Source organism: Neltuma alba, unplaced genomic scaffold, assembly GCF_004799145.2.
Source record: "Neltuma alba isolate B1F8T4 unplaced genomic scaffold, ASM479914v2 tig00011122_pilon, whole genome shotgun sequence".
In the NCBI taxonomy this organism is placed as follows: Eukaryota; Viridiplantae; Streptophyta; class Magnoliopsida; order Fabales; family Fabaceae; genus Neltuma; species Neltuma alba.
In genome coordinates, this window is record NW_021635859.1 from 388,313 (window position 1) to 457,258 (window position 68,946).

Consider the following 68,946-nt stretch of genomic DNA (forward strand, 5'->3'; position numbering starts at 1 on the left):
CAAACACTATGTATTGGAGGGTATATTTAACCAATTTACAAAAATTAGGAATTACTAACAGGTTGGGCCTAACGGAATGTGTCAGTCTCTCACGGTTAGTGTCTGATAATGGAATTGTTTTTAATAAGAAGATAACTGTTAGTAAAAAAAATAGTTTGGGATTTATTTCATATTTTTAGTAATTTTTCATCACTTACATTTTCACTCTATCATCACTTCTACTCGCACAATTCCGTCACTCTCACTACATTCTTTGGTCTCAATATTTGACATCGCTCTCGAGTGAGATGCGACTGCCGTAACCCAACTTTTTATCCGGTGGCCGATGATCAGAACAATTATTATAAATTATGGCAATTTGATGGGTCATTGACACGTCAAGCAAGTGTGGAATGCAAAGCAAACAATGGATCATTCCTTTTGTTTATAGCCTATTGGTGTTCATTTATAAAATGTTAATAGCTTATTAATGAAGACAGAATTATTTCTATTTTTAAAACTTTGATCCCATTTAGCAGTGGTTTGGATTTTCAGGAGATTCGACATTCTTATCCTCACAACTTTCATTGTATCTCTTTATTTTTAAAACTAGAGGGACAGATTATAACTGTTATAATTGGGATCAAACTCACGGCTTTTTATTTATAAAAAAGCTTTCATGTCACTAAACTACAAGGTTGTTGGATTTTATTTTCGTTTTACTTTATCTTTCTTTGTCTTTGACCCTCTTACAATTACACCATTCATTGGAAGCTACACAAACTAATGGGGAATTCTCAGTAAGCATCCAAAATGAATAGTATGACCATTTTGTTTCACGTGAGGTTATATATGAATGAAGTATATAAGAATTTCTCCAGAAGTTTCAGTGTCACACAAGTTTTGTTTTGTTGGAAGGATAAGAATCCCTCAAGTTGCATTAATCTGTTCAATCCAACTAAAGAGATGTGCACCACCACCACTACTAACTTCACTTGATTTCAAACGAGCCATTTAAAACCAAGCTTCTGATATGCAAGTGAAGGCCCCCCGTTGTAAAATAAAACATTCAAATTCAACTTTACAAAGTGGCCTTAGTGTGCATCTCAGGTTATACTCAAATTTGTGAGAAAGGTTTTATTATGCTTTAGTGAATGAATTAAGATATGTGTAAGTTGGTTTATTTATTCTATTCATTTTCTTTTCAAAGTCTATTTGATTTGCAATTAGGAAGGCTCCTATATTCCTCTCTATATATATTTAATTATATCAAAACCACCCGTCATGCCTTTTGCGTCTATTATTAGGACACTTGTTAAGAACTTTCAGATAATGCAACAAAAATGTGTGCCTGTACTTGAAAATATCTGCAAAATAATCAGTTGTTTTGTACTTGTAAATCTAGAAAGAACTTTTGGCTCAAGATCAAGCATACAACTTTATGATGGGAGATACGAAGTGCACCAAATGGCAAGTCAAATTAAAAGTGACTAAATTAACCAGGCCATTAAGACCATAATTACTCTCATTGATATTTATCAAGTTAAAAATTATCAATGTAAATTTATGATTAAACTATTAATGAACAATTAATGCTGTCTCCTTTCCCTTTTTTCATTTGTTAGTGCATCCACCATCAACATTCCACAATTAAATGACATTTCCCCCCCTTTATTCCTTTCTTTTTTTTTTGGTGTTTGTTGCTCTTTCTCTTCATATGATCATTTTATTCTGTAGCCCACTTTCTGTGTATGTCTCAATCCATTGACTGCTGTGAAAGTGACCAAAGGCAAAATAAGAGGATCAAAAGGCATCTTTCTGCCAAAGTGGTGTTTGGTACCACGGAAAATTTGAATTCTGGGGGAGAACATTTTGGGAGCTTCTTCCACTAACCTATTGTGGGATCTCATTTGAAAGCCAATAACAATTTGCAATTTGCCCACTCCATTAATTTCTCATAGACCATGCATTTTTTTTCTCCCAGTTGATTGCCACTGCTGAGATAAAATAAGCAGAGAAAGCGAAGATTGAGAGAAAAAATCATGGCTTTATTTTCTTGGTTTATTAGACAACCATTTTGTTAATTTGTGATTTGATGAATAATAATAGATGATTTTAGTTTTATACTCATCTGGTCTTAAATATAACACCTATTTCGTAGTGTAAATTATACTATAAAATAGGTTTTATATTTAGGACAGAAGGAATATAATATATTGATTGCTAATGATCTGTTTTATATTTTAATTTCTTCATCTACAGACACAAACAAATAACAGAGTCTTTAAAAACTTCAAAAAATTGAATTGAAAATATGTCTATGTATTAAGGTCAAGATTAAAACATATTGTTTACACGTGAAACCACAAGTAGCCACTAATCTTGAGTCAAATGAAAGAGATTCAGTTATAATCTATCCAACCAATCTAAACAATAATAGTTTAGGTGTAAATTAGGCAAGCACATTGTATTATAGTTACTGCTAGTGAAAGTTGAAAAGTAGATTGACTTAGGAAAAGGTAGGCAAAGCCAAAAGTGGCTTCATTTTCAGTTTTGATTTGAGCCATGCAATGCAAGGAAAATGCCAGGAGTGTCCACATGCACAAAACTTCTTGTTTGCACATATTTTTAGTGCAACAAATGTATAAAATATTGAAGTTGACTTCAGTAAGGGCTTGTGGGTTAAATTCTGTATATGAAAAGTTTATGTATAAAATTCATAATGCATTTCACCATCATTCTGGTGATATTGGGTGGCGTGCTCCACCACAAGAAAAGACCTCCCTACCCATATCTGTGACTCTCTTTCTTTCTTGTTTAAGTATAAAAAGGGCACAAAGGCCTTGCCTTTCTTGTAAGGTAACAAGCAGAGTTGAAGCAGCCATGGCTCTAAAGATCAAGACTTTTCTTTTGGCTCTTCTCTTGCTTTTCTTGCCCTTTACTTCAGGTAAGTTATATAACTGTTTAAATATCTGTGCTGCTATTTTAGTGAGTTTTTTTATTAGTTTATTAAAAGTGTCTAGTCTTTAGTGAGTAGAATCTGCAGATGTATTTGTACTGACAGAAATAATTTCTGTTTTAAGGTTTTGTTGAAGGCTTCAGGGAAAACATGCATCCTTCAGCTGGTCACTTACTTTACAGGGTATCATCTCGGCCTTCAGCAATATGATGCTAATAAGTTGCAAAAGTATTCCTGTGTTAACTAAAAGCCAGAATACTTGAGAATTGAGATATATATAAATGGAACAGATGTGCTCTGGATTGATGAAGTTTCTTGGTTTTGAAATTAAAATTTTGAAGTAATCCGTAAGCCCAAATTTTAATTTTTAGACTAACCTATTTTAACTAACCGTATTTTTAATCATCTGAGTACAGGATGGTATGAAGATGAAGTCAAGGAAACTGTTTGGGCATGCATATTTGCTGGATTATGGGGAAGGAGGGGCCAGCGGAAAGCATAGGAAGCCTGGCAAGAGCCCTTGACCATCTTTGTCCTAATCATATAATCATATAATCATATCATATCATATATATATATATATATATATATAAAATAAGCATTTTTCCAACTGTCTTTCTCATGTTTGAGGAGACAAGTGCATGGTACAAGATATAGATGAGTTTCTTGATGTGTTTGTACTGAGGCTATACAGTATGTACACAAGTCGCTGCTTATGTATGAGCCCCAAGAGAAGTAAGAATAAAGTCTTACCTTGTATTCTGTAACTCAGGTAAACTCAAGAATTGCTGATGTTCTGTTTCAATTTTTCCGATATACTATCACGTCTGTCATTTGAAGAACTCTAACAAAGAGAGAAAGGAAGGAAGAAAATTGCATGGCAATGGTACCAAATTGCAGGATGCCCAAAAACATTATTTCTTCGTTCATTAATGATAATTAATATGTATATATATTTATAAGATATAAGATTAAACAGGTTTATAAAAAATAATTGAGGGATGTTAAAGTCATATTATTGTTGAGATCTACTCTGACAGGTATAATCATACTCTCCAATTTGAGCCAGAAGCAGAATGAATTCACTTGTCCTGAAACTATGGTTTGGAACCATGGTTTCGGGCTTTCGGCCCAAACCATGGTTTCATATTATTGGCCCAAAATTGATGCTGTTTGGGTGACATCTCACCCAAACCATGGTTTTACCTCCCAAACCATGGTTTTGAGAGGCACCCAAATAGGCCCTAAGAATTTGTCTTAGGGCCTATTTGGGTGCCTCTCAAAACCATGGTTTGGGAGGTAAAACCATGGTTTGGGTGAGATGTCACCCAAACAGCATCAATTTTGGGCCAATAATATGAAACCATGGTTTGGGCCGAAAGCCCGAAACCATGGTTCCAAAACCATAGTTTCAGGACAAGTGAATTCATTCTGCTTCTGGCTCAAATTGGAGAGTATGATTATACCTGTCAGAGTAGATCTCAACAATAATATGACTTTAACATCCCTCAATTATTTTTTTATAAACCTGTTTAATCTTATATCTTATAAATATATATACATATTAATTATTTATTAATTACATTATTTTATGTATTATTAATTATGTTGGTAAAAATATATTATTAATAATTTTATTCCTTCAAATTAAAATATATTATAAAATCTATCTTTTATGTAATTATTATATTAATTTATGCTTTTTTAGTAATTTGTATATATAAAAAGTGCTTATGATAATAACTATCCAAATATTCTCACTTCTCATAATCACTTTTTCACAAAATTTATTCTCCAGAAGCTATTCTCTAAACTATGGTTTCGTTTCATCCAAACACCCCCTTAAAATTAAATGAGGCATAGGAAGAATCGATCAAATCCAATCAAAATGGGTTTTGAGTTCCCCCAGCCTCTGAAGTCTCATGATTCACGACAGTCAATCTAGTAGTAATTAAATCTACCAGTACTATATCCGGTTCTTAATATAAGAGTTAGTTTGACTTTTAATTTGATCTTAAATATAAGACCTTAATTCACTTTATCTCTCATATTTATTCACATTTTTTAAAATAGTCCTTGTAGTAGTTACACATGTTAAAAGTTTTATCAAATGGTAGTTCTAACTAATATATATATATGATTAGCAAAGGCATTCTAAAAAAAACAACACCTAATTATTATAAATAACTAACTTAACTAATTTTTTAATCTATTTAAATTAGTTAAATAGCTCTTATATTAAAGACACAAGGTAGTAATTATTAGCCTCTTAATCTTGATCTACGTTGTCTTCGTTAGCTACCTCTACGAGACAATTTAGCTTTTAACAGCTTATTACTCTGGCTCTGGCAGTAATCATCCTCACAAGTAGTGAACAATCAGTTTACGCCAATGGGCACATAAATGGTTTATACGGGCAATTTAATAACTCAATTTATTTTATTTTAAACCACATGGGTGTTAATAACTAAATTTTTGAAGAACATAAATAAGGATATGACAGAAGATTTCTAAAAAACTAGATGATTTGTCTCATATTATGCACAGAAATATGTTGCAGTGCTCACGACTATATTTCATTATAGATTTTATATTTCATATTAATATTTACTTCACAAAACAAGCAAATTTTTGGCAGCAAGAAGTGGAAGTTAACGTCTGTTTATATTCTTGACTCGTATATTTCGCCAACTCACAAAGAATACTAAGATGAAAACAGAATTCCTTGTAACACTATCAAAGATGGCAAAAAGCCACTCAAAAGGCAACACGAGATAGCTGTGAAAAGGCCATGTTCCACATTGTTTGACCCACAGCAATTGATCTGCGTCACTGAGTTCAAGAGGGTAAACGAATTTCTGAAGCAGATTCTGCTTAACCAAATGTTTTTATGCATCAAACCATACTCAGATGATGTATACTAAATTTTATTTCCACAATAACACCTTTGCTTGTCATGTGTTGTGTACAAACTAAAGCAGCTAACATACATGGACACCGAGTGTTCCAAGTGAAAAACATGAATATTAATATCACAGTGCAAAATTGCAACTGAGCTTATGTAAATTCTTCCTTCAAATAATCAGGTCCAGGTTTGAAGGGATCGGTCTCGGCATATGCATCTGGCCGGTAAAACCCTGCATCGTTCACTCGGTTGCTTAAAACATGAAGAATGGCCTTTTTTGTATCACCATACTCATCCCTGTTGCTCTCAACATAAGCAGTGGCCTCAGCTGCCACCTCATTCACAAAATCGAACCTGTTATCTTCTGAAAGTAACAGCTTCTCTATATCCATTGTCAAGAGCTTTCCTGTCTCCTTTACAATCCTCACCTGCTCCTCAAGGAAAGGAACGCGCTCCATTCTAGCCTCCAGAAATTCATCCTTCTTCATCTGCAACAAAGTGAATATATGTTTAAGCATCTCAGGCGCAGTCACACTAGATATTAGAAGGCTTTGCTCCTTGAGTTATGACTACCACAATTCATCAGCATAGTCACTTTTTGTTTATTCAATAATGATACTGAAGTAATGATTAGAAAACAAAAATGAAATAAGGAAATGCATTGTGAAATCTCGACGTGTATAGTAGACCTCTTTATTGCATGCATCAACAACCATAAAAAATGGAGTATCTACTGGAAACTTCTGAACTCTGAACATAATATCATGATATGCATAATCAAATCATGACCCATGCACAACTGAAATTTCCAGATTGTTAAACTCCGTTGTTCCAGACTACATTCGGATCCGGCAACCCTATAAATATCCAGGTCTATGATAGTACAACAAAGGTCTATAACCCATATTTCCCCAACAAATGTTTCATATTTGTATATGCTCATCAATTTATACAATTTCTACTTTTCTTTCAATTGTGACGTCAGTAATCTGCGGCCAAATTGATTCGCAGTTATCACGGTTTAAAAATTATAAACTTTCTCTACTTGACATCTCAAAATGACATCGTGATATCACTGTTTAAAATTATGAACTTTCTCTACTTGACATCTCAAAATGACATCGTAACCTCAAACATGACCAAGGCAGTAAACTTCAGATGATAGAATGTTTCAGTTACCATCTTTCATAATTCCATCAAGTGCAAACAAAGCCGGCAAATTTTTAGTACAAGACTGTTCCGTTGACTCTTCTAATCATGTTGCCTCGCAATAACCGCCTCTTGGATGAAGCTCATTTCCCCAAGAGAGATGTGAAAAAGGAAAATTCTCACCCAGCGATGCCATGCACCTTACAGCCAAAAAAAAAATCAAATACTACAATCTTTTGACCCTCCCAAGTATAACTATCCTCGGCCATGCACTTTCGTAAATGATAGTCACAATACACTTTCGTCTTCTTTACAGCCAGGATAACGGATATGATCCACAGAAACGTCTGTGCTTTACCATGGTTACTACAAATAATTTTTTTCCTGATTATGCAGCATCTCCTCAACGCAAACACACATGCATGGCAAAACATTTCTTTCAATTTGGGCATAATAACAAGCGCGTAAACATCAAGAATATCAGGGATCTTCGAAAGTCAAGATTGTAGAGAAAAACACATAGGGCATGTGACAATACCAATTTCCTTCGCCTCCAGACTCGCCGACCCTGCCCCCCCTTTCGCATCTGAGGCAGCAGCTGTAAACAATTGGGTATACATCTTCAATTTGGGGCCAACAGAAGACTTGAAGAACTCAAATTTTTACCTGTGAGCTGACTGAGAAGTTCTGACTCCACGAATTTGCAGCCCTCAACCATATCTGCGGCCAATGAAGGAAAGAATATAGTAAACTCAGCGAGCTAAAAATTTTCTCGTGATTGCTCGTATAAAAGAAAATCGATACATAAGGAAGCAGATAATCAAATTCATGGAGGATTTCCAAGGCATATAAATAAAAGAATGAACAAAATTCACTTCATAAAGATTCTCAACATTTTCGCGGAAGCCAAACAGAGACATGCTTAAGGAAAAAGAGTATTACAGGTGAAGTTGAGGATAGAGTCACTGGGTTGAAGCGAATCGCCATGACTGCTTTACCCGTGCTCGTGCTTCACTGTTCTCCTATCTTCCCCGTCTCCTCTTCTATCTTTGCCTTCTTTCCGGCATTTTACTTCAATTGCAGTGTCTACATTATTCAAATTATTAGGGAAAAAAATGATAAATTAAATTTCAAAATTATTATTTCATAAATTGATGTAAGTATTTTTCTCATTAAAATTTAAATTTGGCATTTCTTGCTATTTTTTTATTTTCCATGGCTGAATTGTTTTTGATAATTTTCTACGTGATATTTAGAAGTTGAGCTAAAAGTTTAAAATAATAATGTAACCTTATGGGAAAACGGTGTTTTGCTGTAGACTGTACAATAGCATAGTACTTCTCCAAAAATTAAAGAACAATTTCTATATTTAAAAGGTGTTTGAATGGAAGCTAAACTATAATTTTAAAAGTGTTTTTACAGTATACGAAATAAATACGTGAAGAAATATGTCTCATTTTGCATAAAAGTATTTTTTCATCTTGCCAAACACCCCATAAATTACAAGTGGTATTAGATAATAGGTTGGTCTAATACTGTAACAATATGTGGATTAATCCGTAAAAAGCAAACATGCCCCCTTTCTTTCTTGTTAGTTTTTTTTTCCCCTTTTGGAATGACCTTCTTGTAAGTTTCTAAGACCAAAGATTGACAAGACTGTACATTGCTTAACGCAATAATTTGCAATGGTTTGAACTGTCTCTTATTACCCTGTTGGGATACGCCTTCAGTCTGTGATGACTGATGAGAAGTTCATATCGTGTTTCCCTGTTCACAAGCGAAATCAGAAAGACAACCTCAAGCTTTATATTATACCCATTATGAGATCTCTTTTTAGAACCCAACACTGCTAAAGAGTCAACAGGCAATGCGTTGAAAATAATCTACTTCTTTCATCTCTTGTCTTATTTTGAGATCAATTAACTAATTTAAAAAAATTAAAAAAATTAAAAAAATTATTTTAAAATATTATATTTATTTTTTTCAAACTAATTTGCTTGGTTTATATACTTATATGCAATATATGTTATGATTAAGTGCTCTTTAAGTTTTTTTTAAATTAATCAACTGCATTTTATGTTGAGGATCGGAGGTAGTATTTTACAACCTCAAAATTATTCCCTTTTCTGATCCAAGGCACTTTTAGGCCTTATGATATTATATCCATATATTTTGCTCGTGTACTTCTTTCAACATGGTATTCACTATTCAGAGACCAGCACCTAGTTACACTGTGATAATGTCATAATGGTGTTGGGAAGGACGTTGGTATATTGGATTTTGGAAGCGAGTCCTTAGTTTTATCCAATTTGAGGATGTTATATCTAACCAGTTCTTTGTTGACCTCTTGTTTATGTCGTGGTCTCTCTGACTTATTTGGCAACACCTTCAGTTTATAATCATAAATTGACACTATCTAATGTTGATTTGAAGGGGGGAAAAAAACTTCCTTTTATATCATGCACTTGTTTTGGGCCTCTCTTTATGCATCTAATGCTGTTTCTATATCATGCACTTGTTTTGGGCCTCTCTTTGAAAAAATGATATGCGTTACCAATAGGGATTAGGTCTAGTAGAAGGGGTTAGTCCCTCACAACGTGACGAATCAAGGTTTAAATATTTGTTGGGAGACGTGCCCACATTTAGTATCCGCAGTTTCTTGAATAGAATTGCCTCTAATAAAAGGATACCTATGCTTTAGCAAAAAAAAAGCAAAAAAAAAAGGTATGTGTTCAATAATTCTTAAAACTGAGACGTTTTAATTAATCTGCAAGTGTTTTTAGGTTTAATCTCTTCTTTCGTTACGTAAAATAATGTACTTCATGTTACCATGAGAAATATTCATTGAAAAAAGAGGTCATTTTCAGAAGTAATTCCATAAGTATCGGTAAATCTTTCTAAAACTGCATATACACTGTATAGACACCGTCTTCTTTTTTCGATTACATAGACACCGTCTTCTAATTTAATAAAAAGCTTTGCTTTAACTTTAAATATAAGATCTCCATTTTAAAAAAATATATGATCTCAATTTTTTTTATTTTATAACTTTTTTTTAAACCCGCATGTTAAGAAGATTTTAAAGTAATACTACATCTGATTCTTAATACAAGAACTAATTGATCAATTTGAGTAAATTAATAAAATTAGTTAGATTAGTTATTTGTAATAAATAAGTTTTATCTTTTCTAAAATACCCTTATTAATCAAATGTCATTTGATAAAATATTTAACATATGTAGTTACTACAAGGATTACCTTAAAAAAATGTGTAAATATGAGAGATAATATAAATTAGGATTTTATATCTAGGACCAAATGAAAAATCTAACTAACTCTTATATTAAGAATCAGATGTAATATCTAATACAAATTATTAAAATGAGTATCTTTTAAAAAAACTATATTTACTATAAATAATTAATTTAATTAATATTTTAATGTTTATAAATTAATTATTTAATTTTTATATCTAATCTTGGACGGAGAAAATGATAATGCATCCCCTGTGGCGAAAAAATGAAAAAAAAAGGAAAAGAAAAAAATATACAAATTTAACAAATAGAAAAAGGGGGGAAAAAGCATCGAAACAGAAGCCCGAAGGGTGACTCATGACTTGGCATACAAGCAGCTAAGCATATAGCGCCACGAAGGTGTCGCCGTCAGTCCCCACCTTCCAAGTTTTATCTTCACTCTTTCCCCAGCAATAATAAGCGATGGCAGAAAAATGTAAAAATTGGAATTTTAATATCAGTCTATTACAAAGGACGCGAAATAGGATTAAATATCAAGAAAAAGAAAAAAAAAATTTAATGGGAGGAGAGATTGACGGAGCAATGATAACGTTTGCAAGTTACAAATCGAAGGAAAGACAAGCCGGTTATGGCAGATCACACATGATCATCGCGTCTGGGAATTTCTCTTGGGGTAAGAAGATCCCAGAAATGGAAATATTCCCCCAATTCTAGATTCCACTACTACTTTTCAGATCTTAACGACCCTGATGCCTTGCCAAATTCTGAAATAGAAAGAAACCGTCTGCCTCAGTACGACTTCTCTCTCTGTTTCTTCACTTCGTTTCTAAAAATAACCTTGCCTCTTTGTGATCTGACCTTGTGTAACGTGTCTGTTGACGTGTGATAACTTCCCCCATATGTCTATATATTAGTTGAGTCGTGGTGCTTCTGTGAGCCTTTCGAATTTTGCGCTCTTTGCATTCTTGGTCTGGGTTTGTAAATTTTGGGTTTGGTAATTTGGGTGCCTTTGTTTGGTATTATTCATGTAATTGGCTGGGAAAATCGTTTGAGTTAACCTATCTGAGATGTTTCCTCTCATCCGGTGTGTTTTGAAACCACGGTGTTCATTGTAAGCAGAATTTGGGGCATCTAAAATTGATATTCTTCTTTCCATGTGAATAGCGCACACAGTCCCAAGCATTGTTTGGGCTTTCCATTGACTTTCCATGGGCTATACTCACTCATGAAAAATAGTTTCTGTTTTTGGGTTTTCGTTATTTCAGTCGATGATGCACAAAATTAGCATTTTGTTATGCTGCCGGAGGTTGAATTCTTTCTGGGATGAGATAAGCTTCGTTATCTTACTGAATTCTTACGAGATTTAGTTTGCTGAGTTCCATTGTTGATCATTTTTGTTTGCTGATGTCATTTTCCTCCTGTACCAATCATTTCTTAACTTCCTGTTTAATGATCATGATTCCGATGCTTGAGTTCGTGTTGGATTATGTGGATTCGTTTTTTTTTTTTTTAATAATTAGTAGAGGGAGAGTTTTTCATTTGGAAGTGGACTTCTTTTTTTTTTTGGCATCTTGCATTTGATTTTGAGGAGTTCAGTGAGAAACCGTGGGATGAAGTAGACCTACTTTTCCTTTGCTCCGCTAAATTGAAGATTTGTAATATACTAATGTACTATTCTGTTAATGTACTAGGGATAAAGGATTAACACCCTGTTAATATGTTTCAGTTTGCGAGGATGGCATCTAATATTATGCGTTTCTATCTTATGCATTGGTCCTTTCGGATTAATTTTCTCAAATAGGTCCTACAGAGATCAAGAGTAATGGAATCGGCAGAAAGAAGGGCCTCTTATGCAGCTAATGGTTGTTTCACTCATGATTTCATGATGCCGCAGAATTCTTCTGACCACCCATCATCAATTTCTGAAACATTGGAATCTGATTGGGTGTCTTGCAATTCTGTCAATGATCAGGTCAACTCAGGTGGAACACGCCATAAGCCTAATCGTGAAAAATTACCGGACATGAAGTGGTGGCTACATGTGAAAAGCAACCTAGGAGAAGAGGCAAATTATACGTGTCAACGTTTGAATTCCTGGGAGGGCGAAGTTGATTCTTACTGTGCAGGATCGGTGGATGATAATGTTAAAAATGGGGATGTTCAATCTATCAAACACATTGATTCTGTCTCTTGTATTGGGAGTGCTAATCTGGCTGTGGAACAGCCATGGAATAGCTCTAATACCTGTATGAAAAACAATAACTATAGCAGAATGGCAAAAATTGGGGCTGCGCTGAATAACGATACACAACTTACAGCTAAGAGGATAGATCAGGGGGAATTCTGGTTTAAAGATGAGCATTTTGTAGACTGGGATGTTACCGATTTCCTGACCTCTGAACAATGTAAAAAGGCCTCGTCTGATCTAGACTCACATTGGATAGGCACTGAGAAAGTTGGGCCATGGTGGCGCAATGCTGGAAAGGATGAGTTGGCTTCCTTGGTTGCTCAGAAGTCACTTGAACATATTGAAAACTGTGATCTTCCTCAACCACAGATTAAGCATTTTAGGACGCCATCCCCTTACCTAGAGTGCCCTGAACATGACAAGACTCTGCCATCATCTCTGAATGAAAAAGCCAAGAAGGGTTCTTCCTATGTGGAAAGTTATACTTCTGGAACCCCCACTTCTGGTTGTTCATCACAGGATTCAGACAGACTGTTCAGGTAATGCCACTGTTGAGGGCCAGTTTAAAATTCTTTTGCAGTTCTCTGTTATGTTCAGTTTATTTTGGAAGCAAATCAGTGTTTCTTGTGGTTCAAAGCACTAATTGCCATGTCAGTTTGACTAGGGGTCTAGATCATTATCTGCTGAACCTTTTTTTCATATGACTCCTTGTGAAGATAGAAGCTAGAAGGTAAATTTTTCATGTGTAAAAATTTCCGCTGCTCCCATGTAATAGTGCTCTTGTCCTCTCCATTATTCCATTTTTTAACTGAAACTGGCTAGTTTTCCTTAATTATTTTGTGGAAACTTGTCAACACTTGTTTATTTGCACGGATTTCTATTTTTGAAGCCCTGTAAGAGTCTCCTGTCAAACATGTAGCGTTTCGTATTTCCACTGTTTCTATGTAGTAACTACTTTAGCGGTAGAGATAATGATTATTCCATTTATTGTAGAAATTATCACATGATACTGTGAGTTCCCTTCCAGCAAGGGAGTTTCTTAGTCTTGATAAATCTTAGGATGGATTAATCATGATTCCACTTGATTTTAAGTCTCCTGGATCTCTTGGTCCAACTGACTGCTGGCTCTGAATTTGTGCCCGTACTGATTTGCTTGAACAGTATTTAGTTATTCATTTGCTTCAGCTATGATATTCTTGTGCGTTATCATACCATGCTCTACATATCTCCAGCTCCAATCAGAGCAAAGATTCTTATTCGACCAGCAAGGGTGAACCTACGAATTCAGAGTCCAATTCCAAGGCTCAGTTGTTGGAAGCTTTGTGTCACTCTCAAACACGAGCGAGAGAGGCTGAGAAAGCCGCGCAACAAGCCTACAATGAGAAGGAGCATATCCTCAGTCTCTTCTTCCGACAGGCTTCGCAACTCTTTGCATATAAGCAGTGGCTTCATCTTCTGCAGCTTGAGAATCTTTGCCTGCAACTCAGAAACAAAAACCAGCCATTGTTACGTACAAAGCAAGTTAAGAATGGTCATCGTGTTGGTAAGAAGAGGAAGAACAGTAACAGAAGAAATGGGATCAGAAAGTGTGCTGTTGCTTTTGCTGTGGGTTTAGGACTTGCCGGTGCTGGTTTGCTTCTTGGATGGACTATGGGATGGATGTTTCCTTCTATATAGATGACATGTTTGGGTGTAACTTCAACTAACAATATCATGCTCTTCCTTTCATGCTTTGACAAGGTCCATGAAAGTGTAAATCTTATGTTTCCCTGTGATTTTCATCTTCTGTAAGTATTCATATCATCCATTCAGATCCACTAGTTGTATATTTTGAAGAAGACTGTGTGCAAACTGTAAAGCTTGTAGTGGTAAGAGATTCGAGTAATTTGTAAGAGGTTTCTACTATAAAATGTGATTATTGTATACATTTACCTCGTACTTTTTTAAGGTATGATTACTGATTAGTTGATTTAGACATGGCATGTGTATTGGCAAAATTTGTTATTTGCATGATGTTCCCTAATCATTCTTGAACCCTGAAATTATATAATCAATTTTCAGTTTATCGGTTTCTTGAATCTGTGTCTTCGTTTTTTTCCCTTCAAGAGTTCAAGTTCCGCACTCTGCTTTGACCCATTAACCCGCTTTTGTTGCTCAGACTCGGTCACGTATTATAAGGAAGTGAAGATCAATCACATTCCGCTTTTCATTCTTTGGTCAATCGCATTTATTCAACTGCTGGTTAAAAAAAAAAAAATCGCATTTATTCAACATAGGCTGCTTGCTCCGCCTTAGCTGGATATTCATCATCCTCCCTGAATCTGCGCTTTATTTAATCTGTATAATGTAATTACAAATATTTTCTCGTATTTTAAGTAGGGTTTAAAGAATATATGGTTTTGTTCATGTTAAGAATAATTAAACTTTCCTATGACTGATTACTTCTGGTCCTAATTATAAGATATTATTTGTAGTCGACTATAAATAATGTCTTATAATTAGGACCGGAAATAGTATATATTAAGTTGATGTTTATATATCAATTGGTAACTAGATAGTTATAACTAGATTAGCTCCATTTGATTAAAGATGAATTAAGGAGACTATTACTAATGTCTTGTTCCTTCTCACTTGATCTCTTAATCAATCGCTAACATCAAGATTATTATTGTTATATATTATCAATTTACATATTAATAAAATAAAAAGGGTATCTCTCGCATGGAATGCTCTGTTTGATATGTTAGTTTAATGAAAGGACTCTTTTTGAATTCAAAATATAAATAATACTCCTCTGGTCCTTAATATAGGACATAATTATTGATTTGGTTTTGATCTTAAATATAAGATCCATTTATCATATTTATCAATTTTTTCTAAATTACCCCTATGGATACTCCTTCAATCATAATTAAGTAGAAAAGGGAGATAGGGTATTAAAAAAGATGATTATGGTGTTCTAGGAAAAATATGTCACATTTCTTATAATTAACTAACTTACCTAACTTCCTTAATCTAATCAAATTAGTTAAATGAGTCTTATATTAAGGACCGGAGAAGTACTATTATATGATAACACTTAGACGAGAATTTTAGGTCACAATGTAAAGAATAATGTTAATTTACACAGTGCTGAATCAACTCATGAAATAAAATTTTGTTTCTGCTTTTTATATTAAGCCATCCAACAGTAATGCTATTTGGTTCTATTTATTTCGAATATTTAAAGGTGATGTTGATGCTAATCCTCGTGTTTATGCATATCAAACAAAAACTATTCCCCGAATGTATAGCCACCACGGTCCCCAGCTTTCTTGGTTGACTAATTCAAATATTTATAATTCATTGAGAAAATTATCCACAAGTCTCAAATAAAACAAATAAATATAAGGTTAAAATATATTTTTAGTCCTTTAACTTTACGTAAGATTTCATTTTGATCTCTTAATTTTAAAAAGTAAACTTTTAATCCTCTAACCTTAAAACTGTTAACAAAAAATGATGAAATTGAGTTCTTAAATGCTGATAAAACATTAATAAATGTTAATATATTAAGTTTAATATTCAAAATAACTATGATTGTTACAAAAAAAATCATTGAAGACTAATAATTTTTAGGTTAAAGGACTAAAAATATACTTTTTAAAGTTAAGAGACTAAACTGAAACCTCACATAAAGTTTAAGGACCAAATGTATACTTTAGCCTAAATACAAATATGTATCAAAATTTCCACGTTTATTAACTTACATATTTATAAATCGCATTATATGGTTTACAAGTTAAATATAAATATTTATGTTTATAAGTCAAGTTTTAATATATTTACAAATCAAGTTGTAAAAATTATTTTTTTGAAATATGCTAATATTTAATATTCTTAATTTGATGAGAAAAAAAAGAATTTTTGGTTAACTTTGCCTTGTTTATTCTTTTTTCCCTCCTTTCACACACGCACATGTTTTTGCCGTCACTTTCGTAGGCGCACGTTAAAATGGTTTTATTAATTAAAAATGAAGGATGTGGATGCCTTACATTTATGTGGCTTGCATTATTGCGTGCAGATACAGCTTCTTCTGCTAGTGTTATGTAATTTTTTGTTTCAAATTATATTTTAAAATCAATTATTAAATTTTGTGATATTATGCTAACTCATGTAATTTTAAATTTAACTATCGAGTTTCTGAATGACTTGACTTATAAATACACATGGTGTGTATAGACTAATAAATTCTGAGATATAATCTATTATTTCAGTTTTTAATATGTACTGAATAATAAATTATCAAATAATTTTATACAAGTTGTCTAAATTTTAAATTGCACTTTGAAATATTCTATCAAATTATTATGAGTAAAATACTTTAACCTTCCTTGCATTTTGCTCTAATTATATAGATTTTTTTTTTCTATTTTGCAAACTTACATTTGGACTTAATTCAGTTTAAAATATTCTAAAAAGATAGTTATGCAATTTTACGGGAAAAGTCATGTTTTTTTTTCTTTTTTAAATCTCATGCGCAATATTGTGGGTGGTCTTGCACCAGCGAAGGGATATATGGTCGTGCACCAACATTCTTTTGAGGGTGAAAAAGACGAGATATCTATTGGATCATATGCAACATGGCGAGAGATATGACACAGAAAATCTGTTGTCTGGGTTGGGGAAATTTGGATTTATCCATTATTTACAAAGACAAAAAATTTATGAATTCAACTTTGAATAAATTTTATCATTATAATTTTTTTATAATTTCAAATGTTTAATTTAATATAATTATTTTAAATATTTAATCTAGTTAACTCAACAAAGAATATTAAAAGTATTGAAATTTGAAATTTTTATACTACTCAAATAAAAAACATTTAAATATGTATTATAAATATACAATTTTATGAATGGGAATAGTTTTTAAGGTAAATAATTAAAGTTTAACTAATTTTTTTAATAATGTATCATTTCGAAGATTCAGATTTTAGTTCTGATACTTTGTTGTGGATCAAGTAACTGAAAAAGAGGGTGGATTGAACTGGAAAAAGGCTGAGGTTTGACGCATAAAACATGGCATACAAGAGTGGACCATGGACCATCAGATGGCACCGCCCTCGTCCCCGACGTGATTCTTCTTTGGTTCCCATTTTGACGCCGTCTTCTTTTTGACGCCACCTCCTCTCCACCACTCCCTCTCCGCCACGTGTTTCCCGCCCAACCTCCCCTATCCACCCTCCCCTATTAATTCAATAAACAAACGCCTCCTCACTCCCTTTCTCCCTGTCTCTCAATTATTCTATTCAATTCTGAATTCTGAATTCTCGCTGTATTTCGCTAACGTTCACCCTCTCGGCCATCGCGGTCCCCAGCGATGTCGTATTGCGACGTCGGAACGAATCAAGCGACCGCCGACGCCCACCTTAGCAATGAGATTAAGATATTTTATCGAACTTATGGTCATGGACCTACTAAAGTTCTCCTCATCATAGGTTCTTCATCAGTTGCTTCTTCTTTCTCAGTTTGGATTTGAGTTTTTTCTTCTTTGCTTCTTTTTGTTCCCCATTTCTGTGAATTTATCGAGATCGATCTTCAGGATTAGCCGGGACACATGACTCGTGGGGCCCTCAAATCAAGGCACTGACGGGAACCGTCTTGCCCAATGAAGATGACTCCGGTGACGCTGATTGGAATTCGGCTGATCAGCGATGCGGAGCTGACAATGAGAGTGGTGGTGGTATCGAGGTTTGCGCGTTTGATAACCGCGGTATGGGTCGGAGCTCCGTACCTACCAAGAAGTCCGCCTATACGTGAGTTTTAACTTTTTCCTCTTGTTTCGTCGAATTTGTGTCGTATCTTGAGTTCATTCGATTTTTTTCTTTTTGAGTTCATTCGATGTTCACATTTGCCTTGAATTAAATTGTTTTTGCTTCCAAGGCCCCGAGTTGTGGTCTTAATTAATAAATGCAGCATTATCCGTGTAGTTTGATCCTCGTGATTAGCTCAAGAATTTCCATTTGGGAAACCCTGAGTGCTCGGGGAGCCCGTTAATTCTGTATTTAATTTGTCTGTGCATCGATTCTCAGTTATGCATGATCTTAATTGCTTGACCAAGTTCTACTCTTTCTTTTTCATGCTTCCGACGTCTGGCGTAAATTTAATAAGTAATAAGAACAAAAGAAGTTCCCCACTTTTTTTGAGCTTTAAAACGCCAAGTTGAAAGAAAGTAGTGGCAGATGAAGTGATCTCAAGCAATGTATTTGAGATTATGGAAGGCAGTATACCTAGATTAAGTTGCATAACATTGCATATCATGAATTTATGTCAGTAGAAAGACACGAATTCTAACTTATAACTGGTGATTGCTGGTTGCAGGACAAAGATCATGGCTAATGACGCGATTGCTTTATTAGATCATCTGGGATGGAAAAAAGCCCATGTTTTTGGGCATTCAATGGGTGAGCACTAGCCTGTTACCTAAATTGTCACATGGAATTTCTTAAGTAGGCGTCTGCAATACTCTGAATTATAGACTATACATAGTTAAAATAATACTCCCTCTGTTCCTTATTATAAGAGACAAATAACCAAAGTACATTGATCAAAAAAACAGTTAAAATTAGTTAAGAACAATTAATGTGTAAAAAGTATAATTTTTTTTTCAAAAATGCCCTCATTAATAAGGAAAGAGAGCATGAGAGAGAACAATTAAATTATTAAAAGAAAGAGAAGTGGGAGGGAGAGAGTGTGAGTTGAAGATAATAAATATGGGTAAAATAAGAAATCAACATAAAAAAGTAGATACAACTTTTAAGTGTCTCTTATATATAGGAACATGCCATAAGCATCAAATGTCTCTTATAATAAGGAACGGAGGGAGTAGTAATTAAACTACCTTTACGACTGAGCTAGAGAGGGATTGACTTTCAGATTTTTTTCCTTCCCCAAAACATTTTCTATGGAAACAGGAGCTATGATAGCATGTAAATTAGCAGCAATGGCGCCTGATAGAGTTCTCTCGTTAGCATTGCTCAATGTAACAGGTGGAGGTTTTGAATGCTTTCCAAAGGTATTACATCCTTTTTGGAACTCTTGGAAAATTACCACACTGTATATGATCGCACTTAGAGACCACGTTTCCGTAATATGATCGCACTTATCCAGCTGTTCTACCATCTGGGAACGTTATTGGTACTGCTCACTGAATTCATGCTGTTTTCCATATTTTTCGTCGAGACGACATTATGCTTGAATTCACTTTACAAAATTCCTCTCATTTGTTCACATCCGGGCATAGTAATGAAGGGTTAAAACGAACAAGCTATATTTTGTTCAGTATTGGTGAATTCCACGGTACATTCAGGTTATTCCTGCTGGAGAACGGCAGCTGAGGGTTTCCATATAATAATTTCGAACTTAATTTAAGATAGCACATTTCTGCATGATCTAGCTTGAGTCCAGTTTCTCCTCCTTTTTGTGTATGCTAAATACATGCTGCTTTGACATTTCAAGTCGGCCTCGTAGAAACAAAAATGGCAATTCCTTGACTCAAGGTAGAATTGCCAAGAAGAGGAAGTCAATTTCCATGGGTTAACGCCTTGTGTAGATATAATAGGGCCTGTTTGGAAACGCTTATAAATAATTTTTCAATCGTAATTTACAGAATACGAGGTAAATATGTGAGAAGAGTTTTATCTTGACTTACGTGAAACGTGCTTATAAGTGTTTTTAATTGGCATTCCAAACGGGCACATAGTTGTTATTTGCCAATTCTACTAGTATATCCATATATTATTTTGATTTGTCCAATTCTTACTTGTGAATAAATAATTTGAACCTTCTTCCTGATTTCAAAGCTTAAGGCCAGCAACATAAATGCATATAAATTAGCAGTCATACTTGTTTCTCAGGAGTTTAGTCCTTTTTTTGGCAGTTAAACCGACAAACATTCTCCATTGCTTACCGTTTCTTAAAAGCAAAGACTCCTGAACTTAGAGCTGCTGTTGACTTGGACACCCACTACTCGAAGGTAAAAGAAGTTGTCTTCCTAAAATATCTCCCCTTCCTGTCTTGAAAACAATCTGAATTTTTTGTAGCCATAAAAGTGATCGTTTATAGCATATTTGAAGATAGATGAAAAGAATGAATCTGAATGTAAAAAGTGTATCCAATTACACTCTTTGGTGTCATTTCTCCCCAATGCATGACTACCATATTAGCTTCGATGTATTTTAATCCTTGTAATTTAACGTGTAGAGGGTAAGTCATTCAATCTTTTCACTGCAAGAGCCATTTATGGGCAAGTCATGTAAATAGCTTCTGGCTCTGTCACTGAATACTCACTTTCAGCTGAAAGTTCTTTTTCTTCCCATCTTGTAACAGCTCTGATTTACAGTCATTTCTCTTAGCCTACTTATTCAGTTATTTATATTGAATTTATAAGAGAATTTATATGACGTGCAGGAATATCTTGAGGAATATGTTGGAAATGAAAAGAGGAGAACGATCTTATATCAGGTAAGGCGTCTCAAATGCCTTCGGTCTTCATGAAGTTTTATTATATTTTACAAGTAAAAGTTATTAGTTCTGCCGGTGTACTACTTCCATGCTCAGTTTTTGTACTTCTAAACTACTTAAATTGCATTGCACCAAATATTTTATGCATAAATGTAACCGGTTACATAGTAAGTAGCAGTGACTGCTCAGTTTATAACGCAGAACCACACTCAATGCATATCCACTCTCTGGAAACATGTCGTTGATTGTTGGTTTGCTCCCATGATTGATGAGTTCTCTGTTTCCCCAAGGACTGATCAGTCTTGCGGTGTTAGGTTCTCAGCGTCTTCGTACTGGGCCATAATGATGCACTTGATTAAGCGTTCAGTGATTCCTTTAAAATACTTCTGATTCTAATGAACCGGATCTCTTTCAGCAATACGTTAAAGGTATATCAGCATCTGGGATGCAATCAAATTATGGTTTTGAGGGCCAGGTCAACGCTTGTTGGAGACATAAAATGACTCGTTCTGAGATTGAGTTGATAAAATCTGCGGGTTTTCTCGTTTCAGTCATACATGGCAGGTGCGTGGTCCGTCCCAATGAAATTTAATATAGACTAGAAATTGCACAGGAATCATTAGTGTATGGTAGAGGAAACAATTTTGTTCGAAATTTTTTTGTTTCCAATAGATCATAAGGTCAACATTAATAATAACAACCATAATAATAAGAAGAAGAAGAAGAAGAAGAAGAAGTCACTGTACATACCACATAGAGCCTAATGTGACGTTGCCCAAGAATTCCTTGTGTCCGATGTTCAAAAAATTTGGAAAAGGAACTGGATAACTTTATGTAAACTAAAAAGACAAGTTAACTGGAGACAAAAATTGAGGCTATCATTCATTGCATATTTCATGCTTGCATTCATATTTCGTACATAACAAAGCATTATCCATGAAAGATATAGACACAGTCAATCTTCTTTATAGTTTTAACTTAAGAGATGGGCTGCACCTTTCCTGCACATCTAGGTTTGATGTAATTGCTCAGATATACTATGCAAGAAGATTAGCAGAGAGGCTGTACCCAATGGCTAGAATGGTGGATCTTTTTGGAGGTCATTTAGTAAGTCACGAGAGAACCGAAGAGGTAAATTTTTTTTCTTTTTTAAATAGATGGACCAAAAATCAACTGGACTCAAGTTGTACCTTGTGTATAAAAATTTATTTGCAGAGAAATATGAATAGACAATCTTTTTTTTTTTTTTTAATTTTTCGGCCCAAAAGCATATATGCACTCGTTTATTTTGACCGTGTGACAAATAGTCACTCTATGGTCTATACTTTGACATCTGGACACCAGATACTCCTAGTTTAATGTAGTTTGAATGAGGAAAGCTATTCAGATACTTGCTGATAAACACGTAACATGCTAATATCACACAATGCTGTTTTGGCCTGTTTCCGTCGCATTCCTGCATGTCAAATATGATTTATATTTTGCAAGGAAAACAATTAAAGAGGCACATTGACAAAAAATGATGTGAAATGATAAAGGGAAAAATCATCGAGCAATTATACCATGCCATTTTTCCTTATACATAAATACATTTAAAAACTTCGTTAAATACAGGGTAGAAGGTGGATGAAAGGATCTACTAATATGCGAAAAACCAAAGGTTTATTATTCGGATTTCAAGGTGCATTGTTTCTGTTCAAAGAAGATTCAAATTACTGAGGCATCCGTGCGTTTTTCCTTCTTTTTTTTTTTTGGTTGCTTTTTTGTGTTGTTTTGTGTGTGTGTGTTTTTTTGGGGGGGGGGGGTGTTTCAACATTTTCCCCTTGTTTCTAAAATAAGAATCAAGCATCACAGAGGAAACTAACATACAAATTGCGAACTTCAGGTCAATCAGGCACTTCTTGACTTGATCAAGGCATCAGAAGTAAAGATGAACCCAGAAGATTGGACTAATTTGTCTAAGAAAACTTCTTGTAAGCATTCCAAAAAAAATTGTTTACACTTTGCAATTCAGCATTGGTTTACATCCGGAATGACTTTCATCTGTAACTCGGTGGATTGTTAACATGTGATATTTACGTTTATGCGCTGAAATATTTCTCTAGTACCTTATGAGGAATATAATTTATCCGTATGATCATTGAGAAAATATGGAATGATCGAATAGTTTTTCTGATTTGATGAAATATGGGATGTTCCTTGCAGGGTGGACAGAGAAAAGGACGTTATTTTTAAGTCCAAACATCCAGGGAGGAAGCGCCTCCGTAAAGTGTTGCGTCTTAGAAAAATTGCATCTCTTTCTTATATTTCTCTTCAGTCTGCTCCTTTTGGTATTTGAGTATGGAAGAAAGCTTCTAAAAACTGTGGTCAAGCCAGTTCGAGTTGCAAGTTCCGCCTCCTAAGTTGAGGGTCAATGACCCGTTGCTTTTTGATCTAACGGGTAATTATGCCTATTCCTCTGCATATATATCAATGATGCGAAATAATTATTATCTGTATCTAAAGGTTTCTTTTAACTGCAGGTATTTAATCAAACATGGCCAAATCGGTCATACCCAAAAAAGACATCACACATGTAGCCAGCAGAAAGAAGGCTCATGTATAAGGCGATGTTTGTCAAGTTTCATCTGGGGAAAACGCAAAGGTTTTCTGAAGTTTCAATGCCCGAGCTTAGACGGAATCCTTTCAGGCCCTTAATTTGAGTCCTGGGCATAACACTAACGTATTCTTTCATTTGCTACAAGGCGAATTCCTGAAGCTTTGTAAACAGATGAGGTGAAAAAAAGGCGGGATGACCCACTTTCTCTTTGTTGTATGTACACTACTTGAAATCTTGAATGATAAATTTATATACAAGCATGTTATGTTTCGTGACTTGGAAACAGGGAGCAAATAAAACAAGTTTCAGACTTCTCACGGCAAAATGGGAATCCCAAGCGTAATAACGTTGCAAACAAGAATAATCTTTCCTGGATATGATTTTATGGTTTCTATCCATGGATCTTAGGGGTAAAAATATTCATCTAGAACAGAATCGATTCAGCTATCATTCCCCATTAATCCCGAAATTGCAGGTTTTGGACCTAATTATCGCCCCCTCCCCAAGAAAACTCAGTAATTAATTGATTTCTCAATTTCTCAACTTGACTTCTATGTGCAAAATTTATTCATAGAAAACAACCCAAAAAAAAAAAAAATCAAACAATAATCGTTAGTCAAAGATGCAATCGCCGTAATATGGAATGTTCTTTGCAAGCTATTAGTGAAGGAAGACGAGAAAAGCACGCAGCACATGCACACGTAATTTTGCAAGAAACCTCTCTAAAATTAGATCATCACTAAGTTCAGAAGCTGCAACCTCAAATCCACAGACCCGGATCACACACATAACCAAAAGGTAAATTTGTTTTGTTTGATCATCCTCAACTGCAAGGTTATCAGAGAGCCATTTTAACGAGTAGAATCATAAGGTGGTGACAATCTTGGACAGTAAGAACTCAATTCAAATCCAAGCAAATCAATCTTAGATGCACCAGAACGCTTTGAATTAAATTCAATGGTTAACATTCAATCGACAGACATGAGATACTCATATACTTAAAAAGTCTTTCTTCAAAGTTGATTAAATAATTCAAACCAACCAAAACAATACGAATTCAAACTCTGGTTGACGAAATACCAAAGATGAGAGCATAAATTACGACAAATTGAAGAAAGAATCAATACCAGCCTACTGTGGCGTAAATAATAAGCACGCTTTCTCAAATTAGAATGCGCATTTTATCATAGGTGAGAAGACGGACGAATCAAAGTTGAAAGAAAACCTTGAAACAACTTTGAGCGTCCTAACTCGTAGGATAACTGATACGACAAAATTAGAGAAATAAAGTGAGAGAAAGAGAGCATACCTGGCGCAACGTCTGGATTCAGGAACATCACTGATGTGCGTGGAGCTACTGGCTTGTTAAACAACCGAAGAGCGCAGGAGGGAGACAGAGAGAGACAGGGAGAAGCAAGGAATCTGATGCTATACGCAGTAATATTCCCAGCGGGTAAAGCCATCCCAAATATTCCGCGGGAATATGCTCCAATCAGCACTCCAATGCGCCACAAGACTGGGACGACCCCCCACCCTGTCGTTTTAGTCCCTTGTTTTGCAGTTCCCGGGTAACTTGAGCGGTATCAAATCATCAAATGGGAAGTTGATGAAGATATTATATGTTAATTTATAAAAGCACAGCTGATTTTTTGTGTGCTACACTTAGGTATCCTCTGCCAGGAGATAATTTTATTCAAAACATTATTAAGTATTAAATGTAGACACTTCTTTTAGTGGAAATTTAATTTTTAATTTGTCATTTTGTGAAAAATTAGCTCCTTCCTTTAAACCAAATCCTATTAGTAGGTACAGCTGATTTTAGTAGTGGGCAGCCCCGCATTTCAAGAAACCTTTTGTTTTGTCTGGGAAACACTTTTGTTCTATTGGGCCCAATACAGGTGTATATATTTGAAATAACCAAGCGGGCCCAATTAGTTAGCCCGATTATAAGTACAGTCTCGGTTAGGAAGGGCTACTAATCATCAGACGGAAACGGCAAATCATGAAAGCCCTAAACGCTACATATAACGGAAATCAGAGTGCGCGTGATCCACCAATGGAGATTGGGTCTAACGAAAAGGGCTAGTTCCTCACAACTTCGTAAATTAAGGTTTGAATCCCTACTGAAAAAAGTACCCACATTTAATGCCTGACAGTATTTCGAATAGAATTGCCTCCAATCAATAGGAAGATGCGTATGCTTTAGCAAAAAAGAAGATTGCGCCTGATCCATCAAGTCCTAGAGGAAGCCCAATTTCAAGTCGACAGAAACGACGTCGTTGAAATGGTAGCTTCTTCAACAGAAAAACCCTTCTCCTGGCCTTAGCCGTTGCAAAGTTTTACTGGGTTGGCTCTCTGCAACAGTCATGGCTGACGCACCAAATGCTCAATCCCAATGGGAATTCGGCTGGTAACTCTCTTTCTCCCCCTCTCTCTGTGCCATGTCTGTTTACCAAGCTATTGTTGATCATCTAACTCTGTTTTTAATGTGATGTATTTGACTTTGTGTTCAAATACAATGCTTTTACTTATCTAACCGCTTGAATTTGCTCTTTACGGACCATGATTATGAAGCTATATTTGTCTAGGAGATGAATTATTGTGGCTTATATTTATTTTCTTCTCTTTTTACGAAGCATCAACACCTTATTCTGATGTAATTATTGTAGGCTTGATTCGCATATGCTTTTTGACTCCTGGTCGACAAGGGGAACAAATTAACCCGTTGATATTTTAAGCTGTTGGAAATGGATTGTATAGGTTATTCTCGGATTGTTGTAACTCATTTATCTGACTAACCCCATGACTGAAATTTTCAACCTTAGTTTCTCTTATGATTCTGATCTCTCTTTGATGTTCTGTTCGTAGTTGCTTTGCCTTTCAAAGTAAAGAAAAATGTACTCATTGGTGCAATTCTAGTTATAAAGTTGAGTGATGCAGTTTACCGTCGATTAGCTTCCTGTGATGAACTATGTTATTTACATCTGATATTGCAAATATTTAACCATCACTTGTGGTTTTTTTGAGGTAATAATAATGTGTCAGTGCTGTCTAAGTATCCACGAGAACTTGAGAATTTTTCTTGTGCCTTATCACCTTATCAAATGTCAAGAACAGGTTTCAATTCGCTGAAGTATTGGGGCTTGTCTAAAATTCTAATTTTTTGTTCTGTGTCATTAAGTTTGGCATTTGACATAATTCCGTGTCCTAGGGCTTCAGGTGATGCTCCTGAATGTAGGATTCAGTTACTTCTCAAGTACCCAAAAATTCTCAAGTTTTGGAATAAATCGGTTAAATTTTTGTTTGAATTAAGTAAACTAGTGATGAATGGTGCAATACATGTGGAAAGATTCCATGCTCTGGAGAGGACATTTTATAGGAAGAAGCTTAGCTTTGAAAATTCTTTGGTTTGGCCTCTGTGCTTAAACTGTTGCTAACTAGTCTGTATTTAAAAGAAAAATGGTATTCTTAATCTCTAACATCTCACTTGAAACTGTTATTACTACTATGTGCAGTGACCTTGAAGTGGATTTTGGGTCTGAAGAGAATGCTTCCATAGTACATGCCGCCTTATCTGTTGATAAGGAGGTAACTAATTTAAAGATATGAACTTTCTGCTGCTTCCTTGATAACATCTAATTTTCCAACTAGAATTTGATTCAGTTTCATCTCTGTTGTAGTTGCAACCAGACAAGGTAAAGCGACTTATGACAGTTTCTAAAGGAAAGCTTTCAGTGTGAGTATTCTCTCTGCTTGATAACACTTAGATGTTCTTGCAAATGAGTGTTTGGTTACTCATGGAGTACATCATTTTCTATTTAAGTGGATGCAAAAGATGTTATTAAAATGAAATTTGCATTGATGTTGTAACTGCAGCCTCAACTTTTAATCACTATAAAGTTATCTTTCAAGTGTTTCGCTCAATTTGTATTACTTATTTTCTCACACCTCCAATTTTTTCTATTTCAGGCACTTTGAGGCAACAGAACCCAGATTTCTTCGGGCATCATTCAGTGCTTTTGTAGATGTGCTTACCCTAGCCACAAAAACAATTGAAGAGTTTGGTCAAGGAATGGAGTTGTGATATGTGCTTGACACTTGTTAGGCTCTTCAAATGTTCTGTAATATTGTAACTCCAACTACTGTTACATATCTGCCTTCCCTAAAAAATTTTTATAGTTCATCTGTACTTGTTAATCCCATTATTATATTGGATTTTTTTGAGATTAGCAAACAGTGACACTGATAGGACTTTAGATACTGTTAGCAGGGCATTGGTTAATCTTGTTTTGTAATTTTATTTGTACTCTTGTTTTTATTTTCTTAAACTGCATAACTCTTCGATGAAAAACAAATAAGAATGAGAGAGTCTCCAAAAATTTGTGTGCAAATCTCCTTTACTAGATGATTGAGCATACAGAATATTGCATGTGGAAAACTAATGCGCAAGTGAACGGAAAACAAATTTCATATTCTTGGTTAAAATAAAAAGTTCATTAAATAATAATGAAAAAATATAAAATAAACACTCCATAATTATATCTCCTCTGTTCTTCACCATAATTTTATATCTTCTCCGTTTTTCATGCAAGTGAAACTGATTACTGCGCCAGTGATTATGCCAACTAAACCAAAATGGAGAGAAAAGCCGAATTTACAACTCGTGAGAATGCAATCCATTGTAACACAAAGATCGTATTACATTGAAACGCCACACAAAATGGCTATGGGAATCTCATTAGATCATGAAGAATCCCTCTCATAGCTAACATTTAAAACAAAAGGAAACCAATAAAAAAGAAAAGGAAAGAAAAAAAAGAAAATTTATGGCATATATGTTCATTTGAAGGACACGAGAAACAATCAACCCAAAATGGTTAAAAAAATGGCAAGCAAAACTCCAGTTGTTTCTACCCTCATGTTCTTGGGTCTCTTAATTTCAACTAGCTCGACGCCAATCAGTACTCGTCCAAGTATGAGTAGAGCATATCATCCTTCTTTGACTTACGCCTGCTGAGTAAGGCCTTTAGGAGTCTTTTACTTTTACTGGGAATTTGCTCAACATCCTTCCCGTTCTCCCTCTCAGCAGTGAGTCGCATTGAATATGATTTGCGAGGCTCAGAAGGGTACTGGCAGAAACATAAATCAGAAGCAGTGAAAAAAACATTTCAGAACCCAGATCAATTTCAAATACAGAACTTGGTCAGTATCGAAATCATTAACTATACTGCAATTGATGAACTGAGACAAAAACAAAGTATGGTTTACTTACCCTTGGTCTTACAGGAGGATTTGGTGTGGTTGGTCTACTTGAGTTTGGAGTTGTGGGTCTGCTACTAGACTTTGGTGTTGTAGGCCTACTTGACAGAGATCCAGTTCGCAAAAGTGGAAATCGGTACGGTGATGTTGCCCTCTTATCTATAGTTCATGCATAGATTGTAGATTCTAACATCAGTAAGAGAATTTCGAACCTTTATGTGTAAAATGACAAGCAACTATAAGATGAAGCTATACAAAACATGCAGACAACCTAAATCTTTCTTGGGCGTGCTAGAAGTGAATGAAAAAGCTCCTGACTTTTGAGGTTGTAAAGGTGATGGGGATCTTCCTTTGCTGCAATCAAAGTGAGACATTATATCATGTTCCTCTAATTGTGCTATTCAGTAAACCTTGATTTGCAGATATATGCAAATACCTCACTGTAGAAGGTGGGGTCTCTCTGATTGTAGCTCGAACAGCTTCATGGAACAAATCAGAAGAAAATACGTTTAGTTAATGTTAAAGGTAATTCTTTGAATATATTAAATGAAAACTACGAAGAGAGATCAGAAAGAGATACCATTCCTAAAGTGATGCCAGTCATCTTCATCATCTAGATTGCATCCTATGTATTTTGATCTTTTTCTGTTGGCACCATGGATGGTCTCCCCAACTGAAAGCATGAGTTTAAGGAATATGAACATGATGAGCATGCAAAGGCATCATTTCTAACCAATGACTGGAACAAAATACGATGAAAAGAGAACAGCCTCGTTTAGAATTTCAAGATGGAGTCAAGCAGAATCAAGAATATCGCATAAACTTGCCTGGCAGAATGTATCGCTTGTGATATTTAGGAGTATTTATCACCAGTGACTGTTGGGTCCGTCCCTCATGATCCATAAAATCTTGGCATGTTCTTATTCTCTAACATCAAAGAAAGGGTCAATCTTCAAAGCCATAGCAAGGAATTAAGATTAAGCTTTGACCTGAATTTTAGCATGATTGGATTTTAACAACCCCACAGGTACCAAGACTTCTATTATGAATTGTGCAGAACATGACTCAACCTGTCCACTACTGACGGGTATATAAAATTTATTTTAAAATAGTAACTGTTCACAAGTTGAGAGAAATCGTAAATCAACAGTAACCTAAGTTTTACTTTTTGTGTGTGGGTGGATACAAAAGCAGATAGATGGATAGATAAGTCCATGTTACTTCAAGACGACAAAATAATAATGATTGTTTTCCTACCCCAATAAATTATATAATACCCACTGACTCATTCTGATGATCCCATAATGAATTATGAGAGTATATCAAATTTTCTCTTCAGCATTTACTTTCATGTTCAATTCATTTTCTTTCTGCAGCTAAATGGAGGGTACATCATTATACCTGTTGAATACAAGATGCGCGTAGCTCAGCTTCAGAGACTTCAACAATTTTCTCATCTAACAAGTCGTTCACCTTATAGGTCACAGAACCTATATGGTCCACTGTATTTACAAGAGCTTTTATGGCATAATCCTTCAATGTCTCTACCACGCTGCCAACATAATATAGAAAGAGAAATAAAACAAACAGTCAAGGAGTCGAAGTATATAATAATGCTACTATAAATACAGAACAGAGATATCAGAGTCACTTACATCTGTTTTTGGTCATCATTGGTGTATGAGAGTTCAAAATACTCGGCTGCAGAGTATAATTGTGTTCTCAGATTCTTCAAATCCTACGAAACAGATTAAAACAGAAGGCTTATCAAAACTTCTCTACGCTAAAACACACCTAATTAAAAGGTTTGCTCTAAGTCAACAGCATTGTTACATATGCAGTAAAGAGGTGATACCTTGAGACAATCATCAAAGAGCAAGCTCTGGTGCATGAAAACCTCGTCATAATTGGAAGCCTCCCGAGCGATGGGCTGGGTTGAAGTTGTGATCTTCCCCATGGATATACAAAACTGGAAGAAGACCCCTCCTCTTCATGAGAAATGACAAAGAAAATCAATATCAATGTCGATATAATATATATAACGGAGACAGTGTTCAAATTAAAGTAAGGAGGCTCAAGAAGGCGAGATAGAAAACCTTGGTATTTAGAAATAGAAAATCTAAAGAAAAACCGAGAGATCACAACCAAAACAACTAATCTCTCAAACTCATATAATTTAAAGCCCGTAGACAGAGATTACAACCGCCAGTTTGATGAATGATGAAGAAGGAGACAACCCTTTAACTACTAACTGAAATATGGCAGAAGTTGATATTCATTTAAGAGAACGGGTTGCACGCTTCAGTAAGAAATTCGGCAGCATATAAAAGAAAAGACACCCATTTTGTCTGTTACTTCGGCAATACTCGCATTTGTATTGAATTGCACGAGTTACCTTTAAACAAAATCAGATTCGATCCTCAAAAGGATCAAAACCTGTAATACTTTTCAACGATTATATGCTTTGCAAGATAGTTTCACTATTCTGTTTTCAAAAATCAAGATTAAGCCAAACGATGGCAGTAGAATTTAGCTAAGAGATGGAAAGCTCCCATGCTCGACATGTTAGCTCTTCCAGGAGCATACCTTTCAATTCCAATGACCAAATTGTTTGAACTTCAAGCAGAGATGAAAAACCGAGCTTACGAGGAAAATGCAGAAACTAACACAGTGCTCTTGGACTGAGATGATTCCTCTTCTTTGTCTTGGTTTTCTTCCTCTAGTTGTTCCACTTGTTGAGCTTAGCTAGGACTGTTCTAACTAAAACCTACCTCCCATTTGAAAATGGAGAACCGAAATGGAATCAACTGGGGAGAAATGTCAAAGAAAAGGCATTGTGGGGGCGCCTATCCTTTACCCCTCGCCGAAAAAGGTTGGTATTGGAATTTTGACTACATCAAGGAAAACGACAACAACAAAAAATCTTTGATTTTGAAAATCAAGTTTGGGAGAAGGTGGGGGAAAGGAAGGAGAGAAATTAGGACTGAAAGACAGAGACATAAAGGAGAGGAGAGCACGTCGATGCGGAAGAGGCAGAGAATCCGGAGAATGTTGTTCTGAATATTTTGCTTGTTGAGGGAGCAATTATACACGCATGGATAAAAAACACATGGAATCAAATATTTTATAGTCCAGATTTACTTCGTTGAAGGTGTTCGTTTTTATATAGATCTCATCATTTGCATATACTCTTATCTCAATGAGATTTGAATATTCTTAAACAACTGGGGAAGAAATAAACGTAGATGAGTGCAAAATTTCTCCACGCTCCCTCTCACTCTTGCTTTCCCAATAAGACGATAACAAGTGGCCGACTAAAAACAGTTACTTTCATAAGACGACAAAGGAGCAGAAAAAACATCGGGAAATTTGGCACATGAAATTGAAGCAACTCACGGAAAAAGGGCGCGGGGAAGAGACGCGATACGAGGAGCAGTGAACTTGGAGGCACGCCTTTTTGTTTTGCCGCGCGTCCCGCATTTCCACTCCACCTTCAGCCATCATTTCTTTCAACGCTTCCACTAGTGTTTAGAAGTTTTGGCCCCACAAAAAACCAAGAGTTTTGAACTGTTTAGATGAAAATAAAATCATAATTTTAGAAATAAATATATAAAAAAACTTGTTTCAATTTACAAAAAAATACTTTTAAGGAGTATTTTTATAGCTTTCCAAACATCCTGTTTCTACCATTTCTAAACCAAAAAATGTTTACCATTTTAATTAATTATTTTTTTTATGATTTCACATTTCAGTGTTGACAGAACAAATGATTGGCCAAGGGGGAAAAAAACACATGCGAAGTATAGGAGTGACATAATAATAGAGGGGTAACATTATTGTAGGAAAATAGCACAAGAAAAAAAAAACACAATATTGTGGGAAAATAGTAGGTGGGGAAAAGGAAGGAGCTGATGAAGGAAACTGGCGGGAACAAGGGGGCGCATGAACACGAGCATGATGAGCATGTGCTCCCTTTTTTATGGGAACCATCCTTTAAGATTGTTTTTCAAGCAATTGATAATGAGGCCTCCCACTTTTTTTTTGGCTCTCATCCCCACTTTTTCCCTCCATTTCTCTTTTTTTTTTTCTTTTTCTTTTTTGGGGAAACCTCTTCTTTCTTTTTTCATATTACCGTATTAAAGCTTAACATGAGTCCACTGCTCTAGTCTTCTCACCCATCTAGGTTAAGGGTTTCAAACGACTTCATCGCATTGAATTTTTTTTTCCCTTCTCTTATTAAGTTTAAAGCAACATTATTTTGAGTTTAAAAATTAAAAAAAATAGTGGTCCAATCATAACTGTGTTTTATTAACTATTTTGCTTGATTATGTATGGTTTATATATGTTTGTTAACTTATGGGTTAATATATTTTTTATGTAAATATTAGTTTAATATGATCTTGATCCATCTGACCTCGATTCAAATAAAAAGTTCTTGACCCCCCAAAAAAAAATCAAAAGTTCTTAAATTATTATCTTGCCCGATGTAAATCAATACCACCCACCACTCCACCAGGCCACCGCACGTCCTCCACTGGACGAATCAGTCTTCTTTTTATCATTGCAATTGGTGGCGTGACTCGCGGGGTGTTGGTGGCTACTATGTGCGTCCCCACTCCGTTTCATCGTTCCTCTGTTGGGTCAACCTTCCCCTTTCTTTTTCCGAATGAAGAGCTGGATTCAATACAACAAAAGTACAACCAAGCTAACCGAACTATCACTCGTCATCAAGCCTGTTGCACAAGAGGTGGAGGTTGCAACCTTCCCCGTTTTACTTTTCCTAATCCAACCCCCCTTCATTTTATAACATTCAGATTATTTTTTTCCCCCAGCATAAGCCTTCTACTGTCATTGGAGGCAACCTATTCAAAATATTATCAGTGCTAATTGTAGACATTTGTCTCGATAGTAATTTGAATTTCGATTCCCCATCTCGTGCACTTTTCTATTTTTTCATTCCTCAACTTTTGAAATTTAACAACAATTAAAAAAATTTATTATTGAAGACCTATTCGAAACATTGTCAGCACTAAACTTAAAGTTTAATAAATATTGAAGAAAACTTTTGAAACTTTACAACAGTTTTTTTTTTAATTTTTATATATATACAAATAACTCTCATACTACTAATTTTATGTATTAATTATCTATAAATACCTTAAATTTTAAGAGATTTATATAACTTAATGTTTGATGGGCTTATATTCATGCAAAAATAAATTTTAAAAGGATATAAAATTAATAATTTAAGGTTATTTGCATGAATATGAAATTTTAAGAGTTTATTATGAAGTTTTGAAGGTTAATAAAGTTATTTCTACATAATTCTAAGTCTTAAAAAAATTATGGAATGTAGCATTTTTTATGATGTCATTTCTGGATACAAGTTGAATTTTTTTAAAATACAAACATTGAATCTCTTTTGATGAATAAACGAGGATGACATTCGAATTGAAAGGCGAGCATCCAAAAGCATTGGTCCAAATCCCACAAGTCCGTTTTCTTTCAGAATTGGGCCTGAAAGGACCCCATCATCACATTTTCATATTCTTTGTCGGCCCAAACAAGTCATCCTCTAACGAAGCCCACGTTTCCAATCAGAGCCCTGGGTTGACTCACACTACTCGATGATTCTACTTTAGCTTTTTCTGGCCCAATAAAAAGTTGCCTGAGGGCACATTAGTAGAAGCACGACATTTAGTACAATATCTTCAACAAAATTGTTTTTAATAGCAAGAAATATATGCTTATATAATAATAATAATAATACTCGTGCTTTTATGACAAGGTATGATTTCTTTTAACCAGCATAAGTTTTTACTTTGATGAAATCATCCATAGACTCACTGCCTTATATCTCTTTCTTGTATTTGACTTTTTTTTTTTAACTTAACTTATGAATGAATGATAAAATGGTATAAAAAATAATGAATGCTTTATTAAAATTTTGAAGAGGCAATCATTTTGAAGTAAATTAAATTTAAAAAAAAAAAAGTAAATCAACCATCCTTTTCAAAGCACATGAACTTGAGAAAAAAAAAGATTACTCCATACATATAAAAGTTGTACAAGTCTCATGATACTCCTATATAAGTGCGATTTCTTATCATCAACGCCCTTCTAACTCAATAACAATGCGCATATCTTTTTACTTTTTTCAAATGTAAGGTTATGAATTCGATCCCTATATAAATATCAGGGGTCCTTCCAATGGATGAAGGATGAAGGTGTGGTTTCCTCAATCTCCATATTTTTTTGGCAGTACTTGGGGATCAAAGGAAGAAATAAACATAATGAAAGTGAAATTTATATTTTATTTGCACATTTTTTTATTTCTCAATGGTGATGGGCTACTAATTAATTAATGAATATGAAAATCTAAATTGAAATGGAAACATGCCAAGATTTACTGGTGAAATATATTCGCCTATGTTTATTTTCGGGGCGTTTATTTACCATAATAATTAGCGGAGTTAATAATAATGAGAGAAGTAAAGGAAACGTGGGAGACCAGAATACGTTTGATCAGTTGCGACGGCTAACCACAATCATGATGATGTTGTTGGGAACCGTTAGTTAATTAACAGTCATCATTAATTAGCTAGCATCCTCATCACATAACTATAACCATCCCCCCTATAACGCGTCATTATCTCAATTCATTGATTCCTCATTCAATACTTATCTCTTTTCCGATGTCTTCTTCCTCTCCACTGCCGTTCTCGTTCTTCGTTCTTCGTTCTTCGTTCTTCGTTCTTTTTTGTTTTTTTTTTTTGGGTTTTTTGAACCACTTGGTGAGGAAACAAAAAAATGAACATCATGGACAAACCATGCACTAGATAGCGGAAATGGAGGTTTGTGTCCGATAGCAAGTTTCTAGAAGGCAGATGAAGTATTTATACTCAGAAACTTGGATTATTTTAATTCCTTACCCTGTCAAACATCAATCAATTATGATATTTTAAATTTAAATTTCGAAATAGAGAAAACACAGGGTTTCAATGTGAATATGATTATTTTTCCTCAAATAATATTGTGAAATTGATTTCTCGTCCTGGCTGGTGACAATGTAAATTAATTACATTTCGATCAAAAGTTTACCCACATAATGTATTATTTCGTTATGAATATTAAAGATATTCATCCATGTATTCATGAACGGGAGAATTAATGCAACTTCATCTAGAACTAGACATTATAATGTAATGATATTTTTTCCCTCAGAAAAATTAATATTAACAATATTAACTATTGAAAAATTATTCCTAGATTTTCTTTAATGGATGAGCATGAACACAGACATGTTGAGTGCGTGTAACCCACTCGCTGACGTTGTTAAGTGCAGCCCCCCTGCGATAATTGCAATTGAATGGCCCGCTCATTCATTCCTGGGTTCATTCGTTCATTAGCATTTTCTCACATTAAAAAAAAAAAAAAAGAGTAGAATTCACTGAAAATCTGTTTTCTGTAACCTTCTCTTCCCCATTCGCGAACTCCAACCCCCTCTCAGTACTGTTCAATATAAAAACCCCATTCTCCCCAGAAAATTCTATATCTTGCTTGTGACTCATCACGTCACATTCTCTCTCCCGCAGATATGGACTGCTACTTCAGTGACTTCGATTTACCAAACCTCGATTACCCACATGGCTTCACCTCTTATAATCCCACCTACCCACAGGAAACGTAAGTATTCACGAATTCCATTCATTTTAAGCTTTACTTTTTTCCTCGAGTTTTTACTAACTTCCTTAGTGAAAACGAAGCCCTCTGTTCTTGCTCGCTTTTCTAATTTCCGACACTGGATATTTTTACTGCTTTGATTATTTCTGAGATTATGTCGATTCTTTCAACGTTATTTTGACATGTTCGGGGTTTGAGAACGACGTATTTTAGTTTCCTGTCCGGGTTGTGGTGCTATTTTTTTAAATTCTGTATTCTTAATATATGTTGCAGAATATTGGAGATGTCACCCGTGATGGGTTTAGCTGACATGGATCTTATGGTCCCACCGCCATATGAAAGCAACCCAATTTACTTGAACCAGTTCCCGGAACTCGAAAATTTCGGCTCCAACTTCTCTGGGTTTGATTACAGTATCCCTTCTTTTTATGATGACTTGGTGATCGACGAAAAGCCTTGTACCATTGTTCTGCCCAATCACTCCCAGAGCCGGAGTTTTCCTATTCAAAGGGGCCAATCTTCGAGCTCTATGTTCATTGGGAGTGGGTTTGCCCCTTCTATTAAAACAGAAGAGGACGAGACTAGGAACAGGATTAGCTATAACAGAAAGAAAAGATCAGCTAACTTGGAGTTAGATGATATAAGGAAGTATTTTCATGTTCCCATAACAAAAGCTGCGAAAGAACTGAACGTGGGGTTAACCCTGCTGAAAAGAAGATGCAGAGAGCTTAATATTACCAGGTGGCCTCATAGAAAAATCAAGAGCTTGAAAACCCTCATCGACAATGTCAAGGTATTAGTGTTTTACAAACTATTCTGCAGATTAAGCGTGTAGAATTATCATATATATGTGATAGTCAGTTGTTTAAAGTTCAGAGGTTTTATGTTGTGATGTAGGAACTGGGTTTGGCCAACGAGGTTGCTATGTTGGAGAAGCATAAGAAGCTTATGGAGAAGTTGCCTGATATAGAATTAAGCGAGAGAACTAAGAAGCTGAGGCAAGCATGTTTCAAAGCTAATTACAAAAGGAGAAGATCACTGGGACTCCAAGCCCAGGCCTGACTATTTTCACCATCAGACAGGTCCAGGATAGTGGATTTTAGGCTATAGCTTAGGTGTATAGAACAGTATGAACTATGAACTAGTAAAATGTTTAGACTCTAGATAAGTTTGGCTGGGCATCAAGTTTTCTGCCGTTTTGTACGAGGAGTTTCCATTTCAGACAGATACTATATCCTAACCATGTTTTTTTTTTTTTTTAACTACATTTAATTGGCTCATCATGGATGTTACTGTGCAAACTAGTTTCTTGCATTAGAAGAATTCTTAATACTCTGCATCTCACGCTGTTTCATAGTCAACACACGTATTTGTCCCTTGGTCAAGCAAGTAATCATCAGCAACAGCAAGTACTCACAACAGCACTAGAATGCTTGCAGATACATCAAGAAACACTTTCAACAACAACCTTCGCTACTTCTGCGGAAAATCGCTGTAATATAGACTCTTATCCAATGGTTTTTAAAAGCTGTTTTTTCCCTCTACGCCGAGGCTTTTATACATGTTATTATCATCATGTTGATGAATTGCTTGGTTGTTTGCTGTGTGGATGAACCTTCTGACCAACAATCTTTGACGGAGGGGAGGGTTTAATGTTGATTTGAGGAGATTAAGAAGCCTTTTCTTCTTGTCACATTGATGAAGGAAATGATGAATGCATGATTGACCCTCTTGAAAAGGTGTAAGAAAGAAAACATACGTGCAACTTTTGAATTGGACTAAACAGACACAAAAACAAGTAAGAACCAAAATTAGATGTTAAAATTCTGAGGAAGATGACGACGAAGTGATCACAAACATTCAACGCGTATGACTTTGACCCTTTCCGCGGCGGGGGAATGAGGTGATCGTAAAGAACACTGTAGCGAACAGTGAATACTATAAATGGACGAGTCAAGAAGTCAACGGCGATGGGTGAAGTAGATATGTTTGGGGGAGAAAATTACGGTATATAAGCAGATCTCTTATGGAACGTACTTAACAAGAAACTCAAGAAGCAACCAAAAGTGGACTCAATCAATCGAATACCAAGCTAACAAACCGTAAGAAAATACGCGTTCATCCCAGAAAGTGACTGATATGTGTGTGTGTGTGTTATGATTTCTGAATGTCTAACGCGTGCGCACTCAAGATTAATAATATCCACACGTGTTGTTTTTGCACAAAATTAGTGAAGATCTTATTACAACAGGCAAATTTACGGTTAATAATTTTATTATTAGATTATTGTTTTACAATATTTTCAAATATATATACTCTTCCGGTTCTTAGTATAGGACCTAATTATTGAATTGATTTTGGTCCTAAATACAAAATATATTTATCATATTTATTAATTTTTCTTAAATTAATCCTATGGATACTCCCTCAACCATAATCAAGTAGAAGAGGGATAAGAGATATTAAAAAAGATGATTATGGTGTTTTAGGAAAAGTATGTTATATTTTTTATAATTAACTAACTTACTTAACTTTCTTAATTTAATTAAATTAATTAAATAGGTCTTATATTAAAGACCGAAAGAATATATATATATATATATATATATTGAAGTCCTCTTTAGAATTAAGGTAGCTCTCTGGCTCCTGAAAAGGAAAGGTAAGCCGACGGGAGTGACATGAACTAATCTTTTAATTTTTGGAGGGACCATTTTTCGTTCTTGACTCATGGTCAGGCTCTCGTTGTAGTTGAGACAATTTTTAAATATGTGACCAGTGGCAATAAGCATAGCAACTTTAAAAGAATAATGTCTTGTAAAATTTATAACCAATTTTGATTAGTATGATATGATGGAGCTTGTCAGTATGTTTCGCCTTCACTTTGGAACGATTTTAAAGGTGTGTTTGGTATGAGGGATTTGAAGGGGAGGGATTTTAATCATTTTTTTTTGTTTGGCAACAAATAAATTTTAGAAGGGGAGGAAAATTTTTTTATCTCCCCTCCCCTCCTCAACCTTCCCTCCAAAATTAAGAGGATTTGGAGGGAAAGAGTAATATTTTGTCATGTTTTGATCATTATACCTATATTTTATCATGTGATGACCATTATACCTATATCTTAAATAAAATGAGGGTGAAATTGTCTATATTAAAATATTTTTTTCCTCCCCTCTCTTCATAAATCAAACAAGATAATATTAAAACTTCTCTCCTTCTCTCGCTTTTTATAAATCCAAATAAGGCATGTAATATTAAAATCCTTCTACTATTCTCTTTTTCTCTTTCCTCCATTAAAATCCCTCCCCTCCACTTCCTCTTATTAAACCAAATAGACCCTAGAGGTCACAAGTTGTTTGGGGTTTTTAAGCCTTTATAAAGTCCATCTGTCAAAAACTAGTTAGAGTTATTTTTTACTTTTGAAAAAATTTAAATTACTTTTAATAGCAAAAACTGATCTGAGTTTATTTTTCAAACAGCTTTTAATTTTTCAAACCAAATTGTTAACTGTATCCAAACATAAATTATACGAGTATTATGATAATTTTTTTAAAATTCATTTTTGTGCAATAGAACTTCTTTTTAACGATATCGACTTTTGATCTTCATCAAAAAAAAAAAAAAAAACGATATCGACTTTTGATGAACGGGTTATTTACAAATTGAAAACCAAACATGCTATCATCAGAAATTGGATTTGATTACATCATAGTGGCGGAAGCGGTAAGTAATAAAAGTTGGTTGAATTGATAAGGATCAGAAGAACATGTAATTTTTATATCATTATTTAAATTTAGTTATTTTTTATAGATACTCCTCCGGTCCTAAATATAAGATCTAATTGTTAGTTAATTTTGATCCTAGATATAAGGCCTATTTCTCATATTTATTATTTTTTTTAAAATTAAAATTGACTCATTGCACTAGTATAAAATTGCATATAAAGTAATTAATAAATCCTTATTTTCCCCAAACTAATTTATATTATGAAATAATATGAACCCATTTCAAAAAACTTCTTATAAATTACTACCTTCACTCATCAATATAACACTCAGTTAATTAATTTGAAAAGATTAAAAAAGTTATTGAATTATTTAATTAAAACATATGTTACATGATCTCTCTAAAATACTTACATGTATCATTAGATCATATATTAATTTCTAAGAGTAGCAAATCAGGTTATTTATCACTCTTATTTACTCTCCCTACAACTGGATTTTATATTGATGACCAAGATAGTATAATAGATACCGGTAATTATTTTATATAGGTTTATTCATGAGAAACTATACATAGGTCCAGGGGCCACAACATATTAATAATTTCTTTTTCTTTTTTGTAACCAACATTTTTGATATCAAACCTCCAAGTAAACATGTCTATTAAAATAATCAGCATTGTTCACTTTCCTTTTGGATAGACTCATCTCCAGGAGTCAACCCGCGTTAAGTAGGATAATGAGTAAGGCCATGACTTTTACGCCCCCCATTAAATTGTTAAAAAATTAAAATTATCTTTTGAAAACCACCCGCTGAATACTTAAGGATCCGCTTATTTATTGGTCAATGAATCTGATCATATTTTCTTCATCCACACGTAATTTTGTCTTTTCCTTTTCAATCCAGGCAAACGACCACCGCACATCACCACCCCAATATTCTAATTTTCTAATCTGCTCAAAGATCTCCGGCCCTACTTATCACACATCTTTCACACCCTTTTGCATTTTCTACGATCCCTCTTTCCGCTTTAGTTAATAATAAAATCATGCAATAAATTAAAATTAAAACAACCTTATCATTCATTAGTTGATCAAATAATAATAATAATAAACAGTACCCTATTATTGGTATTACACTTGTGACATAAATAACATATGATAAAGTAGTTCACTTTATACGTAGAATTGCATTAAGATAAGAGGAGCTCATCTTTGCATACTCCTGCTGTTCCTGCTGTACAAATAAAGGGTGGGTTTAGGGGATAACTTTAATTAAGGGGCCAGTAAAATCAAATCAGATTACATCAATTTCTTCTGAGATCCCATTTTCTCTGCTTTTCTTGCTTGCGTTTCCATGGGACCACTTGCTTCAAGCTCTCATAAATGCTTGCCTGTATCCATAAAATTGCTAGATTAGACACTTTACTAACTCGTAAGTCATAATACGCATCTAAAAGTAAAATTCATCCTACTGGCTCTACATCAGGTCCAGCTTTTCGGCACGTTAAATATATTTCAACCGTACAAGAAGATAACTCAAAAGTCTATGTCAGCTGTGAGAAGCTTTCCCAAGAAAATGAACAAGACAGAAAATGAGAAAAACTTTTGATCACCATCTTTAGTCTCCTGGCTCTTTTTCGGCCATCGCAGGAAGTTAAAGTAAAACCTGTAGTCAAACATGATCTTTTCCTTTTAATTGTTTCAGGCATTTTGTTTAATTACACATATTCCATTTCGATGCTACTTGCCAGGTATAAGATGGGTTGTACAGAACAAAAAGGAGATCATAATTGGCAGCCAAAAGTGGATACAGTAACATGTCTTCAAAATGTTTCTAAAAGAATATGAACGCAACTTCATTATTCAGCTTGAAAGTCTAGAATGTGTGCTGAATATTATTGATTAATTGAGTGATGAATAAAAGCATTCTCAGTTTTCATCCGTCGGAGAAATTAATTGTCTGGTTAATTAACTCCAATCACATACCCAAACAAGTAATTGAAATAAACAACAGAGGAAAAACTCATATGATGAAACAAAAGCCGATTAAACAAGATTAATTTCAGTATTTCTTGCACATATGCTTAGTTTTGTTCGAATTAAACAAAAGATCATATTGAAAAGGATACATACCCACAAATGTGATCTTGACTGAGATAGATTGAACAAGCTTCCTCTTCTTCCGATCTTAGCGATCTTAGCCTTCACAGTGGTATTAGACTCAAAGCCACCGTCGTCCCAAAAGGTTAAACCATTTGAAAAATCAATACTAGCCCCGTACTCCTGCCTCCTGTTCTTCCCGGAGCTGCTCCACCTGCTAGACCCAAAATTGCCATTCCACTGGTCCTTCCCCACCATACGGGGACTCCTATACGACGTCGTGAAGGACACGGCCCGGCCCACGTATGGCCCATCCAACACTGTCGTCGGCGAGTGGACGTTGGAGGCCTTGGACTCCGGAAATACCAGCCTGGGAGGCAGCTCCAGGGCTCTTCTCCCACAACTATCGGGCTCCGATCGGGTGTGGCAGGGCCTAGGCTTCCCTGGAGCTTCCTCCCACCGGAAGGGAATCGACACGGCGGTGGGCGGCGAAGGAAGAGGCGCGGCCTCCGGCGGTTTGATGGGGCGAGAGATTAACATGGAAAGCTTGGACGGAGAATAGATTTGGTGATCGTAATCAGGTTCTGATCCCATTGAGTGTGAGAGTGAGTGAAAGAGGAGTTTAATGGTGAGTTGGTGAAGTCGGTCAGGGTTTACAGAGAGAGAAATAAAGGAAGAAGGGAGCGAGGGGAAGGGGGGAAGGAGGAGGAGCCGAGGAGGGGGGTTACCGAGTGAACGAATCTATGAGCGTTTTTATCTCTTGCATGAGGGGTGTGAGTTTACCGAAATCACCCTTTAAATTCAGGATTGGGTGCCCCACTTTGACTCTTTCTTCTTTTTGGAATTCAACAAATCAATTGTATACCGGTTAAAAAAACAGTAAAACACGGAAAGAAATATAAAATTAGAGAAGTTAATTAACTATAATTAAGTTTCAATTCTTTTTTTTTTTTGTATATAGTGGTTAACTATAATTATGAAACCAAGGTAAAAATATATATAATTATGAAAGAGGTGCTTTGAATTATTTTTATTCATATTTTCTATATTATCTATCCATTGTGAAATAAATTGTTTAGTTTTTTACCAAAAAAGAAACTATTTAGTTAATTTACTTTACATTCTTAAATTCATATTTCTCTATAAAATTTTGATCTTAAAATATTTGTATATACAATAACATTCAAATTGTTAAATAGTTTAAATATATACATATAGTAGAAGAATTTATGTGTATATATAATATGATACTATCTCTGATCTTATATATAAGAGTTAGTTGACTAATTTGAGTAGATTAAAAAAATAATTTAAACTAGTTATTTGTAATAAATAAGTATTTTATTTCCTAAAATATCCTTAATAATTAAATTTATTGACTAAAATCATTATTATTAGAAGGGCTATCTTGGAAAAAAATAAATATGAGAGACAAAATAAATTGATATCTTATATTTATAATCAAAATAAAAATTAAATAAAATTTTATATTAAGAATTGAAAGTAATAGTAATTTTTACTCCCTCCATTCCTTATTATAAGAGACAAATAACCGAAGTACGTTAATAAAAAAAATAGTTAAAATTAGTTAAGAACAATTAATGTATAAAAAGTATAATTTTTTTTCCAAAAATGCCCTCATTAATAAGGAGAGAGCATGAGAGAGAACAATTAAATTATTAAAAGAAAGAGAAGTGGGAAGGAGAGAGAGTGTGAGTTGGAGATAATAAATATGGGTAAAATAGGAAATCAACACAAAAAAATAGAGACAACTTTTAAGTGTCTCTTATATATAGGAACATACCATAAGCATCAAATGTCTCTTATAATAAGAAACGGAGGGAGTATTTATTAATTTCATTCGTATTGGGTAATGTTCACGGAGGAAAGTGCTCTGGGGCTTCGCAAAGTTTAATTAAAATGGAGAAGAAAACGACGAAGGTAGGTTGTCATGCAACAGGGTACTCTCCCAGGGGAAAATCCCTAATAATAATGCAGCAGTTGCTTTCACACATAACTTGCACTTGCAGGAAAATGATGCCCACATTTATCTATTTAATTAAATAACTCAGCCTTTTTCTCTTTTGTTTATATGCAAATAAAATTTCTATTAACATGTTGTCTTTATGCCGAAATTTATGTATATATCACTGTATTATTTTAGTAGACACACACAAACGGCCCGTTATACTTATATGTATACGTAATATTACCTCCAACTCTTAATATAATATTATCTCTCATCTTAAATATAAAATCTAGTTTATTGTACTATAAACTACTTCTCAGGTCCTATTTATAAAGCACTGAGAAAAAATTTTTGTATGGATATACAATTTTACTCCTCATTTATTATTGTGTTGACTTTGTTTATATGAGATATAATGTATATTAAACAGGAATAAAGTTAGAAAGTCATTAAATTTTAAATGAGAGTTAATGAAGTTTAAGGTTTTTCTTTGTCTGTGTGAAACATGCTGAAAATGATTTACAAATATAATCAAGAAAGTAGATTTTATATTTATTAGGACGAGAGGTAGTGTATAATTTGTAATTCAATTTAAAATGTAAAATAAATTTTATGTTAACGGCAGAATATAGTAATTAATTTTCACTCATAGTTAGGAAATGGGATGATGATATATCCCTAACATGTTTGGCTGAACTGTCTTCATTAAACTCTCTGATGATGGATGCCTCCATTAAAATGATGAGCAGTACAAACTTGACTAATTAACAGCAGTTGCAAAAATGGCAACATACCATCACTTCATTTGCATGAGGAAGTACTGACTCAAACATATTAGTGTCAAATGAAGAGTTTTTGAACATCATATATATCGTAGGAATATCACGAGGTTATACACAAAGGTTGCTCTTTGCTAACATAAATAAAGTGTGAGTCGCAAATATTTAGTTGTTGGTTTGTCATTCGTAACTGGTGTGATTGGATATATAGCCCACTTAAAGATCACATTCATGCAGCTTTGGTTATCATATATTTTCATTATGTTTCACGGTCCCCGAATTTGCTTCCTTTTTTTTTTGGATATTGATATTTGAGTCTTCTATGATGAAATTATTGATGCTTAAGAGGCTTAATTAAAATAGCAAATCATTCAAAAATTACCAAATATGAGCTTGTTAAGGCACTTGTTTACATAATTTGAGATAAAAAAAATTTTCATATTTATTTCGTATTCTGTAAATTATTATTAAAAAGTTGTATTTAAAAAATTATAAAGTTTTTTCAAACACACTCTATGACATACCCCTACTGTATTAATAATTTCTTTTCTTTTCTTTTTTCAAATTAGAGGATCAAAATGTTGCTACCCAAAAAATCAAGTCGAAGGTCTGGTCGGCCTCGATGTTTCCGAATTCATTAGCATCAAAATTTATTTCTAGCACACTGTTCTTGGTATAAGAAGGGAAGATGACAAAAAAAATTACTCCTAGATTAAAAAATTTCTAAACAATCACTTGAATAAATAAAATTTTAGTTTAGATATTAGTGACCAAATTAAGATTTGTATATTTGTTGAAATGATTATATTACCCATTTTAAAGAAAATATCAAGTACCCTCTCTGCTTTTGGCTCTTTCTAGGACTCAGCTGGGATTGGAATGCTTGACTTGGTTTCAAAGCCTTTCTAGGCTAATTTTTTGCTGGCCACCAACTAGCCACTTACTAGAGCTCTGACAGTCAGCTAATGACCGGTTATGGAAGCTCTGACAGCCAACAACTATTTATTTTGGAGATTTTTACAACTCAGTAGTGCGGTTAATAAATTTTTTTAACACTATTAACAAGTTTGACATGGCAGTTAATAATAGATTTTTTCAGAAAATTCAAAAAGTGGTATTTTCACAACTTCAATAACATAGTTAGCAAGTTCCGTAACGCTATTAATAAGTTTAATATAGCAATTAATAATAGATTTTTTAGGAAACTCAAAAAGTAGTATTTTTACAACTTTAATGACGCTATTAACAAGTCATATAATGACATTAACAACTCTCACAGCATCAATAACAAAATTTTCACATGAAGGTCGATATTTTTAATATTAGCTTACTGTGAAGATTGTAGATCAAAATGTTTTCATTTGTTAGGCACTCACTATGGCTATGAGAGATGTTAATATTACATGACTTATTGTTAGAGTTGTTAATGACATTATAAGACTTGTTAATATCGTTGCATAACTTGTTAATCATATTACTGAAATTATCAAAATATTACTTTTTGAATTTTTCAAAAAACCTGTTGTTAAATGCTATATCAAACTTATTAATAATGTTACAGAACTTGTTAACTATGTTACTGAAATTATAAAAATACTGCTTTTTGAATTTTCTAAAAAAATCTGTTGTTAACTACTATGTTGAACTTGTTAATAGCGTTAAAAAACTTGTTAACCACGTTATTAAAGTTGTAAGAATAAAAAATAAAAAATTTGCCAGCCACCGGAGCCCCAGCGACCAACAAAGTGCGTGGTAGTTTTTTTTTAAATAAAGGGAAATATGATTATTTTAGCAAATTTGCAAATTCCAATTTGGTTATCTATACCTAAACTGGAATTTTACTTGTTTAAGCGACTATTTGGGGATTTTGAAATTTATAAATAATTTCTCTGTCATTTTTTCATATAAGAATTGGTTTAACATCCGATATGGTTTTAAATATAAAAGTTTAATTCATTTTGTTTTTTATATTTATTCTTTTTTTTTAAGTAATCCTTATAGTAGTTATACTACCTCGATCCTTAATATAATAGTTATTTGACTAATTTGAGTAGATTAAGTAAACTAGTTAAGTTAATTATTTGTAATAAACAAGTGTTGTCTTTTCTAATTCCTAATCAAATATATTGTCTAAAACTACTATTATTACAATGACTATTTGAAAAAAAATGGATAAATATGATAGATAAAATAGATTGAGGTCTTATATCTAGGACCAAAATAAAAGTCAAATAATCTCTTATATTAAGGATTGGAGAGAGTATATATTAAAAGTTCCATCAAATCGTAATTTTACCTAATACACATGATTAGCAAGGGTATTTTAGAAAAGATAACACATATTTATTACAAATAACTGATTTAACAAACCTTTTCAGTCTACTCAAACTAGTTAACTAGATCTTATATTAAGAACTGAAGGCAGTACTAATTATAAATAACTAAGAAAAAAATACAAAGAAAAACCGTGAAAATTACAAAATCCCAAATAAAATATTTTTCACAAAAACGTGCTGCCATTTACAAATTAATTGAACCCGTTAAAGTGTTACAATGAATTCTGATTTGGGATTTTGCAATTTTCACTGTTTTCATTTGTCATTTTCCCAATAACTAATTTCCTATTTTTTTATCAACTAATTTTACAAATTAATTAAGAAGACATATATTGTTAATTTTTTTCATCTCAACGAAACAAATTAGAATCCTTAATATCCTCTTCATACAGTTGGGGAACCTCCCGACAAATCATTATAATTATAGTAATTCTCAGCAAGTAAGAACAGAAAGTCAGAATTTTCATTAAAAAATGATCAAGATATTGGTTACTTATTTCCAACGAAACAAACGTGATCATATGCCCAATTATTAACCGAACTAAGAGAAGACCTTATAGGCTACATATAAAACAAGTAAGAATATTAAAAATAAATAAATAAGCGCAAGCCTTAATTAATGATAAAAGTAAAGATTCTCAAAAGAAACGAGGAAAAATGAAGCTAAAAATAATAAAATGGAAATTGCTCTATTACTCAGAGGGCTGTTAAGGAATATCATTTTAAGAAGAGGAAAAAAAAATCAAGGGGTGTGTCCTTTTAGATTCTTGGGAGATGTCACACTACTCCTCCGGTCCTTATTATAAGACCCCATTTGACTTTTTATTTGGTCCTAATTATAAGACCCCAATCCATTTTATCTCTTATATTTATGCATTTTTTCTAAGATAATCCTTCTAATAATGATAGTTTTAGCCAATATACTTAATTAGCAAGGATATTTTAGGAATGACAACACTTATTTATTATAAATAACTAACTTAACTTACTTCCTTAATCTCCTCAAATAAGTCAATTGGGTCTTATAATTAGGACCGGAGGAGTATTATATTATGATGAATTATTATTTAGAGACGTGCGTGAAACATGAAGTTCCAGAACATGAAACAAAACAACGTTCAAAAAAGAGAGAAGTATTTGTCATAACATAATGGAAGAGGTAGACAAGGTTCCACCTCACCAAAGATCAAAGACAAAAGGATAAAAGAGAACAACCTAAGCACCATGCTCTCCGGTGTTTGTTGTTTTGCCACCTTTATTTTCTGCTTTTTAGAACATGCATGGAATTATCACCCAACCAAAAAAAAAAAGATTATTATTAATTACTTAATCAAATTGATCATCTTCTTCTCTTTCATAACATGTTTCAATCCAACATGAACACACACTTTCCTCTCTTTCTCTCTCCTTTTCTGCCCACTTGGGAAAATGTCACTTTTCTGTTTTTAGTTTATCACAAGAAACTAAATAGACAAGCTGGGAAAATGTTACTTTTATTTTCTGGGCTTTGTTTATCAAGAAACTAACGATGTTCCTTTCAATAATATAATATTTTTTATAGCCTAGCCCAGCGCACATATTCCAAAAACTATTAGTGTTCTCTCTTCACACGCGTAAGATTATTTAGTCATTATAATAGTGGTTTATTTTCTTGAAAATGAGACCACTAAATGCAAAATCGCTTGAACTTAGTGGTTTAAGATCTTATATTTAAGATTAAACTGAATTCCTAACTAGTTCTTATATTTAAAATTGGAAAAAGTTTTCGTATACTCATTTCTAAGAAGACACTGAGCAATTTTGAGGATTAAAGTCCAATGCACCTTAAATGCTACTACAGCCCTACACAACTACTTGCAACAAAGATGGATACTAGTTATTCACTTAATGAGTACGACAAAACCCCTCCCATTTTACTGCTCTCTAATCTTCCTTCTCATCAGCTTCCGACCACATTCATTTTTAACCCAAAATAAATATTGCCAGTTTTGTCTTTTGTATGAAACAACACTTTCAACATCGTTTTTGCATTTTTATTATTTCCCCATTGTCCGGCTGTTTCTTTCCTATCTGGCGTACGTGGTCTTATAATATGTGTGTGTATGTGGGGTGCCATTGATTAGCTCTTGTTGGAGGAAACGGTTGGTAGAGAAGAGAAAGGTCCCACTGAAAAAGGAAAAGTCGTCCATCAAACAACTCAATGCCCTTAATTATGTTCTCATCTAATCCACAGTGATGTATCATTTCCCATTGCGTACCGTACTTTCAAACACACACAATCCCCAGCTAAACGTCTATCTATCAACATCCCCTTCTGCAACCACTACTGAATTCAACTCTATTTGGATTTTTCACTTGTGATTGTACTGAATTAATGCATATTTATGTATTCTCGAAGCAAAGTATATTGCAGTTGTTCAGGCCATTAATTTGATTCCGATGTTACTTTATCCTCCCCGCCCCTCCTTCTCTGGTAACCTGGTACAATTCTTTTCCTATGCAATAATCATCTGGTATTTATATTATCGGGTTAGATTCCAACATTTTCATCCTAACTAGAATCGTTCTCCAAGTGTGTGCGTATGTGTTTTCTTCAAATTTTCAAGGCTCGAATTCTCGACATTAATTGTTGTATGGAAGTCGAGCTTCATTTATTTGACTCAATCATTGCTGGCTGTCAGCTTCTTTGAAAAACTCTCGACATTCCCCACATGTTTTGGTTCATTGTGATTAGTCATATCTTTTTAAGCAGGTTGTATAATTAATTATCATCCGAAAGAAACCCAAGTGCAAATTGTTTGCTTTTCCTGCAGCCCAAACATTTGTCTAGGATCCACGCACCAACAGTGAAGGCCCAATAAAGGAAAAGGAAAGAATTTAGTTAAGCTTAGGCCCTTTTTTCCCTCAATGCTCATAAACAAGGTGGGACCCCCACGGACAGACAAATAGACACTCACACATGACGTGAGAGAAGTTTGAGAAGTATCGGATCCACAAAAAATCATTTCAGCTTTTCTTTGCAGCACACATCACACATCCCCATCTTTCCAGATCTTAAAGTTTTATCTTTTCAAGAATGATTCATCAATATGTGGATTCCCCTTTCTTTAACAAGAGGTACTTTCCCATCCACTAATAAGTCAAATACTAGCAAAGTAGGGAAACAGAATAGCTGTAGGGTGTCATCATTATTAAATTGATATCCTGTAGAGCTCTAATGGACAATTCTCAATTCTTTATTTCATTTCTTTTCTTCTTCCTGTTATCATCGTCAACTTGACAAGGCTTCTGTCAATCTATGAGTTGCTTCAAGTCAATCATGAATATAAGCAAAATCCTATCTATGAATTTCAATTCTATCAGAATCTTTTCTGTGGCTTCCATGTACAGATTGACGTTAATGTAACTACAGAAATCAGTACATAATTGGAAATTCACCATTACTACCTCCTCCATTGGATCATGCCTTCACAAGCTAGTGTTCCTTCAAGGTCTCCTATAATTCTGGCTGTCCGAACTTCCAGACCTCTTTGAACTTCCAGAAACAGGTTTCTGATGCTATCAGCAAAGCGCTTCATGTCAATGCCTGCACTTTTCTCCATTTCTTCGGCCACCCCAACAAATCCTGACACTATCTTGGATTGAATTTCCATCAGTTTTTGTCCTGTTGCAACAATGTACCTCTGAAGTTGGAATGTTTCTTCTAGAAAGTGTCCCATTTTTTCTGTTTCCTCCTTTGTTCTTGCAGCTTTTAAACCCCCATCGTTTGCATATAGCTCATGCTCATGCTGAAATAGTGTACATGATAAGAGAACTTTTTGAGGAATCAAATGGTTAAGAACAATTAAAATGTCAAGGCTAATAATCATAACCAACAGCTAGCTGAACTCGGAAGTTTGAATTATTAAATGAAGGCTCATGAATAATTTTTTTAAAAATAATCTCTACCACATTAAATAAAGGTGGGATCGTTCATTACCATGCGTTTACAGAGATCATCGGTCTTTTCTTGAAGTGATTGGTACCTTCCAACTTGTTTATTGAGCAGAGATGTCAAGGAAAAGTAAGCTTTCATACCAGCTTTGGCACCATCACTAGCTTCTGCGTCTTCATCATTGGCTTGCTTCCCTGTCAACCTCTCAACAAGAACAAGTTGCTGTTTCAGCCTCTTGATCTTGTATGAAACTCCAAGTGCATGGAGATCCATCTTCCAGGGAGAAGAATGCTTTGTGTTACTCGCCGATGCTATCTTTTCAGCAGCACCAACAACATCGGCTTCACTTGGGCTTTGATTACTCACAGGAATATCCTCTTTAGGAACAGCATCGCTTTCTTCTTCAAAACTACTTTCTGGGGATTGAACTACTAATGTTAGGGGTTGTTTATCGTTTGCGCAATCTTCCTCTATCACAACTTCCTTTATTTCTTGCTCTTTTTCACGTGGTTTTCTCTTGACCACCTTGACCTTGGACCAAATGGGATGATGATCTTGGGCTAGTTCTGGAGACTGTAAAGGCAAATGCAAGTTGTTTTTATGGCAGTTCAGTGACTTCAATTGTGATGAGAATTGCTCTTTCAGGGATGAAAGTTCTTCTTCTCTTTCCATTAGCAAGCTCTCCAGTTTCATTTTGTCATGCCTGAGCTGTGTCACATCTTTGATCAGTCCCTCCATATGGGACTGAAGCTGCTTTGATTCTAATTCCATTCTCAGTAACTGCCATCGAAATGCTTCAAGTTTCTCATCTTTGAGTCTCATTTGTTCTGCAAAAGCATCTAGTTCTATGTGATGCCTTTGCTCAATCATACCAGCGTATTTTTCCGCTTCAGCTCGTACCCACTCTTCCAGACGCTTGCCATTACCGCCAATGGCTAGAAACAGAAAATGGGAGAAGTAATTATTGAATTTTTTAGATTAACAACAAACTAAGGAAGATACTTGAGAATCCGAAAAAATTATTCTTACCCGACTCTTCATTTCGTTCTGGCCGGTATTGATCAGAATGGAGAGAAAAATGATCTGTCTCCCTGGCAACATGTGACGACCCTGTTGAACCTGGGAAGACATCAACTCTCGAGCCAATCTTACCCAACATGCTTTTTAGGGAATGTCTGTCGCGTTTTCCCTCTGATACTGCCCTCCATTGTTCTGTCTCTTGTTCAGCTTGCTTCCTCCTTGCCTTCGATAACTTGACCTCCTTCAGAAGCATCTGCTTTTCGGCAGTGTCCAGCTTAGATTTCCTCAACATAGCAGACAAAATCTTATCTTTTTGTTCAAAATCCTTGTGTAACTTCGCAATCTCCATAGATAATTTCTGGGCCAACAGCTCTGATTCCTCTTTCTGCTCCAACACTGAGCCAAGATCTTGTTTTGTCGCTTCCACTTGCTTAGCCGCTCTACCCAGTTCAGCCTCGAGCTGCCTCTGGTTTGATACAAGCTCAATGAAAGCAGTTTTGTGCTTCCTAAGCTCAGAAGAATGTTCATGAGCTTCACGGTTCGCTGATTCTCTCAATTCTTCCTTATCCCTTTCTGTTTTTGTCAGCTTATCTTCTATCTCTTTCCTCTTCTGCTCCTCTTCTTTCAAAGCCTTATCCTTAGACTCAACCAAACCCTCCATTTCCTTCAATTTGAGATTCAGTCCAGAAATAACTTCCCCTTTCTTTTTCTCAAACACCCTCAGTTCATTCATGAGAGCCCCAATTTGCTGCCTCAGCTTCTTCCTCTCATTGAGCCAACTTTGCTCCTGTGCAGCGAAGATTCCCACAACTTTCTCGTTGGCTTTGGCATCTTCGTGTCTCATCCACTTCAAGTGTTCAATTTCTCTCTCAGCAACCCTGAGTTTGTCGTATATATTGCAGTCTCCTCCTTTTGAACCGTCCTTCTGAGCTTTCCAAACCAGCAATCCCAAGAGTTTGGCACTTCCTTGAAGCATATTATCACGAATTTCAGACCATCTTTCAACCTCCACGTACGGATTTGAGAGGGCTTGGAGGGCCAAAAGTGCACAAGATACTCCAAAATACATGGGGTACATGTTATCAGTATCATCCTTTTTCTCAGATCCAGTTATAGCTAAACCCGAAAGTTCCCTCTCACCCATTTCCAGAGATTTGTTTCTTCGCCTCTGCAATGAAATCAAAGTCCCAGAACATTTCAGAAAACTTTCCGGTACCAAATTTTCATCATTAAGCCACTCTGTTAAGCGCCTAGATCGTTAATGAATGATTCAATAATTGGGGAAACAAATATATGCCTAGTACAATAATTGAGAAACAACAGAACCCCAGTAATAATAACAATAATGAGTGTGACTAAAGGCCAAAACAATAATGAGTGATTAAAGGCAATAGTTCCCGTCATTGAACATTCAAGAACTTACAGTGACTGTTGGCCATCTCACATCCAGAGAACATTTCAGTGGAGATAATTTTGACACCCCTAGTCACACCAAGCAGCAAAATCCGTGTGTGTGTGATGTGAAAGACAGGGTTTATAGAAGGACGAAAGGATGGGTGTATCCACGTGCCAGAGTGCATGCTCAAGTCAGAAAAAGTGTGCTTTGCAACGGAATAGAAGAAAAGCTACGAACTTTGTTCCCTGGTTTTCAGTGAACAAATGGCCTCTCAGCCCCCACATGCCTCTCTTTCCTTCGTTTTAATCATTTCTTCCCATTCTTCCCTCCTTCACCATCTTCATCTTCATCTTCTTCTTCTTCTTCTTCGCCTACTACCACCAACCCTCCTGGCTTTTATTTTCTCTGTAAAGGATCAGGTCATCATAAGCAATTTTTTAGGGAGCAAAATTACAGGATTCCTGGCCGTTTGTCACCATTTCTGACAATAAGAAGTAGTTGAACTGAAACAACAAAAAGAATAAAATATCTAAGGGGCTAATTGGGATGTAGAATAATATGCATATAGCTCTGCCCCCTTGCTTACCTGTATCAGTGTGTGACCACTTGCAATAACTGACATTTAATAAATTGATTCCTTTCACATCACGACAACTGACATGTATTTTCCGGTGACACCATTTTTTAAGTTATTCATCCAAATTGCCGCAAACTGTCAAGGCGGATGAGGATGTGGATACAGGAGTATAGTTATAATGGTACAATTAACAATGATGTTGTGTAAGCAATGTGTTAATTATTAAGTTGGCCAAAAAAAGTGTTAATTATTAAACTTATATGATACTATTTTCAGTCCTTAATATAAGATCTTGTTTGATTTTTATTTTGATTCTAAATATAAGACTTCAATCCACTTTATCTCTCATATTTATGTACTTCTTCGGTCCTTAATATAGAACCCAATTGTTAAGTTGGTTTTGGTCCTAAATATAAGACCCATTTATCATATTTATCAATTTTCTATAAATTATGCTTATGGATACTCCCTCGACCATAATCAAATAGAAGAGGGAGAGAGGGTACTAAGAAAGATGATTATGGTGTTTTAGGAAAAATGTGTCACTTTTCTTATAATTAACTAATTTATCTAACTTCCTTAATCTAATCTAATTAGTTAAATAGGTCTTATATTAAGGATCGAATGAGTTTTTTTCCCAATGTAGTCTTTCTAGCAATGGTAATTCTAGCCAATACATTTAATTAACAAGGATATTTTAGAAAATACAACACCTATTTATTACAAATAACTAACTTAACTTATTTTCTTAATCTCCTCAAATTAGTTAACTAATTCTTCTAATTAGGACCGAGGTAGTAGTTTGTTATGTATGACTTGAGAAATTTTATATACATGCATGGAAAATTTTGAGTTGAATCCTTTTATCTTCTATTGATTACCGAAGACGTAATTAGTAATCATTAAATTTGGATATATTAAAAGAAATTAAATAAATTAGTTAATTATAATAAATGTGACTTCATTTTTCTAAAATACTTCTACATAATATTAGATTATATATTAAGTTATAAGCTAAGTAATTAGTTTGAAAATAATAATAAATATGAGAAAAAAAGTGGATTCTCATTTTACGTTCACGACTAAATCTAAATCTCCCCCTGACTTTTATTTTAGAGACAAGAGGGAAAAAGAGAAGGGGACCGGGAAGATATTAAATTATTTTTTCAGGCTAAATTTTACGTTTTTCTTAAACGACCATATACAAGTAAGTTAGTTTTTTATTTTGGGATACAGATCGAGTCCTTTGGCCTAATTATATTGGCCAGTTTCAGACTTTCAGATAGGAAATGAAAAAATCTATCTTTAAAAAACATTAAATCAACTTCAAAAAATAAATTAATGTGAGGATATTTTTAAGTTTTTGAAAAGAAAAATCCCTTAAAAAAGACGTTTAAATAAAACAATTTTTATTTAGGTTATTAAATATGTCAAACTCTTAATTAGATTGCATGATCTAAAGAAAGATTTTAAAATTTTATAAAATGACTCTAGCATCCCTTAGAAACTAATAAAAGAAGAATTCTAAATTAATATGTTTCATTTTGCAATTAACACATTTCATTTATAAATTAACAACTTTTTGTTTTTTGATAAAATGTGAGTACAATACAACCTTAAAAATTAATAAATTTATAATAAAAAAATTAATAAATTTAATTACCTAATTAACAAGTTTTAATTCTAAACTAATATCTTTATATCTCCAAAACACAGTTGCTCTAAGTCTTTGAATAAAACTTGATTATAATATAACCCTGAAAATCAACATCTCTGATTTCACAATTAACACGTTTCAATTCTAAATTAATAATTTTTAGTCTCCATAACACGCTTGCAATGAGTTTTTGAATAAAATTTAATCATAATACATTCTTAAAAATTAACATGTTTCATTTTACATTTAAACACGTTTCAATTGTAAATTAACAACTTTCTATTTTGCATAGCACATTTGTAATAAGTTTTTGAATAAAATTTTATAACTATATAACCTGAAAATTAAAATGTTCTATTTTGCAGACGTTTTAATTTTAAATTAACAACTTTTGGGATAAAACTATCATAATTAATGAAGAAATATTTAATATAAAAACTAACTCATCATTACCTCCTTGATCAATTTTTCAACTTTGTAATAGTAGACACTAATTTTCCTTTGTTTAGAGCTCCTACAAAATACAGGAATGCTAAAAAATCCTCAACTCTCTAAGATTCTAATGAAATGAGCGTTAAAGTCATTTCATGAAATTTTAATATTTCTTTTTGGGTCATGTGACCTGATTAGGGTTTTGACGAATTCAATAATCTAAATAAGAATTTGGATTATTTAACTGCTTTTTTAAAGAGATTTTTTGTTTTTGAAAACGTTAATCAGTATTAAAATAAAAATAAAAATCCTAATAAATTGAAATACTCTGTGATTAGGGCATCGCTACTCATTTCCCCAAGTTGACGTGTCACATTTAGTTTTTCAAAATTATTAATTATGCAAATTAGTAAACACGCAACTTCCTTATAGGTACAACTCTAAAATACTCATAATCCGGTGCACTTGTGGAAGCAATCAATACTCAGAGAAACAATTAAATTGAAAAAACTCTTTTTTTTTTTTTGATGAATGCTTGGACCATTTTGGCCTTCGATTGCACCACCTTCCAGGTATCCGGCGTTAACCTGAAAGCCAACGCCAGATTTACCAGCATGGGCCCTCGACAACCGACTAGTCCTGACGCCCCCAATCGAATAGGCCCGAAAGGAAACCTGCCTTTGGCAGTACCCCAGGGGAGGGAGCTACCACCGGAGATTCTTTACAATCTCCTTACCAGGGATCGAACCCAGGTAAGGAGGATTGTGGCGCAGTTGCCTACCCAACTGCGCCAACCCCCGTTGCAGGACGTAATTCGCAAGGTATGAATTTTCGCAGATTAATAGAGTATTTGTTTAACACAACCGGGAGATATATATAATTCAAATATTATTTATTGATATTCAGATATTTTGGAAAAAAGAAAAAGAAGTCTTGATATTTAGATGGCTGGATTAATAAGAGAATAGGACAACAGAAATTGATAAAAATATTTCCCTACGCACTGTTCTAAGTACTTCAAGAATTATTTCTGGAATTTTTGGAGATTGCAAAACATCTTGACGTGAAGAGCAAAATTTTTTTTCATACTCCTCTTATGTACAGGACCTAATTAGGGAGTTGATATTAGTCATATGTGCAAGATTTATTTCACAAATTTATCAATTTTTTTCAAATTAATATTCTCTCAATAATAGTTAAGTAAAGGAGGAAGGAAAAAAATTAAAAAAGATGTTTAGGGTATTTAAAAAAAAAAGACATATCACATTAATCAATTTAACCAACATCTTTAATTTATTTAAATTAATTAATTAGGTTTTATATTAAAAACAGAAAGAGTATTTTTTTTTTAACACAGTGTCAGAAAGATTATAAATAAAGGCTCTGGAATTACCCTGAAATCATCCAACCACATCATTTTAAGAACTCTGAGAATTCTCTCTGAGATATTGAAACTTTTCTTTATGCCTATGATTGATTTTTCAAAAGACAGAAATTAGCAACTTTATAGGACGAAATCTTGAACTCTAACACCCAAGACTGGTTTGGTACGAGGAAAATAGAAGGAAGAAAATAGGGAAAAAATTTAATAAGCTCGTTTAGAAAAATTAGATAAAAATATTTTAATTAATTTTTCTTACTTTTTTATATTGTATTTTATTATCCTACTTCTCTAATTTTTAAAAACAAACTCATTAAAACTTTTCATCTCTTTTCCTCTCCTTCATTTTTCTTGTACCAAATGGACCTTAAAGTAATTGTATTCTCCTTGCAATTAATTTTCTCTCATTTTTATTATTATATTTTCTATTTACTCTCATCATTTATATGATTTAATTTATCTTAGTTACTTAAATAACTAATTCAAAAACGTATCTTCTTCGTAGGCACGACTCTGAAATAGTCATAGATCCGGTACATTTGTGGAAGCAATCAATATTCTGAGAAATAAACAATTCCAGGACGTAATTCATAAGGTATGAATTTTTATAGATTAACGGAGTATTTGTTTAGGGCGTCCAGGAGATATAATTCAAATATTAATATAGTACTCTTGATTTAAATTATTTTCACAAAAAAAGAAAAATAAATCTTGATATTTTGTATTCAGATAGATGGCTGATAAGAGAACAAGGCCGAAAGGAGTAAATAAAAATATTTTCTAATAAATTATAAAATTTAATATGAATTAGGCATTGATATTAATATCATTTACCAAAATAATAATATTAATAACATCAGCATCAATATCATCGCCAGTAAAGAATTTAAATCCCATTCTTTTGCATAAAAAATATAAATTCCTGCGTGTGTAATGTTTATAAAAGATTTGTAGCCGTACCCATATATAATCGAGTACATGATATAGTTAAAATTAAATGAATTATCAATATGATAATATTTATTGTATTCATGGTATATTGATTTTCTAAAGATGATTTAGTTACTAAATTTTTTATTTCATTAATATGTATTTTAATATGAGTTAATTTTGGCCCAAAAAAACTATGAATTAATTAAAAAAGGTAATGATTCCAATATTTTGATTGTTTACAAAGAAGGTACAGAAAATGGATGAAATGGAAATATGTTGTTAATATTCAATAAAAATTATTAAAAAAAATTATAATTCAGATAATTCAAGCTACATGTACGTAATTAGATATATTAAAGGATCATTTTGCAATAATTAAATGAAGCGAATCCATACACAGTAATTCTCTTTCCTTCGCTAATTGCATAAAAAAGAACACAACAGTAAGTTATAAATGGCTACTGGAAGCGTTTTGAGATGCCAGAACTTCCCCACCTTTTTTGAGCCGAAGCCTCCCACGGTTCATATTTTTCATTCATCTTCCTCTCAATTTCCTCTCAATGCCCTTCATCCGACGCCGTCCTTGTCCTCGGCCAAGACCTCTTTCGATTTTATCACACTTGTCAGGTATATATATAGTTGTAGACCTTTTTAGTGCTTTTGTAAATTCATCATTGACTCTTATATAGTATAGTTGATTAGCTTTTGTTTTGCCTCTCTGTTAAGATTTCTGAAGGATTAAGAAAACATGTTTCATCATCGAAGGCAACTCAGATTATCTGGTAACGATCGGCCTTGCTTACTGTTTCACAGTTTAATTTGTTTTTCTGTATCTCTAGGATTTGAAACTGCGTATTCAAACTCTTCTTGATTTCTGAAAAAAAAAAAAGAAAAAAAAATCAAATGATGCAGGTTTAGAAAATTGATAGATGCATGGAAAAAATCTGGACAAGTTCCTCAGACTCCTAAAGAAGTGTCTCAGTACATCATTAAAGCCCTCCAAGAACATCCAAGGGCCGAAATTGAGGTATATAATTAAGTTGTTTTCATCCTTAACTTGCATTATATTAAACTAATCAAGTGACATACTCCACCAGTCCTAAATATAAGACTTTTATACCTTTATACTCACTAGTATAAGGGTCTTATATTTAGCACCGGAGGAGTATATATATATTAAGACTTTTGGTTTGTTTAATTTGAAAGGAACCGTTGAGGTTCTATGGTCTTCCTCTGCCACACGCCCTAGTAGATGCAAACAGCAAAACAACTAAATCCTTGCCTAAAGGAGTCAAACTTGAACTACATACCTTGCCTGTAAGAACAACCTCGTTTCTTTCATATATAGTAGTGATATTTATTGTTACATTAATCTAATAATTCAAATAATAACCTTAATGATTATCTTATAAATAGTTGTATATTTTCGTCTTTAGGTTGATGCAAGAGCAGTGACTGATGGTGATACCGTAACTATTTATGTTCGGACATTAGACTCTTAAGAAATTTCTTGCGTCCCTAGCCATGTGCTTGAAGCAAATGCTAAAAGAAATGAAGCTCGAGCCTTGAGGAATTATGCAGAGGCTAATGTCCTTCACCAAGAAATCATCAATTCTGGATATCGGTTGGTATTGTAGTCTTTTAATTCTAAAAATGCATGTTTGTGTTCTTCAGGATCACCAAAATAAGCTCTACTAATAAAGTTCTCTTCTGTTGTATATTATTCAGTGTGATTAGGATTCAAAACGAGGAGGTTCTTGCACGCAAGTATAGAATACGTTTAAGGTAATAATTAAATATCAATTAGAGTAAATTATAATGTCGACCACCCCTCTATCTTCTCTTAATCACAAAATCTCTCTTTTACTTTAAAAACTTACGAACCTAAACCTCCTCTAAAATTAAAAGTTATACTCCACATGCCTCCGTCTTATTTTTAAAATTCTTATTTGATCACACTGTTCATTTTAAAACCAATTAGCAATGAGGAAGGCATTCGCATTAATATATGTGTATGTATGTATAGTTAGGATCGAATAGAATTGGAGAGTGTATGAATTAGTCAGTGGCCATGTATATGAAAAAGGCAGAAGGTAGTTGGACAAAACTTGCCAGCATATATATACCTAATTAAGTCAAAACAGAATTTAAGTATGTTATTTTTTTTAATTATTGAAATATTATCGTGCTTGAGCTAATTAGACACTAACATATATGTCCTAAATTATGAAATTAAATTAGGGGTATCGATGCACCAGAAAATGAAATGCCATACGGTAAAGAAGTAACAGAGGAATTGACTAAGATTGTTCAGGGAAAGTCTCAATCTGAGAATTCTTATTTACGAAATAGATTGTTACGGACGCTTTGTGGGAGATATCTACCGCGATAACATTACATCATAGCCTGTTTATGTCTAGTTATATAAAAATTAAACAGCCACCTAACATTTCTTTTTCCTTTTTTTATTAAGCAATAAGGAATTGATGCTGAAAAAAGGATTTGCATGGTATTACTCTCATTATGATAAGAGAACAGAATTTAAAAATGTAAGTAATAAATCATGTACTATCAAAACCTCTTAATTTTGTATTTAAATTGTTTTTGTTTTCAGTTTTGTATGTTTTTAATCTGTTTAGTAACTTTGCATTATTTTGTATGGTACGTAGTGGGAAGAAGAAGCAAGAGTAAAGCAAGCTGGATTATGGGCTTCTCCTGATCCTGAGGAGCCATGGGAATGGAGAAAGAATCAGCGGAATAATGCAGCTTGTGCCGCCGTTTCGCATCGCAGAGATAGAAAATCACCTCGGAATGTTCCTCCCAGACTACAAAGAATCCCCAACTCCTAAACTGTTATTTTCTTTTTTTTACATCAAACATTTGTGAACGTGTATGTATGTGACTCGAAATTATGTATATACATTGATATTTTTCAGTTCAACCTTTTATCTTCTATTGATTACTAAAGCCATAAATCATAAATGTTTACAATGTTAAAATGATGCCAACGAAAACTTTATTTGCAAAAAACTTAGCAACAGAAATTATGTTTATACTTTATAATATGAATAGATAGAAGATAACAAAAATCACTACAGTGATTATTTCAAGAAGTAATTGTGTACGTCTTCCATTTTGAGACCATGTTGACTGAAAAAATTCAAAATATTTAATCTTCCAAGGCACATGGGGGATACCGGCTAATGACAATTTAGTTCTGCGGGTAAAAAAGAAAAAAGAATGACAATTTAGGTCCCAGTAAGAAAATTAATGTTAAAATAAGATTTTTATTTAAAAATAAAAGAATTTTGACTAATATTTACAGCAGAAAAATCTTGAAAGGGAGATCGACGACTTGGGTCGTTACAAGATGAGAAAATTAGTGCGAGACAGGGATTTAGAAGTCTGAGTATGTATTTAGAAATTTAAGTGGATTTTATATATTTGCATGGAAGATTTTGAGTTGAATCCTTTTATCTTCTATTGATTACTAAAGAAGTAAATATTAATCATTAAATAATTAGTTGATTATAATGAATGAGACTTAAGTTTTCTAAAATATTTCTACATAATATTAGATTATATATTAAGTTAGAAGCTAAGTAGTTATTTTTAAAAAATAATAAATATATATTAAAAAAAAGGTGGATTGCAGTTTTACTTTTAGGGTCAAATCTAAACCTCCGGCCAACTTTTATTTGAGAGACAACAAGGAAAAAGAAAAGTGGACTGGGTCAAACGACGATGTATAAGTAAATTGTTGTTATTATTATTTTCTGGGATATAGATATGCGAGTAAGTTAGTTGTTCTCGAATCCTTTAACCTAATTATATTTGCTAGTTTCAGATACAAAATGAAAAATTCTACCTTTAAAAATATTAAATCAACTTCAAAAAATAAATTAATGCGAGGATATTTTAAGCTTTGGAAAATGTAGTCGATATTAAAATAAAAATAAAAATCCTAATAAATTGTAATACTCTGTGATTAGTATGTAACTCATTGAGTCATTTCCCAAAGTTGACGTGACACATTTTGTTATTCAACAAATCCTTAAAAAAAAACTTTTTTCTGTACATTATTTTTTATTTATTTTTAAATATAAAAATACCTCTTGATTTCTTTGACTTTTTATTTTTACAATCCCTGTTAAAAGATTATATAAGATCATTAATATTTTTTCACATTTTCAGATAAATTTTCTAACCACAATAATGGAGAAAGAACCTAGGAGATGGATATATACTAATTATATATCATTAATCTTAATATCTTAATAAACTTAATCCTTTCGAGCATTAAACGTTGATACTTCTTCATTTGAAGTTGATTTAATTATTTATAGGTTGCAAAGATTACACGTACCTAAATTGAAAAGTTATATGTATTTAGAACAACGTTTATCAAAATCATGCGTATTTATAACTCGCTTCTAATACGGAGATAATACATGATCAGTTATATCAATCAAATGCTATAAATAATTACATATTTACAAGTTTGAACAATAGAAATTTTGTTGAAAATTTAATAAAGTATGAGATTCCAGCTACAAAATTTTAAATTATGAAAAGAATTAAAATATTTAAAGTTATAAGAAATATTAAGTATATTTCTAAAAAGTTGCCAACCCCGCATTATCACATCCTCTCTCTAGTCACGCGAGTAATGCATATGTGACCATAATTAAGTCATTTGCTTACCTATTAATATATAAATCAACGAATTAATATCAATATATAAAATAAAATTTATAACAAATTGGCATTAATATTATTATTAGTATTACACCAGGCACCACTCAATATCTAGAATATCTAGAAAGTACAGTAGAACTTGATGGGGGAAAACGCAAAATGTCGGTCAATGATTTCGTTCTTAAAAGATTCACTTATTTTCAGTTATTTTATTAACAGAATGAAGTTTCTGAATTAATTCCATAATATATTTTTCACTCAAGTTAGTTTTTAATAGATAAAATTTGAAGAAATCATTATGTGCCACCCATATATCATTTTTTTTTTTCTTATAGTGATTTTCGCATGAAGTATTATAATTTATCTCCAAACTTTATTTTCCCCCTCTCATTCGAAAAGCTTCCTTAGAGACTATTCCGATTTTTTTTCCCAAAAAAATATATTTGATAGTTTATAGCTAAGTAGGCAGAGATTTTGACCTATATTTAATTAAATTTATAAATTCTTTATGCATATTTAATTAATTTTTATATATTTTCCTGTCTACACTCGATTCTAAGATAAAAATTTTGGCTACAAAATCCTTTTTTCCGCCACAATTTTACTAAAAAAAAAAGATCTACTCATTTCATTTTTTTTAATATTGCATCAGAAAAATTATAAATAGAGGGTCTCTATCCTAAAATCATTCAAAAAATATTTCAAGAACTTCAAGAATTCTCTCTGACATATTTGTAGACTACGAGGCATATCTTAAAATCAAGGGTAAGAACTCATCGCAAAGTCCTCAAGAGCAAGAACTTTCAGAGCATTGAGGTTTTTCTTTGTATTCTTGTGATTGTTTTTGAAAGATAGAAGCTAGCAATAAGAAGAATTTTTAACCATAGTGCTTCGAGTCATTGTACGTATTCACCTTATAATGTTTTTTTCCCCTTGTTTTTAATTTTATATTCTCTGCTTATTCTGGTTAAATGATTTACTTTTTCTTTTTTTCCCCAAAATTATTAATTATGCAAATTAGTAAACACACAACCTCCTTATATACAGGTACAACTCTAAAATACTCATAGTCCCCTGCACTTGTGGAAGCACCCAATATTCATATTCAGAGAAATAAATTAAAAAAATTCTGCAGGACGTTGCAGGACGTAATTCGTAAGGTATGAATTTTCACAGATTAATAGAGCATTTGTTTAACACATCTGGCAGATACATATAATTCAAATATTATTAGATTACTTGTTGATATTCAAATATTTTGGGAAAAAAGAAGAAGAAGAAGAAATCTTGATATTTAGATGGCTGGGTTAATAACAGAAGAAGGCCAGCATAAATTGACAAAAATATTTTCTTACACATTATTTTAAGTGCTTCCAGTATACTTTCTGGAATTTTCGGAGATCGCGAAGCATCTTGAAATCAAGATCAAAAACTTCTTCGTATCAATTTTTTTTTAAATATTGTGTCAGAAAGATTATAAATAAAGGCTCTGGAATTACCCAACCATTATTTTAGGTACTTTAAGAATTCTCCCTGATATTTTGAAACTTTTCTTTATACCTATGATTGATTTTTCAATAGCAACTTATAGAACGACGAATGCTGAACTCTAACTCAAAGTAATTCTCCTTATAATTAATTTCTCTCATTTTTATTTTATATTTTCTATTTGTTCTCGTTATATGCTTTAATTTATCTTTGTTATTTAAATTATTAATTAAAAAACGCATCCCCTTTGTAGGCACGACTCTGAATTACTCATAGATCCGGTACATTTGTGGAAGCAATCAATATTCAGAGAAATAAACAAAAACAATTCTGTATCTTTGCAGGACGCAATCCATAAGGTATGAATTTTCATAGCTCAATAGAGAATTTGTTTTAGGCGTCCGCGAGATATAATTCAAGTATTATTGTATTAATGGAGTATTGATGATTTAAATTATTTTCACAAAAAATAAAAATAAATCTTGATATTTAGATATACTAAAGGATCATTTGGCAATAATTAAAGGAAGCGAATCCACATATAGTAATTGTAAATACCATATGCAGGCTCTCTTCAAAAAAAAGGCAAAAGAAAAGAAGAAGACTCATCGTGATCATAGAAATCGATGGCTACCGGAAGCATTTTAAGATGCCAGAAACTTCCCCAGCTACTTCGAGCCTAAACCTCCCACGGTTCATACTTTTCATTCATCTTCCTCTCAACGCCCTTCATCCAACGCCGTCCTTGTCCTCGGCCAAGACCTCTTCCGATTTTATCACACTTGTCAGGTATGTGTGTGTGTAAATATAGGTGGGGATCTTTTCATTGTTTTTGTAAATTTATAATGGACTCTTGTATAGTATAACTGATTAGTTTTAGTTTTGTCTCTGTTAAGGTTTCTGAAAGATTAAGAAAACATGTTTCGTCATCAAAGGCAACTCAGATTATCTGGTAATGATCGACCCTGCCCACAGTTTCACAATTTTTTTTTTTTCATGTCTCAGGGATTTGAAACTGCTCATTCAAACTCCTTTTGGTTTCTGAAAAAAAGAAAAAAAAAATCAAATGATGCAGGTTTAGAAAACTGATAGATGCATGGAAAAATTCTGAACAAGTTCCTCTAACTCCTAAAGAAGTATCTCAGTTCATCAATAAGGCCCTCAAAGAACATCCAAAGGCTGAAGTTGAGGTATATAATTAAGTTGTTTTTCATCATTGCATTAACTGATCAAGTGACGCATATGCTAAAATTTTGGTCCTTTTAATGTGAAAGGAACTGTTGAGTTTCTATGGTCTTCCTCTGCCACACACCATAGTAGATGCAAACAGCAAGGCCACTAAATCCTTACCAAAAGGAGTCAAACTTGAACTGCATACCTTGCCTGTGAGAAGAACCTCATTACTTTTATAGTAGTGATATTTATTGTTTCATTAATTTAATAATTCAAATTATAACCTTAATAATCATTTTCCTATAAACAATCGTATATTTTGGCCATTAGGTTGATTCAAGAGCAGTGGCTGATGGTGATACCATAACTGTTTATGTTCGGGCATTAGACCCTCAAGAAATTTCTTGTGTCCCTAGTCATGTGCTTGAAGCAAATGTTAAAAGAAATGAAGCTCGAATCTTGAGGAATTATGCAGAGGCCAATGTCCTTCATCAAGAAATCATCAATTCTGGGTACCGGTTGGTATTACAATCTCTTAATTCTAAAAATGCATGTTTGCGTTCTTCATGATTGCCAAAGTGAGCCTTACTAATAAAGTTCCCTTTTATTATATATTGTTCAGTGTGATTAGGATTCAAAATGAGGAAGTTCTTGCACGCAAGTATAGAATACGTTTAAGGTAATGATTAAATATAAATTAGATTAAATTGTAATAATTAAATATAGATTAGATTGAATTATAATATAATGACCACCCCTCCATCTTGTCTTAATTATAAAAATCTCTCTTTTATTTTAAAAACTTGCGTACCTAAACCTCGTCTAAAATTAAAAGTTATACTCCACATGCCCCGGTCTTATTTTTAAAATTCTTATTTGATCACGTTTGTTCATTTTATTTAAAACCAATTAGCAATGATGAGGTTATTCCCATTAGTCAGGGGCCATATATATGAGAAATATAGAAGATAGTGGCACAAAACTTGCCAATATAGGCACCGAATTAAGTCAAAGCAGAATATATGATGATTTAAGTGGTATCTCATGTTTTTCAATTGCTAGAGCTAGACACTGACACATATGTCTTGAATTATGAAATTAGGGGTATTGATGCGCCAGAAAGTGAAATGCCATACGGTAAAGAAGCAACAGAAGAATTGACTAGGATTGTTCAAGGAAAATCTCTAAGGATTCTTATTTACGAAATAGACTGTTATGGACGTTTTGTCGGAGATATCTACTGCGATAATATCTTCGTTCAGGTATTTTCTTCACTCACATTCACATTATAGCTTGTTTATGTCTGGTTATATAAAAATTAAACGGCCACCTAACATTTCTTTTTCCTTTTTTTATTAATTAATAAGGAATTGATGCTGAAGAAAGGATTTGCATGGTATTACTCTCACTATGATAAGAGAACAGAATTAAAAAATGTAAGTAATAAATCATATACTATCAAAACCTCTTAATTTTGTATTTAATTTGTTTTTGTTTTCAGTTTTGCCATGTTTTTAATCTGTTTAGTAACTTTGCATTATTTTGTATGGTACGTAGTGGGAAGAAGAAGCAAGAGCAAAGCAAGCTGGATTATGGGCTTCTCCTGATCCTGAGGAGCCATGGGAATGGAGAAAGAATCAGCGGAATAATGCAGCCTGTGCCGCCGTTTCGCATCGCAGAGATAGAAAATCACCTCGGAATGTTCCTCCCAGACTACAAAGAATCCCCAACTCCTAAACTGTTATTTTCTTTTTTTTACATCAAACATTTGTGAACGTGTATGTATGTGACTCGAAATTATGTATATACATTGATATTTTTCAGTTCAATCCTTTTATCTTCCATTGATTACTAAAGCCATAAATCATAAATGTTTACAATGTTAAAATGATACCAACGAAAACTTTATTTCCAAAAAACTTAGCAACAGAAATTATGTTTATACTTTATAATATGAATAGATAGAAGATAACAAAAATCACTATACTGATTATTTCAAGAAGTAATTGTGTACGTCTTCCATTTTCAGACCATGTTGACTGAAAAAATTCAAAATATTCAATCTTCCAAGGCATATGGGGGATACCGGCTAATGACAATTTAGTTCTGCTGGTAAAAAAGAAAAAAGAATGACAATTTAGGTCCCGGTAAGAAAATTAATGTTAAAATAAGATTTTTATTTAAAAATAAAAGAATTTTGACCAATATTTACAGCAGAAAAATCTTGAAAGGGAGATCGACGACTTGGGTCATTACAAGATGAGAAAATTAGTGTGAGACAGGGATCTAGAAGTCTGAGTATGTATTTAGAAATTTAAGTGGATTTTATATATTTGCATGGAAGATTTTGAGTTAAATCCTTTTATCTTCTATTGATTACTAAGGACGTAAATATTAATAATTAGTTTAAAATAATAATAAATATATGAAAAAAGTGGATTGCAGTTAGGGTCAAATCTAAACCTCCGGCTAACTTTTATTTTGGAGACAACAAGGAAAAAGAAAAGTGGACTGGGTCAAACGACGATATACAAGTAAATTGTTATTATTATTATTATTATTTTTTGGGATACAGATATACTAGTAAATTAGTTGTTCTCGAATCCTTTAGCCTAATTATATTAGCTAGTTTCAGATACAAAATGAAAAATTCTACCTTTAAAAACATTAAATCAGTAACCGAAAAAAAAACATTAAATCAACTTCAAAAAATAAATTAATGTGAGGATATTTTTAAGTTTTGGAAAATGTAATCAATATTAAAATAAAAATAAAAATCCTAATAAATTGTAATACGCTGTAATTAGTATATAACTCATTGAGTCATTTCCCAAAGTTGACGTGGCACATTTTGTTATTCAACAAATCC

General features: G+C 33.5%; 10 protein-coding genes across 18 annotated transcripts; 6 read left to right on the forward strand and 4 right to left on the reverse strand.

Annotated features, from left to right (window-relative positions):
* The first annotated feature begins 2,806 nt into the window (after positions 1-2,806).
* Positions 2,807-3,743, forward strand: LOC114761474 (uncharacterized). The gene is made up of 3 exons (XM_028950844.1): positions 2,807-2,926; positions 3,063-3,121; positions 3,355-3,743. Exons 1-3 carry the CDS (start codon positions 2,863-2,865, stop codon positions 3,460-3,462), a joined length of 231 nt encoding a protein of 76 aa, XP_028806677.1. The 5' UTR covers positions 2,807-2,862; the 3' UTR covers positions 3,463-3,743.
* Positions 3,663-14,409, forward strand: LOC114761468 (uncharacterized). Of its 5 annotated transcripts, XM_028950836.1 has the most exons (4): positions 3,663-3,673; positions 10,928-11,038; positions 11,973-12,973; positions 13,667-14,409. In XM_028950836.1, exons 3-4 carry the CDS (start codon positions 12,069-12,071, stop codon positions 14,109-14,111), a joined length of 1,350 nt encoding a protein of 449 aa, XP_028806669.1. In that variant the 5' UTR covers positions 3,663-3,673; positions 10,928-11,038; positions 11,973-12,068; the 3' UTR covers positions 14,112-14,409. The 5 variants fall into 5 exon arrangements, with proteins under 5 accessions (XP_028806669.1, XP_028806668.1, XP_028806671.1 ...); XM_028950835.1 differs by lacking the exon at positions 3,663-3,673 and having other exon boundaries at positions 10,790-11,038; XM_028950838.1 differs by lacking the exon at positions 3,663-3,673 and having other exon boundaries at positions 10,790-11,038; positions 12,048-12,973.
* Positions 5,812-8,045, reverse strand: LOC114761473 (protein PLASTID TRANSCRIPTIONALLY ACTIVE 7-like). The gene is made up of 4 exons (XM_028950843.1): positions 7,935-8,045; positions 7,659-7,712; positions 7,531-7,590; positions 5,812-6,331 (listed from the first exon to the last, which is right to left on the reverse strand). The coding sequence occupies exons 1-4, from the start codon at positions 7,977-7,979 to the stop codon at positions 5,996-5,998; spliced, it is 495 nt and encodes a 164-aa protein (XP_028806676.1). The 5' UTR covers positions 7,980-8,045; the 3' UTR covers positions 5,812-5,995.
* A 3,293-nt stretch (positions 14,410-17,702) lies between the features above and the next one.
* Positions 17,703-23,821, forward strand: LOC114761492 (putative aminoacrylate hydrolase RutD). 2 transcript variants are annotated; one of them, XM_028950866.1, is made up of 11 exons: positions 17,703-17,914; positions 18,019-18,232; positions 18,798-18,880; positions 19,391-19,491; positions 20,356-20,451; positions 20,886-20,939; positions 21,355-21,503; positions 21,953-22,070; positions 22,825-22,912; positions 23,145-23,379; positions 23,462-23,821. In XM_028950866.1, exons 1-10 carry the CDS (start codon positions 17,797-17,799, stop codon positions 23,339-23,341), a joined length of 1,218 nt encoding a protein of 405 aa, XP_028806699.1. In that variant the 5' UTR covers positions 17,703-17,796; the 3' UTR covers positions 23,342-23,379; positions 23,462-23,821. The 2 variants fall into 2 exon arrangements, with proteins under 2 accessions (XP_028806699.1, XP_028806698.1); XM_028950865.1 differs by having other exon boundaries at positions 23,145-23,821.
* Positions 23,822-25,854: 2,033 nt separating this feature from the next.
* On the forward strand, positions 25,855-27,866 carry LOC114761513 (uncharacterized). The gene is made up of 4 exons (XM_028950909.1): positions 25,855-25,948; positions 27,054-27,126; positions 27,219-27,274; positions 27,508-27,866. Exons 1-4 carry the CDS (start codon positions 25,905-25,907, stop codon positions 27,620-27,622), a joined length of 288 nt encoding a protein of 95 aa, XP_028806742.1. The 5' UTR covers positions 25,855-25,904; the 3' UTR covers positions 27,623-27,866.
* A 308-nt stretch (positions 27,867-28,174) lies between these two features.
* Positions 28,175-31,837, reverse strand: LOC114761493 (protein ABIL2-like). 2 transcript variants are annotated; one of them, XM_028950868.1, is made up of 10 exons: positions 31,444-31,837; positions 30,653-30,785; positions 30,453-30,535; positions 30,199-30,349; positions 29,625-29,724; positions 29,378-29,470; positions 29,234-29,276; positions 29,069-29,151; positions 28,811-28,956; positions 28,175-28,667 (listed from the first exon to the last, which is right to left on the reverse strand). In XM_028950868.1, the coding sequence occupies exons 2-10, from the start codon at positions 30,752-30,754 to the stop codon at positions 28,497-28,499; spliced, it is 972 nt and encodes a 323-aa protein (XP_028806701.1). In that variant the 5' UTR covers positions 30,755-30,785; positions 31,444-31,837; the 3' UTR covers positions 28,175-28,496. The 2 variants fall into 2 exon arrangements, with proteins under 2 accessions (XP_028806701.1, XP_028806700.1); XM_028950867.1 differs by having other exon boundaries at positions 31,384-31,837.
* Positions 31,838-36,394: 4,557 nt separating this feature from the next.
* LOC114761461 (protein RKD4-like) lies at positions 36,395-37,542 on the forward strand. Its single transcript, XM_028950827.1, has 3 exons — positions 36,395-36,483; positions 36,754-37,273; positions 37,378-37,542. The coding sequence occupies exons 1-3, from the start codon at positions 36,395-36,397 to the stop codon at positions 37,540-37,542; spliced, it is 774 nt and encodes a 257-aa protein (XP_028806660.1).
* Positions 37,543-41,260: 3,718 nt separating this feature from the next.
* Positions 41,261-43,015, reverse strand: LOC114761495 (uncharacterized protein At4g00950-like). Its single transcript, XM_028950870.1, has 2 exons — positions 42,338-43,015; positions 41,261-41,595 (listed from the first exon to the last, which is right to left on the reverse strand). Exons 1-2 carry the CDS (start codon positions 42,896-42,898, stop codon positions 41,509-41,511), a joined length of 648 nt encoding a protein of 215 aa, XP_028806703.1. The 5' UTR covers positions 42,899-43,015; the 3' UTR covers positions 41,261-41,508.
* Positions 43,016-48,411: 5,396 nt separating this feature from the next.
* LOC114761510 (centromere-associated protein E-like) lies at positions 48,412-54,273 on the reverse strand. Of its 3 annotated transcripts, XM_028950899.1 has the most exons (5): positions 53,766-54,273; positions 52,352-53,510; positions 51,368-52,257; positions 50,811-51,176; positions 48,412-48,434 (listed from the first exon to the last, which is right to left on the reverse strand). In XM_028950899.1, the coding sequence occupies exons 2-4, from the start codon at positions 53,484-53,486 to the stop codon at positions 50,832-50,834; spliced, it is 2,370 nt and encodes a 789-aa protein (XP_028806732.1). In that variant the 5' UTR covers positions 53,487-53,510; positions 53,766-54,273; the 3' UTR covers positions 48,412-48,434; positions 50,811-50,831. The 3 variants fall into 3 exon arrangements, with proteins under 3 accessions (XP_028806732.1, XP_028806731.1, XP_028806733.1); XM_028950898.1 differs by lacking the exon at positions 48,412-48,434 and having other exon boundaries at positions 50,715-51,176; XM_028950900.1 differs by lacking the exon at positions 48,412-48,434 and having other exon boundaries at positions 50,715-51,176; positions 52,352-53,581; positions 53,766-54,235.
* A 2,745-nt stretch (positions 54,274-57,018) lies between these two features.
* Positions 57,019-67,814, forward strand: LOC114761462 (staphylococcal-like nuclease CAN1). The gene is made up of 11 exons (XM_028950828.1): positions 57,019-57,225; positions 57,509-57,539; positions 59,230-59,345; positions 59,445-59,500; positions 59,631-59,745; positions 66,179-66,289; positions 66,408-66,595; positions 66,700-66,756; positions 67,180-67,339; positions 67,445-67,513; positions 67,635-67,814. The coding sequence occupies exons 1-11, from the start codon at positions 57,019-57,021 to the stop codon at positions 67,812-67,814; spliced, it is 1,290 nt and encodes a 429-aa protein (XP_028806661.1).
* Positions 67,815-68,946: the final 1,132 nt, after the last annotated feature.

Bases quoted from the DNA above. Each gene is read 5' to 3' on its own strand.
- LOC114761474 (XM_028950844.1), top strand. From the start codon at position 2,863: ATGGCTCTAAAGATCAAGACTTTTCTTTTGGCTCTTCTCTTGCTTTTC. The intron at 2,927-3,062 runs GTAAGTTATATA...TTCTGTTTTAAG, and splicing joins TTTCTTGCCCTTTACTTCAG to GTTTTGTTGAAGGCTTCAGG. The intron at 3,122-3,354 runs GTATCATCTCGG...ATCTGAGTACAG, and splicing joins CTGGTCACTTACTTTACAGG to GATGGTATGAAGATGAAGTC.
- LOC114761473 (XM_028950843.1), bottom strand. From the start codon at position 7,979: ATGGCGATTCGCTTCAACCCAGTGACTCTATCCTCAACTTCACCT. The intron at 7,713-7,934 runs GTAATACTCTTT...CATTGGCCGCAG, and splicing joins CTCTATCCTCAACTTCACCT to ATATGGTTGAGGGCTGCAAA. The intron at 7,591-7,658 runs GTAAAAATTTGA...AATTGTTTACAG, and splicing joins ACTTCTCAGTCAGCTCACAG to CTGCTGCCTCAGATGCGAAA.
- LOC114761468 (XM_028950836.1), top strand. From the start codon at position 12,069: ATGGAATCGGCAGAAAGAAGGGCCTCTTATGCAGCTAATGGTTGTTTC. The intron at 12,974-13,666 runs GTAATGCCACTG...ACATATCTCCAG, and splicing joins GATTCAGACAGACTGTTCAG to CTCCAATCAGAGCAAAGATT.
- LOC114761492 (XM_028950865.1), top strand. From the start codon at position 17,797: ATGTCGTATTGCGACGTCGGAACGAATCAAGCGACCGCCGACGCCCAC. The intron at 17,915-18,018 runs GTTCTTCATCAG...ATCGATCTTCAG, and splicing joins TAAAGTTCTCCTCATCATAG to GATTAGCCGGGACACATGAC. The intron at 19,492-20,355 runs GTATTACATCCT...TTTTTTTGGCAG, and splicing joins GTTTTGAATGCTTTCCAAAG to TTAAACCGACAAACATTCTC.
- LOC114761513 (XM_028950909.1), top strand. From the start codon at position 25,905: ATGGCTGACGCACCAAATGCTCAATCCCAATGGGAATTCGGCTG. The intron at 27,127-27,218 runs GTAACTAATTTA...TCTCTGTTGTAG, and splicing joins CCTTATCTGTTGATAAGGAG to TTGCAACCAGACAAGGTAAA. The intron at 27,275-27,507 runs GTGAGTATTCTC...TTTCTATTTCAG, and splicing joins TCTAAAGGAAAGCTTTCAGT to GCACTTTGAGGCAACAGAAC.
- LOC114761493 (XM_028950868.1), bottom strand. From the start codon at position 30,754: ATGGGGAAGATCACAACTTCAACCCAGCCCATCGCTCGGGAGGCTTCC. The intron at 30,350-30,452 runs GTAAGTGACTCT...TTATGTTGGCAG, and splicing joins AATGATGACCAAAAACAGAT to CGTGGTAGAGACATTGAAGG. The intron at 29,152-29,233 runs GTATTTGCATAT...CTTTGATTGCAG, and splicing joins ACCCCACCTTCTACAGTGAG to CAAAGGAAGATCCCCATCAC.
- LOC114761461 (XM_028950827.1), top strand. From the start codon at position 36,395: ATGGACTGCTACTTCAGTGACTTCGATTTACCAAACCTCGATTACCCA. The intron at 36,484-36,753 runs GTAAGTATTCAC...TATATGTTGCAG, and splicing joins CCCACCTACCCACAGGAAAC to AATATTGGAGATGTCACCCG. The intron at 37,274-37,377 runs GTATTAGTGTTT...GTTGTGATGTAG, and splicing joins CCCTCATCGACAATGTCAAG to GAACTGGGTTTGGCCAACGA.
- LOC114761495 (XM_028950870.1), bottom strand. From the start codon at position 42,898: ATGGGATCAGAACCTGATTACGATCACCAAATCTATTCTCCGTCCAAG. The intron at 41,596-42,337 runs GTATGTATCCTT...TTATGGATACAG, and splicing joins AGTCAAGATCACATTTGTGG to GCAAGCATTTATGAGAGCTT.
- LOC114761510 (XM_028950899.1), bottom strand. From the start codon at position 53,486: ATGGGTGAGAGGGAACTTTCGGGTTTAGCTATAACTGGATCTGAGAAA. The intron at 52,258-52,351 runs GTAAGAATAATT...TTCTGTTTCTAG, and splicing joins AGAACGAAATGAAGAGTCGG to CCATTGGCGGTAATGGCAAG. The intron at 51,177-51,367 runs GTAATGAACGAT...ACACTATTTCAG, and splicing joins ATGATCTCTGTAAACGCATG to CATGAGCATGAGCTATATGC.
- LOC114761462 (XM_028950828.1), top strand. From the start codon at position 57,019: ATGGGCCCTCGACAACCGACTAGTCCTGACGCCCCCAATCGAATAGGC. The intron at 57,226-57,508 runs GTATGAATTTTC...TCTTATGTACAG, and splicing joins TGCAGGACGTAATTCGCAAG to GACCTAATTAGGGAGTTGAT. The intron at 67,514-67,634 runs GTAAGTAATAAA...TATGGTACGTAG, and splicing joins AGAGAACAGAATTAAAAAAT to TGGGAAGAAGAAGCAAGAGC.